Source organism: Nesoenas mayeri, assembly GCF_963082525.1.
Source record: "Nesoenas mayeri genome assembly, chromosome: 11".
NCBI classification, from domain to species: Eukaryota; Metazoa; Chordata; class Aves; order Columbiformes; family Columbidae; genus Nesoenas; species Nesoenas mayeri.
The window spans coordinates 12,256,616-12,326,984 of NC_137563.1; the positions used below are offsets into that span (position 1 = coordinate 12,256,616).

General features: G+C 47.7%; 3 protein-coding genes and 1 long non-coding RNA gene across 4 annotated transcripts; all 4 read left to right on the plus strand.

The window, feature by feature from the left end:
* Positions 1 to 4,946: 4,946 nt before the first annotated feature.
* On the plus strand, positions 4,947 to 11,556 carry GLCE (glucuronic acid epimerase; the record flags this gene model as incomplete). The annotated part of the gene is made up of 3 exons (XM_080351397.1): positions 4,947 to 5,484; positions 8,069 to 8,314; positions 10,532 to 11,556. Exons 1-3 carry the CDS (start codon positions 4,956 to 4,958, stop codon positions 11,554 to 11,556), a joined length of 1,800 nt encoding a protein of 599 aa, XP_080207523.1. The 5' UTR covers positions 4,947 to 4,955.
* Positions 11,557 to 15,712: 4,156 nt separating this feature from the next.
* On the plus strand, positions 15,713 to 30,483 carry KIF23 (kinesin family member 23; the record flags this gene model as incomplete). Its single annotated transcript, XM_080351018.1, has 23 exons — positions 15,713 to 15,777; positions 15,912 to 15,978; positions 16,110 to 16,238; positions 17,618 to 17,723; positions 18,327 to 18,463; positions 19,105 to 19,214; positions 19,740 to 19,910; positions 20,878 to 20,919; positions 21,336 to 21,448; positions 21,586 to 21,707; positions 22,272 to 22,374; positions 22,508 to 22,587; positions 22,671 to 22,790; positions 23,305 to 23,464; positions 24,008 to 24,175; positions 24,410 to 24,567; positions 24,944 to 25,117; positions 25,860 to 26,039; positions 26,412 to 26,717; positions 28,626 to 28,856; positions 29,860 to 29,942; positions 30,221 to 30,302; positions 30,409 to 30,483. Exons 1-23 carry the CDS (start codon positions 15,734 to 15,736, stop codon positions 30,481 to 30,483), a joined length of 2,961 nt encoding a protein of 986 aa, XP_080207144.1. The 5' UTR covers positions 15,713 to 15,733.
* Positions 30,484 to 42,418: 11,935 nt separating this feature from the next.
* Positions 42,419 to 50,258, plus strand: PAQR5 (progestin and adipoQ receptor family member 5; the record flags this gene model as incomplete). The annotated part of the gene is made up of 7 exons (XM_080351215.1): positions 42,419 to 42,499; positions 42,813 to 42,940; positions 43,026 to 43,231; positions 43,978 to 44,104; positions 48,354 to 48,450; positions 48,949 to 49,090; positions 50,011 to 50,258. The coding sequence occupies exons 1-7, from the start codon at positions 42,449 to 42,451 to the stop codon at positions 50,256 to 50,258; spliced, it is 999 nt and encodes a 332-aa protein (XP_080207341.1). The 5' UTR covers positions 42,419 to 42,448.
* Positions 50,259 to 60,323: 10,065 nt separating this feature from the next.
* Positions 60,324 to 63,175, plus strand: LOC308044684. The gene is made up of 3 exons (XR_013922648.1): positions 60,324 to 60,444; positions 62,712 to 62,922; positions 63,073 to 63,175. It is a non-coding gene; the product is annotated as an uncharacterized lncRNA (long non-coding RNA).
* Positions 63,176 to 70,369: the final 7,194 nt, after the last annotated feature.

Consider the following 70,369-nt stretch of genomic DNA (forward strand, 5'->3'; position numbering starts at 1 on the left):
GATTGGGCTCTTGCTGCACGTGATGCATCCTCTGGGGCTTTTAATTCAAGTTAAATGTGACTCATCTTTGTAGGTTGGAGAATCATTGATCTGGTTTATTAAAAGCTGATTCAGGCAACATGAGAGAAAAAAGATGACAGCACTGAAGCAGCCACCGGCAGCTCGTATCGCATGTGGCTTTGAAAGCGCAGTTTGTATCCGTGTCACCCTGGTGAAACGGGAATAATGGTTAAAAATCAGTAAAAGCACATGGCCAGCAGCAGTGTCCCTGTTCACATCCCTCCTGCTGTCACTGTCACCGCGGTGTCACCGGGAACCCACACACATTGGACCTCGGGGAGCTGGGAGATGCTTTAGATAATTCTCGTGTCCGGCCTGGATAAAATGCATCAACCTTTTTGCAAAGTGCCTTGTCCATATGGGTACGTGGCATTGCTTTAATGGCCTTTCTTTTTTAACTCTGAATGCCAGCAAGACTGGACAAACACCTGGAGATGTGGTTTTTCAGAAGGGCAAGTGCTGGAGGTAAAATGCTTTTGTGGGCAGCAGCAGCACCGAAATCGCTCTGCAAAAGCTAAATCTCACTTTCCAAAACAAGGCAGGGATAGTAAGGCCAAGGATTGCAGTGGGACACGTCTTTCCACACCCCGTGGTTTAAAATGAGTTTTCCACATCACCCCCACCCGTCACCCTCTGCACTCCCACCCAGGAAAAGAAATTGCATTTTGCTTTTGTGAAGGGCCACGAACAGGCAAACTACATAACAAGGATTGCAGGTTAATTATTGTAGCTCTCTTTTGCAAAATGCAATATGAAAATTAATTTGTCTTCAACCCGTCCAGCCCTGCTGCGCTTGCGAAGGAGCTTGGGGACCAAACTTGTCCTGCTCACACCAAAGCAGGATCCAAATGATGAGGAGCTGACAGCAGTGCTGCTTTTGGGGCTGGATGGACAAACATGCAGGCAGAGATCTAGTAAAACAGCTGAAATCAGGAGTGGCTGATCTTTCAGGACAAAAGCCTTTCAAGAAAACCCTCCCCAGTGACCCAGAAGCAGCAGGAATCTTGCTTTTCCGAGGAACCGCGGCTGCTTTGCTTCACCTTTTTGCAGCATTTACTAGAGAAGCTGCTGTTCTTCTGTTTCTAGGTTTTATTCTTCTCTTTGCTTTTCCTTTTTCCTTCCAGAGTTGTTCAGACCAACGCGAGGGCTGTCCTGTTCCCTGGGTATTGGGTATTTTATGGAGAGCACAGAGATGGTGCAGGAGAAGCATCTTTGTTCATGTCCTTGAAGTTTTACTCCGTCTCAGGATTTTCAGAAAGAATCCTCTTACTGGTTTGTGACAGCAAATACAATCATCATCACGTTATATAAAACGCGGTATTTTATAATGCCAAAGGCTAATTTAATGTTGATAGCATAAACTTTTAACAAAATAAAGCTGAAGGACAGAAGTTAATGAAATGTCAGTGGTCAGATGAGTTCAAGAAAAGGCTCTGACGTTCAGTTAAAATGAGGTTTGGCTTAAGATCTTTGATAGGTGCAGGTAGTGTGGGTATAAAGAGCACGACGGAAAAGTCTGAAGGATTCAGCGGGCAAAAGTGTCACATCGATCTCATCATCGCTGCCATGGAAAATCTGTCTCTGACAGGGGAGGGTGTGATCCAGCCTCTGCTGGAATGGGACATTTTCAGACTAACGCTCCCGTGTAACGCCCACTGAGGTATCTGAAAGAAGCTGGAATGCTTTATTGAAATAGTTGTATTTAGAGATGCTGATTTTCATGGTAGCTCTGCAGTTAACTCCTGCACCTGGAGGGAGTGAAGTGATGAACCAGGGAATGACAGTTTGGGCTGATGCTGGTGTCAATCAAAAGGAAATACTCACTGAAAAACAATGTGTGCGTGTGTATATATGCATACACATATATATATATATACATACATATAATCTTCTCAAGTACATAGAAACCTGGTAATAGCCTGGACTTCAGGTAAGTTCTTACTTCTAATATATTCAACGCGGCTTTGCAGATCAAGAAAACCTGTCTTTCCTAAGAGAGAGAGAGACACGGGTATTTTCAGAATGTGAATAACTGGGGTTTATGTAGGAACTGAGGGCCAGGTCTGGATCTGTCGTTCTGAGCGGCACAGCTGGGACTGTAGGTCCACAGTTCCCGGTGTGCTGTGCTGAGATTTGTCCTTTTCCGGGCATCATTAATGCAACAGAAGCAGCAAGGTTTTATTTTTGTTTAACCCAGTCATTCTTTATATGAAAAACAGTGTTTGGGAAGCCTTGATGCCTCACTGGAGTTGGCCAAATGAGTTTCTCTGACTGCAGTGCCTATTCTGGGAGACACTTGAGACTGGGCGTTCACTCTGTAAGAAATGCTATTTCATTGCATCTTTATTCAAATTTATATAATGATTTGTACCACAACTACATAAGTGTAACTGGTGTAAAACTAAACTATTATTAATTTATAGATGATTTGCGTTGTTGTCCAGCGCAGTGTAAGTAACAGCAGTTCGTGGCTCTGCTGCAGCTGCTTCTGCCTCCCTGCAATTGAACATGGGAATTAAAGGAATTTTGACTTCACAGAAGTATTTGCCCTTTAAAACCTGTAGTTTCAATATTACTTAAGGGGTAAGGTTTGACTTTTATGATAAAGAGCCCATACCATCAGATGCAGGTGGGAGATGTTTGCATGTGCAGCCCTGGAGAGGTGAGTACGTTACCCTGCAAAGTGAGGAGGAAACAAGCGTGGGGCTCGTGAATCTGTTATTTCATCCCTTAAAACTACTTTCTCATGTTTTACTCTTTAAATCTTTAACGTATGGTATGATGAAAACCTTTTTATAAGAGCAGCAAGGGAATAAACCAGTTTAATACAGGCATTTCGTGGCTTTAAATTACCTCTTTCTACTGTTGAAATCCTGAATTTTTTATTTTTTCTGCAGTTGAATGAAAATCCATCTGTCCATTTAACATGTAATAAGCGTCTCTCCTGCACTGATATGTCTAGATATTTTTTCCGTGGCTGGTGAGACTTAATGCGGCGGTTCTCTGAAAAGACTCCACTTTTCTTTCCGAGCCCTTTTCAGTTCATTTATAGTTCATAAAAACTAAATATTTCAGCAGTGTTGCCAGGAAGCCGTGGATGCGGCTGGACCTGACCTGCAGCATCTTCTGCAAAGCAAGCGTACGAAACGCTTTGTGCTGCTCCCAATTCGCCATAAATAAAATCAAATCTGTGTAGAATGGCGTAGCCAGGACCTTTTTGCAGCTATGGAGTCTGTTTAAAATCATGGGGTAGGAAGGATGTGAAGAGTTTGGTGATGGAGTTTCCCCTTCCCTCGCTCCACATCCCCTGCTAATCCAGATGGCTTAATTAATTTTGAGTTTTATAGGCAGGGGTGAAGTGTGTCAGAAATGCTGTTCCCTATTTAAAAGTGAATTATCCCTCTGTGTAAAAAGAGCAGAGCATATTTGTTGAGGTCATCTTGGAAGCATCATCACTAAAAATTATCTGCTGATGCAGAAAATTGGATTTATTCTTCTGTTAGCATTTCCATAAAAATACAATTATATATAAATCTATGTTCTCTAAAAGCTTGTAGTAAACTGGGCTTTCAGAAAATAAGACACTTATCTTTTAAAGTCCAGTTTTAAATGACCAGATGGTCATTTTATCCAGCAAACATAAAACTGGTGAGAGAGAATTGATTGTTGCCATTTTAAAGCTGGAGGAAGCGACTCGAGGTGAAACTCCTTTTAATTGCTGTGTGGTTAACTCGTGCCCATCAACAGAACATCTGCAACATCTGCGGGACCATCCTGGCACATCTGGGGCTGCATGACCCCCCCCAGCTGCAATTAAGCTGAAATTAAGTTAAAACTTAATTCAGCACCTCTGATATTGCAGCTTTACTGGGGAGGTGAAATTAAACTTGTGTTTAATAAGGATTTTATGAAGCGTATCTTCAATATTCCTGCGCATCTGAAAAATGCACATTGTTTGTTTGAAGGACTTTGTTCCTCAGCAAAAATTGGGTCTTTCGAGCAGTTAAATCCAGGGCCACTTTGTTGGAAATCCCCCTGTCCTGATGCTGGGTGGGTGCTGGTTATATTCTGCTGAGGATTTCTCCTGTGTGCGGAGGAGAGAGTTTGTTCACTGATTGCTGGTGGTTGCCGAGCATCTCATTAACATCGAGCTGTTGATTTAGAAGCAGTTGCCTTGTGATTGCTGCTGTTCCTTTGCATTTGGTGAAACCATCTGGTGTTGCAGCCGGGAGGCGAGTCATAGAGTCACAGGATGGTTTGGGTTGAAGGGACCTTCCCAGCTCCCCCAGTGCCACCCCTGCCATGAGCAGGGACATCTTCACCAGCTCAGGTTGCTCAGAGCCCCGTCCAGCCTGGCCTGGGATGTGTCCAGGGATGGTTCATCCACCACCTCTCTGGGCAACCTGGGCCAGGCTCTCACCACCCTCAGGGGCAAGAATTTCTTCCTCATGTCCAGCCTGAATCTCCTTCCTTTAGTTTAAAACCATCACCCCTGTCCTGTCGCAACAGGCTCTGCTGGAAAGTCTGTCCCCATCTTTCTTATTGGCCCCTTTAAGATACGGAAATGCTGATTTTATCATGAGCGCTTCTGCTCCCGTAAGGATTGTTCAAAAGAAGACCGAAATGAAAAATGCAGTGTATCTAGCTTGAATCTTCCCTCTTTTTGTTTAAATCTATTCAGTTGGTACGTTTGATCTTGTTGCTTGTGGAGAGCTGGAAAAACCAAAATTCTTTTCTAGGTACCCACTTCCACCACCTTCCTCCTGATGTATGTGGTGATGCTTCCAACAGATGGACTCCACCAGGGCTCTGAATCAGCAGAACTGGCAGCTCTGTCTATAAACACCATGTTTTAAACCCCTCTCCCCTCCTTGTTTTGCAGGTATGGTGTGAATATGCGTTGCTTGGCAGCTCGGGTCAACTACAAGACTCTGATCGTCATCTGCGCCCTCTTCACGCTGGTGACGGTGCTGCTTTGGAACCGATGCTCCTCAGACCGGGCCGGCCCGTTCCCCCATGGCCTGGCCCAACGCCGAGCGGCCGCCGAGAGCGACCCAGGGCGGGCACAGAGCGAGGAGGCGTCGCCCCAGGAGCAGCAACGCGCTCCCCCTGTCGCCGGGGCCTTCAACAAAGCCCCGGGACCCAAGTATGAGGAGATTGACTGTCTGATCAACGAGGAGCACACGGTTAAAGGGAGGAGGGAAGGCAACGAGGTCTTCCTGCCGTTCAGCTGGGTAGAGAAATACTTTGAGGTTTATGGGAAAATTGCGCAGTACGATGGTTATGACAGGTTTGAATTCTCTCATAGCTACTCCAAAGTATACACACAGCGAGCACCTTACCACCCCGACGGGGTCTTCATGTCCTTTGAGGGCTACAACGTGGAGGTTCGGGACAGAGTCAAGTGCATAAGTGGTGTTGAAGGTTTGTGCCAAGTATTAAATGATTTTTTTTAGTAGTTGAAATGCTTTTTAAAATCTGCTGCCATCACCTGAGATGCAAAGTGATCTTAGTCTGGTCATGACAGTCTCGATAAAAATACTTCGAGAAATCGTGCGCAGTCTCCGCTTCGTGCCAAGTCTTCCCAGCTCCCATCCTGCATCCCTGGGGTTGGGCTAAATGATATTTAAAGGTCCATTCCAACCCAAACTGTTCTGTGATCTCTGGTTTTACTGGTTGCGGCAAACTTCAGAGGGGCCAGGGCAGTGGTGCTGTCAGGTTTTGGCATTGCCTTTGGCACATCTGTTAGGGAGCCACACTTAATATAAAATTACAAGAGAAAAAGCCTTCTGGAGGAGGCTCCTCCATCCTTGCGGGCACGGATACAGCCCCATGCTCTGAGCAGATGCCACTGCCAGCACCCATGGGACAGCCAGGCTGCTCACGGGCAGCTTAGTATTCAGGATTTTATTTGGAGTTTAACAATATCCTGTCTCTCCACGGTGCTGGAGGTGCAGCAGCCGAACCTCCCTCCCAGGATTAGCTCTTGCCAAAGCTCATCCTGCACACGATCTGGGTAAATCGGGTCCTGCGAAAGGTCCCACCGCCCACAGCAAGGTGAGGAGGTTTCAGAGAACAGTCAAAAAGCTCTCCAGCCACCCAAGTGTCCCTGGATAAACTTAACATACGGTAAAACCTTTCCAATTTGCGTTTTTGCTAAACTGTGCAACCAGTAATTAGTGCACAGGGTCTTCCAGTGGCTTGGCAAAGATTTGATCACAGAAAATTCTTGTCAGGTTTCATATTAAAAAATTAATGACTTTATAAAATTATTATAGAATGTGACACTGCGACCCTTCAGAAATTAAAGACCAACTTTCACTTAAGGAATAAAATACATTAATTTTCATACATCTCAGTGATCGGGGATGCTCTGTGTCAATACGAGCTCTTCCCTTGACAGGGTCACTGCAGAAGGCTGTTGTGTCGCACAGTTAATTTGTAAAGGATTCACATAAACAAATGCATAGGATATGTCAGTTGCGGGAGTTTATCTAAGGTTACTCTCACATTTTTATTATTAACTTTTATCGTCATTATATCTGCCAAAGGAGGGAAACAGGGCACTTTTTGTGATGGTTTTCTGCAAAAAGCTGAAATTCAGAAAGAACTAAATGACAATTGGGACTGATCCTGCAGCCTCTTGCCCTGCAGACACTGAGAGGTGCTGCTGAAACTGTGGGAAAGCAGTGAGTTTAACGCTCAACGATGTGGTTATTTGTCTACAAACCTTCCCTTTTGGCAGCCTGTCATATAAGAGCTGTAATTGTGGAACTTGGGGCCAGAGCCTGGGTTTTGCAAAGGCAATAGAGTTATTGGCATCCAGCAAACAGGTCGGAGAAGAGAAATAGTTGTAGTTTGTAAGGCGAGTTTTAATATTAAAAAATGTTCTCAGACATCTTTTGCATCATTCCAGCCCTAGAAATTCTCATGTTGCTGCATGATGGGGAAAAAAAAAATCGTGTTATATTTTCACCTTCTCCCTTTCTGCAAGGTTAACGTGTTGTTATGTCCTATGACCTGGAGAATTTAATCTTGTCATCTTATATAAATTTCAAGTGAAGCTTTTACAGCACATTTCTTTTTTTGCATCTTTCAGTCTCGATGAATGCACCCGTAACTGAAAATGCTTAGCATTAATAAGTGAGTTGGCTTCCAGGAGTTGAAATAATACATGGTATTTAAATATTCCCTGTGATGGTTTTCTCTTTAGGCAGCACTAAGCCATCACATCTCCATCAGTCACATTTATTAATAACGCAAAGCACCGAAATATGTATGAAAATGTGTCTTTTTATATTTAGTTTAAGTAATCTTTTCATTGTACCACATTTCTGAAGAAATTGGTTTCTAAGCTTGACATTGCCAAGGGGGAAAATGGTGCAAATGTCAACTTGTTTATTTTCATCTGCCTTTTTCTTTTCTTGCATGCATGCAAAGGTTTACAGAGCTAAATATCCTTGGTTTCCTGCTAGAGGGTCATGCTGATATATTCCCACTTTGGATTCTTATTTAGAGATTGGGAATTCTTTCCAAATAAAACTCAGGGCTTCAGGAGAATCCTGGGTTTATCTGTATTTTAAGTATCGTGTGTTTACTTGCTCATGGAGGTCTGTGTGTAAATCAGGGGTGTGTTCTGCAGGTGTTGCCTGGAGAGCCTGGCTGGTTTCTGCAGGTTTGTGGACGCTGGGGAAGTTGCTGTGTTAGCATGAAATAACTCTTACCAAAATGTAATAATAACACATACACTTAATTTGCAAAGATTTATGTGACATTAAAGGGATTGTGTTAGATGTAACATCGGTTAGAGATTTAGTGGTCTCTGGGGCAGGGGGAAAAATCTGTTAGGGTATTTTAAATGTATTTTGTTAATAAAGTAAGTATGATGCTTCAGTAAACAATTAAATGAGAATGTATGGAAGACCATAAGGACTTACTTACAACTCAAATCAGCCTTTTTATTTGAAAACGTGCTGATAAACCACTCATTTTCCCTCCTCTCTCGCAGGTGTGCCGTTGTCCACGCAATGGGGCCCTCAAGGCTATTTCTACCCCATCCAGATTGCGCAGTATGGACTGAGTCACTACAGTAAGAACCTGACAGAGAAGCCACCTCACATTGAGGTATATGAAACGGCCGAGGACAAGGACAAGACTGGCCAGGCCGCCGAGTGGACGGTGCCCAAAGGCTGCTCCCTGTCCACAGTACCTGATAAAACCAAGTTCACCAATGTCAAACAGTTTGTCGCCCCAGGTGTGTTACCCCAGATGCGTAGCATTTTTTGCACACATGGTACGAGGGGAGCTTTAGCTTGCAGGGATTTATGTATTTTCATTTATCCCGTGTGATTTCCCATCCTTAAGATCTCACCTGTGAATGTCATCTTCTTGCTGTTCTTCTGGAGTTTTTTCTTCTGTTTTCCCTCCATCGCTGCTTTTTCAATGCTGTTTTAATGATAAAATGAGTGGATGTACACGTGGAGAGCAGTGAGAAGCCACAGTCACACCTCCTGAGCCTTTCAGCCTCTATCTCAAAATAGAAGTAAAAAAAACCCCGACACTACAGAACTAGTTGTAAAGCCTGGAAACTGGCAGTGACATGTGATAAGCAAATGTTGACAGATGATAGATAAGGGCTATTTTCAGCCCATAGCAAGTGCAGCATGTGCAGTTACCCACCCAGACCTCCCATCTCTCTTCTTGGGGATCCAGCTGTTTTTGCAGAATTTGGAATCTCAGTTCTGGTTAGCCCAAGTGAGTATTTGCAGAGGACGGTGAAGTTCTGGGGCTGGGTACGGGTGCTCTGCTTCACCTGCAGACGTGCAATGTGCATTTTGTTGCCGTCTCTTGAATTTACTGTTTTCTGTTTAGTACTTAGCAGGGAAATTCATTATTTCATGCAAGAGTTTCCTTTCTGCTAGGACAGGCTCATTAATAAGGATGTAATGTATTTTTCCTCAATCAATACCCATTAGAATTAATGAGTCCATTACTTAAAGAGACAATGAAGTAATTTTGAGTTGGCACCTTAGGCCTGGGTCTCTAGGGAAAAAATTGTCGAACACTCTTATGTCTTTGTAGTAGATAAATACGGGGAGAGGAAAGGCTAAAAGATCTGTTATGTATTCTCTCCTCATCCTTTATTGATGGCAGAGTAATGTGGGGGCTCAGAGGCCGTGGTTTGCATCCACTCGTCTTCGATAGCCTTAAGTAATGGATTTATAGGCGCTTATGGCAGTGCAAACAACAGGCAGCCTTTAGTTCTCCTTTGCTTCTTAAAACTCTTTTTTCCCCCTCTATTGCAATTCCCTTCATTATCACACAAGCATTTATTTGCATGGAACCATAAAACTTACTGACAGACTTTGCGAGTGAGGTTTTTTAATTAGATTTTTCATAGGAGCAAAATGTTGTGTAACAAAGAGCTCAGTTTCTTCTCCTGAAGCAGATGCTGTTCTCCAAAACTCAGAGGAGTGAAGCTTTTGCTTTAAAAGGCTGGAAAACATGACATTTAGTCAAAACAGTAGGTCCTGTACAATAGCACCATACAGTATGGGGTGTGGAAATGGTTTTGATGCAAAATACCTTAGATTAGTTTGGGAGATGGGGAAAAGCCTCTGCTATGCAAGAAATAGCTGACCGTAACTTGAGGTTTGCATGTAAAAACATTTCTAGGGGATAAAGGAAACAATTGCTGCACATGGGAGACTTTCAGTATATAGAAAGCTGTTCATTGAAGATGTTTTAAAGTGTTTATCATCCCTCTGTGCCTTCAAAGCTATAGGATTTGCACACAGCCTGACAAACTAATTAGCCCTTTGATCTTCTGGTATAATTTTTTGAGCAGGAGTTGATTTTACATTTTTAAATCCAGCCTGCGAGAGAACACTGGATTTCATTATGTGGTCTTGCCTAGGAGCTTTATTTAATACCTTTTTTTTTTTTTTAATTAAACAGAGTTTTGCCAGTGAAGAGGCTAATAAATACTTCAACACATTAGTCTTCCTGTATTATTTTCTTCTTTTCCCCCCATTAAACTGCTTAGCACATTGGTTTTTGATGCTGTCAGTTTGGCCCCATTGGTGGCTCTTTCCCTTACCGCCAGCCCTGTGGGTCTCTGTTGCATTTCTCCATCAGTCAGGTACCAGAAGATCTGATCAAGCCATCGATCGAGCCCCGGGCACTTCTGCTCTGTAGCAAAGTGCTGCTCTGCGTTAATGTGGGATGCAAACGAGTTCTCCCTGGTGCTGCAGGAGTCGGCCTTCACTCACGGATTTACTTTTACCCTTAATTAAATAATATATAATAGTGCGCAGAAAGAATGATTGAATTATTGATGGGCTGCCCTAAAAGCTTTTGGATCCTGCCTGGTGAGAGGGTTTACCTCTGGAAGCTGCACTTCATAGCTTAAATGTTCTGGAGAAACAAGTGCTTTACCGCTGAACGAGGCTTTTGTTTGTTTGTTTTGCAGAAAATACTGATGGGGTATCTCTGCAGCTTGGGAACACCCGAGATTTTATTATTTCTTTTGATCTCAAATTCATAACAAACGGGAGCATTTCCGTGGTTCTCGAGACGACGGAGAAGAACCAGCTCTTCACCGTGCACTACGTGTCCAACACGCAGCTCATCGCTTTCAAGGACCGAGACATCTACTATGGCATTGGGGCCAGGACGGGCTGGAGCACCCTCACCAGAGACCTGCTGACCGACCTGCGCAAAGGCGTCGGGCTCTCCAACACGAAAGCTGTCAAGCAGACCAAAATCATGCCCAAGAGAGTGGTGAGGCTGGTGGCCAAGGGCAGAGGCTTCCTCGATAATGTCACCATCTCGGCCACCGCTCACATGGCGGCTTTTTTTGCCGCCAGCAACTGGCTGGTGAGGAACCAGGATGAGAGGGGCGGCTGGCCCATCATGGTGACAAGGAAACTGGGGGAAGGCTTCAAGTCCTTGGACCCGGGCTGGTACTCGGCCATGGCACAAGGACAGGCCATCTCCACACTGGTGCGGGCCTACCTCCTGACCAAGGACCAGGTGTTCCTCAGCTCGGCCCTGCGGGCCACGGCGCCCTACAAGCTGCCATCAGAGCAGCGCGGGGTGAAAGCCGTCTTCATGAACCGGCACGACTGGTATGAGGAGTACCCGACCTCCCCCAGCTCCTTCGTGCTCAACGGCTTCATGTACTCCTTGATCGGGCTGTACGACTTGAAGGAAACGGCCGGGGAGAAGCTGGGGAAGGAGGCGCGGGTGCTGTACGAGCGGGGCATGGAGTCCCTCAAGGCCATGCTCCCTCTCTACGACACTGGCTCGGGGACCATCTACGACCTCCGGCACTTCATGCTGGGCACGGCGCCCAACCTGGCGCGCTGGGATTACCACACTACCCACATCAACCAGCTGCAGCTGCTCAGCACCATTGACGAGTCCCCCATCTTCAAAGAGTTTGTCAAGAGGTGGAAGAGTTACCTGCGTGGTGGGCGGGCAAAGCACAACTAGAGCTGGCAACCAAACTGCGGCCCTGCTGCCTCCCTGAGGACAGCTGCAAAGGCTGATTCCTAAATTTTCTAGGGACTGTTTCAAAGAAGTGATCCTTAAAACTGATCTCCTGAAACCATTGCATTCCAGTGGGAAAAGGTTTGGGTTTGATGGGTTGGATTCGAGAACATCACCTGTCCTTAGTGCTCCACTATCTGCACAAAGCAAACTTCCTTTGTGCTTCTGAGTCTGGGGACAGTTTTTGTTTGGTTTTCGTTTGGTTTGGTTTGGTTTGTTTTTTTTTTTTACCTTTTTGTAGGAAAATATTTGCAGAAGCCATACAGGTCTCTCAAGTCCAGCACTTGCCTGAAAAATCAGTCTGTGGCCTCTTTTAAAATGGAGTTATATGTGTATATGTTGGAACAGCATAACAGATCATGTGACGTAATGCCATAAGTGTGTATTTACTCGTAGCCTGGGTAGTGGACGGTGTATCTTTCTGAAGGTTTGCTGTTTTTTTAATATGGATTCTTTTCTTGGGGTGAAATATACACTTTATTTTTTTTTTCGGTTCTCTGTCTGGAGATAATTCAGCTGTGTGGTTTCTGTACAGACATGTGGATGGAAAACACACGGACCACGCGCAGGCTTCGCGGCCGTGTCACGTAAGCACAACTCGGTGGGACTTGGGGACGCATGGAGCCCGTGACTGTGTCACCCCCTTCTGCAGAGCCAAATTTGCTGTCGCCCCTCGGGTTTGCTGGTGCCACCTCCTCCCCGGTAGCTGGAATCTCTTGTCCTGGATCCCAGTGTTTTGTACTGTATTTTTTTTAATTCCATCAGAGAAGTTTCTCTAAGCTGTGACAACTTGATTCTTGTCTGGAATTCCTGAGTGTGACCTGGAGCTCATTCTGAGCAGCAAGCAGGAAATACAATTGGAATTCATCAAGGTTTTCCTATGGTGATTTTCTTCTTTAATCTGCTTGACTATATCAAGCATTCTAAAAATTAAAGTCACCCAGAGGGCTTTCCAGCTCCACCTGTGCTTTAATATCAAGTTTCACCTCCACCGACTGTCTTATTCGTGGTGTGAGGGCCCGTTACGTCTCCAGCACCACTTTCCCGGCTGGGCTTTGTGTTGATGGCTCCGGGAGGCCACCGAGGGCACCCAGCGATTACCCATGTCCCAACCCAAACGCTTCCACTGTACTTGTTGGCATACAGAAGAAACCAGACGGTTTCTTTTTCCTATTTATCCATGCTTACACCCACAGTTAGTCTGTTGTCTTGGTGTGTAGCATCCTGGTTGAGCCAGAATAAAACCAACCAATTGCATCATTAGATCAGGGTGTTTCGTTTGGTAGTGCAGCAAATGTGGGTCTTATTGGCTTTTCTTGGTGTTTGCTGTAAGTCCCAGACTGGAAAGCTCTTGGCGTGAGAAGGACGTAGATGAGCTTTGGGGTTTTTTCCATTCATCCTATTAGTTGTAGATGTAGGTGGGGGTTAAGCTTAAGATGTTCCTACTGAGGACAAAGTTCATTCGAATCACAGAAAGGCTAGGCACAAGGACAATATGCATCTTGATTATTTCTTTTTTCTTTATTTTTTGATGCTTTTTCTATTTCTCGCGGATATTTGAAACAACTTGTAATTACTTGATCTTTGCAAATGCGTGCTACGATCATGTCAATTAATATGAGAAGTGGATGTCACAGGAAGAATTTCAATACCAAAGGTAGCAGAGGTTAATTATTTTTTTTTTTTTTACATACACGTGTATACACAGAGACACACAAAACCCAGAAAATGTGCTTCCTTTACAAACGACTGATCCTTACTACAACACAGAAACATCTTTCTCCTGCATGTTTCTTCCATCTTTTGCCCATTTTGGGTTTGGAGAATCAAGCAAGACTCTTTGGGTGCTGCTCTAGAGCCGGCATCGGTGCCTTACAGAGGCCACAATTTCCTCTTTTTTAAAAAAAAATTTAATTAGTGCCAGTTGAAAAATGGCCACATTGCTGATGCTTCAGTGCTTCGTGAGAGCCAGCCCGGTGGCTTTGGCCACGCCAGTGCCATCGGTCCTGTCACATCACCTCATCCCCGGCATCTCCATCACGTTTTTGTTGGCCTTAGCACACGTGGAAGTTAAACCCAACCGAAGAGAGTCAGTTTGGGGAATTCTCCTGTTATTTTTTTGGCTTGTGCAGTGGAAAGAGGATCTTAGGACGTCAGTGCCCATGACTTCATTGAGTTCACTTCAGTTGGGTTTTGTTTGTTTGTTTTCGGTCTTCAAACTGACAAAGGTCTTAGGGACTAAGACCCGTTTAATCTCGCCATGGGGCTTTACTGTACATAGACTTCATCGGAAACATGGGTATATGCAAACCAGTGACACAAGCACAACTGTACCATGTGGCAGTGCTGTTTTCCTTGGCCATCCTGCAAGACATTCACTGAAGGCTGCTATTTTCATTCACTTATAATTGTACTTTATTTTTCCTACTTTATTTTTTTTTTCTGTTACATGTGGGGTATACACCATGTGTTAAATATGCAATAAATTGTTTACAGGATGCCCTTGTGAAGGGTAGTCCTTTGTAAAGCTGTACAGACTTTGCAGGTTAAGCACAATGTGCACACGTTAGTTTTATATACGGCGAGACATGACTTTTTGCAGAGGGAAAGGTTCTACTATGTTTATATACAAAGTAAATGGATCAACGTTTGTGCTTAATGTAAAGCTGCTTTATAAGACTGTAAAATAAATTTTTTTTATCTTAAGACAATGGTGAGGCACTGTCATTATTTCATTTGGTACCTTCTGCCCTATGTGTGGTTGCAGATGAGCCCTGAGGAGCAGTTGTCTTAATGGTTCTAGAAGGTTTTTAGGAAAGATAGAAAATGTTCTTTTTTCAACAGTTAAGAGTTTGCTGATTTAAGGTAAGGAACACAGATCTACATTCTCTGCTCAGTTAAAGTTCACACAGTATGTTGCTGGTATGAGTTATTTCTGCTAAGTGCGTCTCATTTTGGGTTCATATGATTTTTTTGGTTAAAGAACAATTTTAACTAACTGTTCGCTAAAAAATGCTCTAATGAAGACAAAAGGTGGGTCTGCTGAGGTTGCTGTAATGTGCAAGAAATGCACCACTCTCTTAATTCCTGTTTTCAACTAAAAAGATGCAAGTCCTATCAAAATTCCCCCCAAAAATCTGATCTGAGGCCACCTCTGTCTCGGCCGCTCCACACCTGAAGTGATATTTCCCACCTCAACACAGAAACGCTGTTAAATCAGGGCTGGTCGGGGGAAAGTTGGTGCCTCCTCGGCTCTAAGTGTGACCTGCACCAGTATGTCCTGTTGGATGTGGCTGTGGATAGTTTTGCGTGACTGAAACACACGGAGCAAATCTGCAGCTGGGCAGAGCTGGGGGTGGGATCCAACCGCCTGCGTGAAAACATTGATTTTCATTACTTAGCAGTTTGTTAAAAATATATGAGTTGAAAATAGAAGTCGGATTTAAACATGTTGTCTTGGTGATGAATTTGAATGTTTGCTGCTCTGTTTGTGGTGAAAGGAGATACATTTACCATCTGCGCGGAGTGATTGATAACTCCTGCGGATGCGCCGCACTCCCTGAATGTTAAATAGCTCCTTCAGGACTTCACTAATCTCTTCCCCAAACCGCAGGAGTTGTTTAAATGCCAAGCGCTCAGCGATTCTGCCGGTTAAGCGAGTTGGAGTTGTGTGACGGTGAAGTTCCAATGTTGAAAGACATCTGGGCACTCCCCAGCTTCGGTCTTGGGGACGGTAAATATTTTAACAGCTCATCTTGTTGAATTTGTCTCTCTAAGCAGCTTGCCTCGGGGCTCCCGGCCCCTCCCTCCGGGCCAGGGTCCCACTGTGCTCCGCGGGTCCCGGGCCCCCGCCGCTGTCTCCTTGTCCCGAGCGGCCTCACCAGGCCCAGCAGGGGGCGTCCGCGCTCCGGGCCGCGCCCGTTGGCGTCGCCATGGCAACGCTTGCGGCCTCGCGTCTCGGGGAGGGGCGGGTGGACGGCGTCGTCGTGACGTAACCACGCGCTGCGCGGTGACGCACGGGGGCGCGGCCGTGCGCGCTGATTGGTTAGATTTGAATCACAGCAGCGCGCGAGCCGCCGGTGGCAGGCGGTGCGGGACCCGGACGGGAGTGGCCGCCTCCATGGCGACACCGCGACCCCGCGGGCACGGCGACATGAGGGCGGCGTAAGTCCCACCCAGCCCCTGCTCGGCCTCGGGGCCCCGGTCCCGTCTCGTTCGTTGCGGTTCGGTCCAGTCTGGCCCGGCCCGTCCTGTCTCGTGTGGGGCCGCCCCTCACGCCTCCCCCCTTCTCCCGGTAGGGCCAGGACGCCTCGCAGGCCGGTGCCCAAGAAGCCGTCCAACCCCAGCCTGAAGGATCCCGTGGGGGTGAGTGCGGGGACGGCTGGCGCGGGGAAGGGCCGCGGTCCCCCGAGGAGGGGCCCCTGGAGCTGGGCCGGCCCTCTCCCGCCGGGTCCGCTCTGAGGGGCCCCGGGGCCCGTGTCCCCCCCGTCCCCCAGGTGTACTGTAGGGTGCGACCGCTCAGCCGCCCGGACCAGGAGTGCTGCATCGAGGTGATCAACGAGACCACGGTGCAGATCCACCCGCCCGATGGATACAGGATATTCCGCAACGGGGAGTACCGGGAGGTAACGGCCTGGGGGCGGCGGGGAAAGCCATGAGTGTGCCCTGCCCTGGAGCTCTGCCGGGGGACGGGGCTGAACTGGGCACAGAGGTGCTTTTCCCCGCTGTCGAGGTTTCTTACTAGCTCGGGGGGGTCTCTTGCAGTGTGTAAATCAGCAGTTTGTGGTTCTGCAACAGCAAGTTTTCCAGACCAGAAAACTACCTAAAGCACAAATGCACCTTTAGCTATCAAATATTTCCTTCTCTGTATATGAAAACATCACTTCTGTAGGGTGGAGGGAAGGGCAAAAGGAGCAAAAGCAAAGCTGGCAAATGTTTAGACTGTTTAAAGGACTTTTTCATGTAGGACTACCAGCTTTAAGCTAAACCAGACACAAATGAGTTAAGAGTTGATTTACCCCCAACTTCAGTTGGGTAATAAAAGCAATATTCTCCTGTGTATATCATATATATGGGTGAAAGCTGTAGGTTATGTTTAATATACAAAGTGTAGAAAAGTAGGTAGCAGGTCACAAAACTGTTCATATTGTTCCTTGATCAATACAAATGTTTCTTAAAAGAGGACAGTTTAGGCCATGAGTGCAGCAGAATGAGGAGCCAGAGTAAGGCAGCACTGAACAGGATTCCGTAGTGAAACAGTTAATGCAGGTTCCAACAGGCTGCTGGAACTCCAAGGGAGACAAGATCCTAGTGTTTAAAAAAAACCAAAAAAGTTAGTTGGAATGCAGAATACTTTGTTTGCAATTTCAGTCTGGGATATTCTTGCAGACAGTACATAAAGTGATCTTCAAAGGCTTAAATAAAATAGGCAAAGGTTAATTAGAAGCTTAGTAAACAGACTTTTGCTCACAAATTTTAAGTGTTTACAAAAGCAGGTGTTTCAACTGAAAAGTAGCCAGATTTGTATGAAGAGGAAAGTATATTGGAGGCTAGGCTGGAAAAAGACACAAGCTTAAAACAAAATTATTAAATGTTGAAACATCTCGATTTTGGCCATTGTGGATGTTCCTTTGCTAGTGCTCGCGTAGATGATGGTGGAAGCTCAAACAGAAATTTGAGGTTGAAGCTGTAAATTGTGAATATATATAAATTCTCTGGTTGCTGGGGGCTCAGGCTCTGTGATGGTTCTGGTTATTTCTGAACTTAAGCTCTGTGAGAATGAGAGAGTTGCTGCTCTTCATTATGCACGTCTTATTCTCACAGTAGTTCCTTTGAAGCAACTGCCTGTGCTCAAACACTGGTAAATTCCTAAAGTAGAATCTTTATCATTCTGATAAGCTGATGGAAAGTGGTTCTAAGGTATGAAATAATGAAGCATTTTTAAGCAACAGACTTCTGGACAGGGATACGTAAGGCTTAGGGTGGTGTATCTTCTTTCCTTCAGACACAGTACTCGTTTAAAGAAGTGTTTGGCACCCTTGTTGTTCAGAAGAAGCTTTTTGATGTGGTGGCTAAACCTCTAGTGGAAGATCTCATTCGTGGGAAAAATGGTAAGCAAGAACTTTTTTCTGTTTGTTACTGTGCAGTTTCTTCTATTGCTGTGATTTCATGTGTCTCAAGCTTTCTTGGCTTGTGTAGAGAAGAACATGGATATCTTGTTTGCATTGGAGCAGTTGTGCTTCAGCTCCCCTAGACAAGTTCTTCTTGCCTTTTGTTACTTCTAAACCCATTTACCTTTGCTATGATGTGCATGTTCCTTGTGTCAAGGTCTAATATTTGTGTACGCTGTTAATTGGATAAGCTTTTTTCTGTAGAAAAGGATGAGTTGTCCACCTAAACAATGACTACAGAAATAAATCAGTTTTTAGGCTTGATTTCCTGGGCGTGGTTTGATATCATAGTGCTGGTCCTTGAACTGTTTGGGTCAGGTCAGGCTCCTCATTAACAGTCAAACCAAATCAGATCTCCACATCTGGGATTTAGTGATTTCCTTCCATTTTGGCTTCCAAACGTGCCCTTGACAGAGCGGATGATCAGTACTGCCAGGAGTCATTTTTTTTTCCAAATATATTTGACCCAAGAAAGACAGGACTTGTGATCGTAATGACTTGTTTGAAGGCAGCAGGCATGATTACATGAGTTCCCTTTCCTAGGTCTCCTTTTTACATATGGTGTGACGGGCAGCGGGAAGACTCACACCATGACGGGATCTCCTGGGGACGGAGGGCTTCTCCCGCGCTGCCTTGACATGATCTTCAACAGCATTGGACCCTTCCAGGCCAAGCGATTTGTGAGTGGCTTTGCACTGAATTCTCTGCGCTGTTGCTTGTAATGGCCTAAATACGCTAGAAAAATGTCCTGTTCAATGTATTTCTCTCCTGTCTAGTCAGGTGGCTGGAACACTTTAAGAAAACCAACCCCCATGAAATTTGAAGAGGGGGGCCAAGGAGGCAGGAGTAGTAGTTAGGACAGACATTTCATGAGGATATATGACTTTCTTTATAATTGTTGTTCATTCTTTAATTAACTTTTTAAAAAACAATTAAAAAAGGAAAGAGGAAGTTTCCTGAGTTATGGAATTAAATCCATCTACAAAATTAAAAAGCCCCAGGAAACTATATCTAATCTAGGTGATGTGAAGCTTTTCTTATGGCCAAATATCTCTGGGATTTTGATACATAAACATATTTGAAATCCTACTGGAATGCTTTTCCTCAGTAGTGTACTCACTTGGAAGCTTTTATGAAATATTATTATCTTGGAAATATCTGTTTTCTGTCAGATCTACTTCACATTAGCCAGAAGATTGAGTGTTAGTGAGGGGCATGGTATTTCCTGCTTGCTCGACAGCTCGATAAAATAATTTGTTTTGCTGGCCAAGAGCTTATGTTCTCTAGTGTTTGTTGTTATACTGTCTAAACATGCTCACAGGTTTTTAAGCTTGATGACAAGAATGGTGTGGATGTTCAGTGTGAAGTAGATGCTCTATTAGAGCGCCAGAAAAGAGATGCCATGCCTGTTCCAAAAACTCCATCTGGCAAGTAAGTAACTAATGTAACGCACAGAATGAATTTAGTTAATGTAAATGGTATTCTGAAATTGTGGTTTTAACTTACTTTGGTTTCTTTATCCTTCCTTTGAAGAAAGGAATAAAATCTATTAATGGAAAGCTAATGTGTTTTGTGTGGTTTGAGCAATTGCATAACTAAGTATTTATACTAGAAGACTTAAACCAAAGTCTATTTTTGTACCTGTTAACCCATGAGTTAAATGCTGTGACTTCGCCAAGGGGGAATACTGGGAAGTTACATTTGGGGATATTTTGCAAGACACTTCTTACTCCACTGACTACAGCAGTATCAGAGGAGAGTTGATCTACTGACACTTTCTGAGTGCTTTTTTATATCTAGTGTGACTGGATGCGTTGTCACTAATTGCAGGTGTTACACTTCCACATTCCAATCGTACTATTCGTTAGCAGACTTGCTCTCTAACTGCATCACTGGCTGACACACTAGCTGGCTGCGCATGCTCCGTTACAATAACTTATTTTGTGTGTTCAACAGGCGACAAATAGATCCGGAATTTGCTGACATGATCAATGTGCAAGATCACTGCAAAGTGGAAGATGTTGATGAAGATAATGTCTACAGTGTCTTTGTCTCTTATATTGAGATCTACAACAACTACATATACGACCTCTTGGAGGAAGCTCCATTTGAGCCTATAAAACCCAAGTTAGTTCTATGAATACCTTTAATTCTACTTCAGTTACATTTTTGCAGGAGCTACAATGTGTCTTTGTGGCTGCATTCTTGGCCAGTCTGGCTCAATTTGTGGAAGTCACTTCAAAAATCACATGGAAAAGGAGATGGCCAAGGAGTCCAGACTGCACTATTTATGTGTTCCAAGCACTGATGGTTGTTCTGTTGCTGCTAAGGCTTAGTGCTCCCTTCCTCCTTATAATGGGAGGTTAATAGGCAAATATTTATTAGGTAGTGTGCTGTATCACACTGAGATTCTAAGTCTATTCATGGTATTTTGTGAGTACTGTTCCTAGCAGGTGACAGGAACTTGAAGGGTAAGCCATTCCATAGCTGACTTTTTTCTTCTGGAAAGAGTCTATTGTGCAAAAGATGTTATTTTGTTACTTCACAGTCAATGCAAGTTTGCATATTATTTCACTTGATGCAAATCATTTCCATAGAAACAGAAATTAATAGTCTTATAAATGAAATTCTGGGTGGTTTTGGGAAAGGCATGTGCTTGGCTGATGTCTAAAATCGGTAAATCTTGAGACCTTCAGAAAAACAGTCTGCAAATTGAACTTGGAATATATATATATATTTATTTTTTTTTAATTCTAAACCCATTAAAGAAAACCCTAGGCCTATCCATCAGTACATGTGTTAATTAAAGATTTGGCTAGTTTACAAAGACTAACTAGAGCAAAACATACTATTGGGCTGAAACATCAAGAGCTGTCTCCAGGGTACTGATTTGAAATGAGTGTGAATTTCTGCGAATGCTTTTTGGAAAAGAATAGAATTATTTGCTTTAGTCCTATGCTTATGCCCAAAAATCAGCCTATGAAGAATTTTGGACTGTTTCTATTTATAGAAACTACAGTGTGTTATATATGAAAATATTTCAGACACAAGCTGAATGACTTAATATTTTTTTTTAACCCTGTTTTTTTGGTAGGTGGAACAATTGCAACACTCCTGTGCGAAATGGTGACTTTATGTATGTGCCTAAGCATATTATTCCAAATATTGAAAAGTCAAATTTTCTTTTAGTAGAGCAGAAAATAAACCCAGATTGGCTCCCTATTTCTTCTTGCTTTACTAGTGAATATAGAGCGCTGTCGAAGCTGTCTTGCTTCTGTGTGCATGTAGAAAACCGATAGCTGCCATCCAGACTCGTGATTTCCAGTAACAATTGCAATTAAACATAGTTTCTAAATTAAAGCAGTAGCTGAAGTGTAACTAATCTTGGCTGAATGTGTGTCCGTGTACTTGCACTTCCCTTCCATCTGCTGTGTGGATAATTGACAGTCTGAATTTTGTACTTAAACAAAAGAAAATGTGCATGACACGGTGTATTGCTGTACAGAAAACTCCAATCAGTGGTTTTTGTTTTGTTTCCTCCCTGTCCTTCAGACCTCCACAATCAAAAATTCTACGTGAAGACCAGAATCACAACATGTACGTCATGGGATGCACAGAAGTAGAGGTGAAATCTACAGAAGAAGCTTTTGAAGTATTTTGGAGAGGTAAATCTTAGAATATAACTTGTTAAATTCCCTACAGATGTGTAATCCTTTATCATGCTGAAACCAGAATTGGCTCTGCCAGGTGGCAAATCTGTTAAATGAGAGATTTTTGGAGGGATTGTTTTTGTTCTGAACAGGTCAGAAGAAGAGGCGGATTGCAGACACTCAGCTGAATCGAGAATCCAGTCGCTCTCACAGTGTTTTTATAATAAAGTTGGCTCAGGCACCTCTGGATGCAGATGGAGACAATGTGCTACAGGTGAATTCTGGGGCAGGTGGCTAAACGAGAATTGCGCACACGTATGTATGTATGTATGTGTAGGTTAGAAAAGGTGCTCAACCTTGCAGCGTGGCCTACCAAAACAGGTACTGTGTCTTGAGCGTATGAATCTTGCTCATTAGCAATTTCATTTTGAAGGAAATCATAATTATTAAGTTTTGAGTCTTTGCCAGAATTAATTTCCTTTTTGTAATGGAAGTAGAGCATTAAAATGGAGCGTGAAGCTGCCTATTCCTTTGGTTTTTACCTCTGCTTCTTTTGAGCAAAAACTGTTCAGAATCTAAAACTTGAATTTTAATACCTATCTTGTGGCCCAGGGCAGAATGGATCTGCTAAATTAATGTTAAAAAAAAAAAAAAAGCCAGTGGTGCACAGGTGCAGGCATTAAGGGCTATAAAAACACCCTCAGACTTCGATTAAAGGTGCAACACGTTATTTTTAAATGTGCATGCTGACTCGGGTTTGTGGGGATTGTTTCCCCCACTTTGTTAGAAGGAATACAGAGCTAATCTTCAGCCTAACGTGATTTGTTTTCTGTAACAGGAGAAAGAGCAGATTACTTTAAGCCAACTGTCTTTAGTCGATCTGGCTGGAAGTGAACGAACTAATCGAACAAAAGCTGAAGGGAACAGGTTACGAGAAGCAGGTATATATCACCTTTAGACAGAAATCTCAGCAATTTATTCTTAACCAAAACTGTTAAATAATTTGGGAACATGATCCAAGTGGTTGATTACAGTTTTTTTGTCCTTGTGGCTTGTGTTGGGTTTGTTTTTTAGGCAACATTAATCAGTCACTAATGACATTAAGGACATGTATTGAAGTTCTGCGGGAAAACCAGATGTATGGAATGAATAAGGTATGCAACCCGTTATCTAATTATCTTTGATTTGATGAAGATCTGGTGTAATGAAAGCTTAGAGGTCTTTTGTGTACTTTAAGATGGTCCCGTACAGAGATTCCAAATTGACTCACCTCTTCAAGAACTATTTTGACGGTGAAGGAAAAGTGCGGATGATTGTGTGCGTGAATCCGAAAGCTGAGGACTACGAGGAGAGCCTGGTAACTTCCTTGCAGATCTTGCCTCATTCCTTCCTGTTCTTTTTCCATGTTTATCACTGAATTACTGTACTTGTTTAGTAGGTGATAGGGATGGTTATTTGTGCACTAGTAATCAAATATAATATTATAAGGCAAATGTGCCCTCCAAGTCTTATTTTTCTTCTTAAAAATGACAACTGCTACTGGCTTCTAAGAGGGAAAGTTTTTCTTATTTACAGAAGTCCAAATACTCACCTGTATTTAGGTACTTAATTGTACTATGACAGTTCTTACAAAAACTTGAGCATCTTCACTGTTTCGTGGTTCCTTGGGGGCTGAGGTTGGGGAGGTGTTACTGGAAAGGTTTTGGGATGCTCCGCTTCAGAGTCATTAGCTATCGAGGTGGGAGCTATTTGAGATTGTAGCTTGATAACGTGTCCTCCAATGCTTTTATTGACCTGAGGTGCCACTGTCAAACTTACATGGGGCCACTCCTGGTTGGTTCTGTGGTTAAGCTGCTCTGGTTCTTTTGCAGCAAGTCATGCGCTTTGCAGAGATGACGCAGGAAGTGGAGGTTGCGAGGCCCGTTGACAGGGCCCTGTGTGGGCTGACGCCAGGACGGCGCCTCAGGAACCAGGCGTTCCAGGAGGAGCTCTCGCGCAAGCTAGAGATGCGGGGTGGCCCCATAAATGAAGGTAAGTGCCAGGTGATTATACGTTTTTCTGTTGTTAGGTTTGAAGGCTGTTTTCAAACAGGTTTGGCTTTTTTTGAGCCTTGAAAGTGCAAAAGGAACTTCACAGAACTGTTGTTGTGAGCCTTCCCTGCCGTAGGTACTGCTCTTTTTATGTTGTGAGTAGTATTGCAGTATGAACCTGGTTCTTGTGTTAAGTCTCGATGTAATTCTTTGTTATTGGTGATGAGGTGAATTCACGGTCCCATTATTGCAGCTCCTGAAAGGAAATTGTGCTGAGGCTGATACTTTGATGTTTTTTGTGTGCTTAGGGCCTACTTTAGAAATCAGGAGTTGCCTGGGGTTATTATAAAGCAATGAATCAAGGATGTACTATTTAATCTTAATACTGTCATCTCTTCTGAAAACTTCTAGTTCTCGTTAATTATTCTACGTTCTGGCTGCTTCGTGATACTGTGAAACGAATGATCTGTGGCTGGGTGTTGTCAAATGGAATTTTCCTGTTCTGTAGCTTGCTGACAGACTTTCTTGGCTTCCAATCTTGCAGAAACAGAAGAGCAATCTGTTGCAGAAATGTTTTTGCAGAGCCTACCCCCATTGCCTTCGTGTGAGCTATTGGACGTTAATGACGATCAAACGCTTCCAAAGCTTATTGAAGTCCTGGAAAAACGCCATAAACTACGACAAATGTTATCAGAAGAGTTTGCCAAAAATGGTAAGAGTTTGAATATCAGCATGCAGCTAGATTTTTTTTGATGCCCTTATTACTATTCAAAGGATCTCTTCTGTACCAGCAGGAAATAAGTATATTGTCTAGACTGATCATTTAAAAAACCTTTTTTGAGGTAATGAAGTAGGTGTTAGCATTAAATTGATAGGAGAAAAACAGAACTGCTTTTGATATCATGGAGATAGGGTGAGAAGATAAAATATATTGATTCTTTTGCAGTGCTCACATTTAAAACAATGCTTCAAGAACTTGACTCCAGTGTTGTAGCCAAGGAAAACTATCTTCAAGGAAAACTGTCTGAAAAAGACAAAACAATAGCAAGACAGAAAACAGATGTAGAACGCCTGGAGAAGAAAATTAAAACTCTGGAATACAAGGTCAGTTTTTTCATTGTCTAAAGCAAAGCACAAAATGTGTTTTCTGTGTACTGTTTGTCAGGCTTCTAACATCAGAAGCTGCTTGAAAGATGGATATTAGAAACAAGATTAAAAGTATTTTGTGGGGAGCTTTACTGAACACTTGTAGATTTTTGGTTTTCCAATGAGGCAATTCTTAATACTTGAAAACAGGACAACTTTCTTATAAAGTTGTAAAATCTCTGAATTTTTTTGGAATGTGGACTGTTTATCTGGGCACACTTGTACAACAGCTGATATATTCTAGTGTACTGTAACAGAAATATAACCGGATATTCTGTGCTTGGATGGTTGTGCTTCTAAGCAGCATAGCCAAGTCCTTCCTCTCTTCCCTCAGATTGAGATTTTAGAGAAAACTACAACAATTTATGAAGAAGATAAGCGTAATCTTCAGCAAGAGCTAGAAAGCAAGAGCCAGAAACTGCAACGTCAGGCTTCTGACAAGCGCAGGCTGGAGGCACGGCTGCAAGGCATGGTGGCAGAAACAACCATGAAGTGGGAGAAGGAGTGTGTGAGTACACTGCCGATCTGCTAGAAATGTGTGAGGGAGCAACGCTGAGGGGAGCGTTCTCATCCAAAATCCAAAACTCAGCATTATACTAACTACTGGGAAGAAAGTTAACTCAGCTGAAAATGGGTCTTTTTTTATATAGTAGTAGCATGAAGAACGGAGATGTTTGGCTTTAATTACCAACTTGAACAGACATTTTGAACTTTCACAAATATGGTATGGTAAGATAAATTTCTCAGCTGTCTGGTGCAGCTAGAGCTCTTCAGTGCTTGGCCACTTCATTTCTGTATCTGGAATTTGCTCTTTTGGGTTTGTGTCTCTCTGAGGAGTGATGCTCTTGTCCTGTCAGTAGAAGCCTAATGTCAGGCTCTCCCCTTTATCCTCATGCGAACACTTGCTTAGTTATGCACTTGACAAGCAATAAGGAAAAGAAATCGGAGAGATTAATTTTTACTATTGCAGGGCTGTTTACTACTTCAGGATCACTGGCAGAACTATAGTTAGACCTGCTCCCATTTGTCATAATTTAGGAAGCAAACTGATTACGACACCAAACATGGTAGTGTTTTATAATCCAGAAAGTGGTCTTTTAGCTTTGATATGTCACTCTTTCCTATAGCTTGTATCTCTCTGGGGCAGAGTTTCATTCCATGTGGAATATGCAGTTCTCTTCAGGCTTTCAGCACAATTACTCATGCTTTTGTGGAAGGTACTTCATGCTTTTCTTCCCTTCCCTGGGTAGGAGCGTCGTGTAGCAGCGAAGCAGCTGGAGATGCAGAACAAGCTTTGGGTCAAAGATGAAAAACTGAAGCAACTGAAGGCCATCGTTACTGAACCAAGAAATGAAAAGCCAGAGCGGCCTTCACGGGAGAGAGACCGAGAGAAGCCCGTCCAGAGATCAGTGTCTCCATCACCAGTGCCTGTAAGTTGCCCTTAAATCACTTCTTGATATAGGGGCAAGTGCATTTAGAAGAATTAACTAAAATGCAGGGCACTTCTACTTTAGTGGTGAGAAAATAGTTCCCAAGCACAGAATTTGGATAACTGAACTTGCTTTGAACTCTTTCTCTCCTGTTGTATTTATCAGTGCTCTTTATTTGTGCTCTGCCTTCTAATGCCACCAGTACTGGAAGGAGACCTGATCCTCCTGCTGTCACTGCAACCCTTGACCTCTCCAAACACATTAGCTTGACTAGCTGAATTGGCATGCTGCACATTGTCACTGTTCATTGTTTTATTGCCTTATTAATTGTCAGACCTGTATGTTCACTAATTTCTTTCCTGTTCTCTCTAGATTTCTAGTAATTTTATTACTCAGGTTCCTAACAGCCAGCGGCCTGTGAGCAACCCGCAGCTGCACAGACGTTCTAATTCTTGTAGCAGCATTTCTGTGGCCTCCTGTGTCATGGAGTGGGAGCAGAAAACCCCTTCGCACAAGCACACCAGTGGCACTTCTAATGCGAGGAGTAGACAGCAAGAACCAGAACAAAGTAGAGACTCTAACACCTCAGACAGAAGGCGAGGGATGTGCTGGACTGGAGTCATTGAGGTTCCCAGGCGTAGACATGAGCTAGAAATAGAAGAGGATCAATGCTGCAGGGTTAGTGCTGCTCCTGTCAAAAGCTAAACGTAGTGCTGCTTAGTCTGGCTCAAAAACTCGTTACAACTGCTCTCTTACATCCAGCACACCTAACATAGATTGGAGTTTTCCCCTAAATGTATTTCTCTTAGAACAATGTGTTTCCGAGTTGAGCCTCACTACTCATTCTATGTGTTGTCTTGACATTTTAAAAACTCCTTAAAAGCAATGTGTGTGTTTCTTGCTAGTGCATAGGTAGCACTTGTGCGGAACTCTGAACTCGCTAGACCTTTTCTCTAGCTGTGAATGTCCTTGTGTTTTAACTTGTGTCCGTCTCCTCCAACCTGTCTCACAGCCTGCAATGTACCATAGTCTGTTTGAGCAGCTTAAAAGGTGGTTTATGAGCCGTATCTGCAAATATCTCCTGGAAATGGTGCTTGGACCAACATCTTGCTTGTGTAACTGTTAACTTTAACTCTCTTAGAATAGTCTTCCCTAATTTTCACCTCTGCCTTAAAACTGGGGGCTTTGCTTACAGGCGGGAGACTTTTTTATTTTCCTTATTAAACTGATGCGTGCAAATGTTTGTATTGGTGGTGTCTCTATCATGTAGCACCGTTGCAGTGGCTCAGGCAAATCCAAGAGAATTTACCACCTCAGCCTCTCGAGAGAGCTCGAGAGGAGGAAAGTTTATCATGGCATAATTAATTTTTGATCGTTTTCTCAAAATGTCTGTCACTTGCTGGCCTTTTGAAGTCAGGGACCTGCTTTTAAGCAAATACTCTTCCAATTAACTAATACACGAATCGCTGCCAGCAAAGTGAGGAGTGTGGGCTCTGCTGCAGTAAAATGTGAGCAGCAGTATCATGCCCTCTCCTTGGAACGTAATTTCTAAGGCATCTTGGCAGAATTGCTTCAAAACTGTCAATGGAAATAAGTACTTGCCCACTAAAAGAGGGGAAAAAAGTATTGACTTTTTTTTTTTTTCAATTTTAATGGAAGATTTTTGCTGAAAGCCACACTTCCCTATATATGTTTAATTTTACGAGCTGCTTGAGACTTGTAAGAGGTTTATCTGTGAAGGGTAGAGCCAATCTCATGTCTTCTGGTCAAGAAAATCTTAACTGGTGCTCATCACCTGAAAATACAGCAGATATGATTTGAATTCGTAGGTTTGTGTTATGTAACCTTGCTTTGAGTCAGAGGCGTCTCAAATTAGTGTATCGATGGAACAAAGCTTGTAAATATTATTTCAAAAGTCCATTCAAAGGTCTTGAAGGCTCCCAGGTTTTTAAACAGGCTTCCAGATTTTTTTCTGATTTCCCTGAGCAACTGACAATAATGTTCATAAATTAAAAATATATGAACATCAATCATTTCTCATGGGTTTTCAACAGTGGAGCTCAAGTGATAGCAGCAGGGCGGGGGATGCTTTCTCTGCTCTGCTTACTCACAAGTGTCGTGAGGCCTTGTTGGAAATCCATACTCAGCCTGCTTGCTTTGCTGCCTCAGAAATTCATTTTGATCCACGAATGCAACCAGGGAATCATAAATTTCTGTTTTCTGGTTGGTTAATATGTTTGTAACAGTCTGTTTTGAGTTGGAAACTTGGGAGGAGCATTGCCAAACAAACATGTCCTCTTTGAGGAAACTTTGCTATGTGTGGAATGCAACAGATTGGATAACACTCAGCTAAAATTTACAAAAAAAAAAAATAGCAATTGGCACAGAAATAATCCATTAATACTTTCATGCAAGGCTCTCTGTAGTGGTGCCTTACAGGGCACACTCTGAAAGCACCTTAGGAACGAAGCTTTGATCTCTGTACAAACACATCTTAACCAAACCTGCACCGTTCCCCTCCACTAATGATGTCCTCCGAGATTTACTGTGTGCTGATTTCTTCTGATTCTCTCCTGCTCTGATCAGAACGCGCCTCCGGTTCGCCTCAGACACAGACGCTCACGCTCAGCTGGGGAGCGCTGGGTGGATCACAAACCACCTTCTAACCTGCCCACTGAGACGGTCATGCAGCCGCATGTCCCCCACGCCATCACGGTGGCAGCCGCCAGCGAAAAGGCGCTGGCCAAGTGCGACAAGTACATGCTGACGCACCAGGAGCTGGCCTCTGATGGGGAGATTGAGACCAAACTGATTAAGGTAAAGCGAAACTCACGATAACCTTGTCAATACCTATTTCTGGCAGTGCGTTTGTGGTCCGGGCTTACTGGCTTGCAAAAGGACATGTTTGACTCAAGCTGCTGAGAGATTTGATTTGAAAGTTTTGTGCTGTTGGATTTAAGGAATTTTTAGAGTCTGAAAATACTTTTCTTGAACTTTGTCATTACTTCCTATAAACTTGTTTATCCCAGTCGTCGTTTTCCTTGGAAGTAATTAAATTTGTTTTCCCTCTAGTAAAATGCAATAAACCATTTGTAGTGAAAGTTTCTCAGGCTTGTAGCTGCAGCTAATCTGGTGGAGTTGATCTTGTTGGAGTGATGTTATTTGATTTCCACTAGCGGTATGAGTCAGCTTGCTGCAGTGATGGAAGCTCGAATGCTCCAGGACATAATTTCTAGTAGTCAACTGACAAACAAATTGGTGAGACAGCCTTGGCTTTGAACACTTGCAATGTTTGTGTCCCAAAACACTGACTGTACCTACCCCAGGCAAACCGAGAGCTCTTTCTAATTTGTAGGAAGAAGCTTTTGGTTCATTTTTCCTATAGCCACAGACCTTCAAATGTTGTCTTTTCTATTTTAGTTTTAAAAAAGCTCTCACTCCTGGGAGGTAACATCGTAGTTTCTAGAGATATTTTCAAAAGCAAAGCCTTGCACAGCTGACAATGTACCTGTTCATGCTGTGGAATGGAACTATTGAAATGAATCTTGTGACATGATTTCTGTGGTATTACTTGGTCATTGTGATCATACAAAAGTCTTTGTCACTGTAGTGCATGATCATCAGGGTAGATGGTGTTCACTGTTTATTGTCCTGTGTGTAATAAGAGAAGATATATCATGGGGGGGAGGATACTTGTGCACATGTGCTTGCTGGCTACAAACCTGCAAGGGAATGACAGTTTTAATGTGAAGACCAGCTCTGTAGCCATCGTGCTGACCCAGTGACTGACTGTACCTTGTGAACTGCTTTTGGTTTCCAGGGTGATGTTTTCAAAACCAGGGGTGGTGGACAGGCTGTGCAGTTCACAGAAATAGAGACTCTGAAGCAAGAATCTCCAACTGGGTAAGCTGTGGTCCTAATTTTAGGTTCTGACACTGCTGGAGATGGGGAACTCTAACAGTGCATCTGTAAGTGCTTCTGGTCCACATTATGGAAGAGAAAATTGTTGCATCTAACTTGAAACCACGTAAAAGTAACTCAGAGAGGCCTATAGATACTGTAGCTGCTTTTAAGGTTGGTTTACTGCTAAGAGCAAGGTATTTAGAAAGCATAAAATGTATTTTTGTTTGTGAAAGTCTGCCAAAATATATGACGGTTGTGAGTATTTTTTCCTCTTTCAGTCGAAAGCGAAGATCTTCCCCTTCCAATCCTGACCCAGCTGAGGATGCTACAGACTCTGCATGGACTGATGTAGAAACCAGAGTACGTTATAAAGAAAGGGGACATATCATAATTGATCTGGATGAGAATTTGGGGTGATGCTGGGGGGAGGGTTAGCAATGGACTCTGATTTTCTGTGTCCCCTCAGTGTTCTGTGGCAGTGGAGATGAGAGCAGGATCAGCTCTTGGACCTGGATATCAGCATCATGCTCAGCCCAAGTAAGTGCATCTCTCCTGTGCAGCTGGGCTATCGCATTCTCTTTCCTGGTAACATCTCAAGTGTAAGAACTTTATGTTTCCCCCCACCTTGACCTTGCCCTTCCCACTTTATCTTTAGGGTGCATGTCTCTTTTAATACTGTAAGGTAAGCGGGCTTACTCAGTGCTGGAAGCTGGTGACAGGATAGATCTGCAGGAGACTCTAAGTGGAATTATTGTCTTTTGGGTAAAACAGTGAGCAGAGTGTCAAGTCTGATTTTGTGCTACCTTGACTGTAAGAAGCTGGAGCTGTAGGATGCCCAGCGGGTCTGGAGTGGAACAGGACGACGGGTGGCAGTGACCAAGCACTGAGCTGGATCCCTCTCCTGTCCCCCCAGCCTTTATCAGATGCTGTTATAGTAAAGAATTCTCACTTTTGTATGTTTAGATAAATTTAAATTAAACGAGGTTATTTCAGTATGGTGTAGGGAGGAGGGAACTGAGGCAACCGTAGAATACACCTAATAGTATAGTTGACAGTAGTTAATATTTCAGCTGCCACCTGCTGTGTAGTTAATGTGCATGCTCAGGAACCATGGGCTTGTGCTAGAAGAAACGTTCCTGTTTTTCAAATGTGAAGATCAGTCTGAATTCTTCAGGGCTGTCTTATTCTTTAATGTGTTGGGATCAATAACAGTGACACACCTGAACACCAATTACCAAACCTGAACTTCCAATTTCTAGCAAAAAAAGTCCGAATGATCCTGCAGTTTGTGAGGCTGGTGCCCAAAACTTGAGCCCTACATCTAACAAAACACTTCACCGACTAAAGAAATGCTTCAGATAAGAGTTTCGTTGAAGTCAGATCTGGGCACTTGCAGACAGGTGCTGGCAGTGCTGTCAAGTCACCCGGGGTAGCTCAGGGGAAGAAAATTTGCAGTTTTGCAATAAATGTTTGCAGGCAGGAGAGAGGCCTGGAGAGGTTTCTCTGAAGCCAAAGTCAACGGAACTTATTGCTATTGTAGAACTATGGTGGAAGGGTATTTTGGAGAGTATCTGAAGTCAGTAATCCCTCTTTCAGATGAAGTGACAAACATGCACCTGTTAGACACTTTATTATATCTCTTACTAGAAACTGGGACGTGCTCAATGTGGCTACTGCTACTTGCAGCCTTCCTACAACCTTGTAATATTGTAGTAAATCCTTTTGTTTGCCTACGTATTGAGTTTGAGCTTCTATTTATCTAAACTTATTAAACAATTGAAATAAAACTTTGGTTTAGGCTCACAGCTGTTTAAAAAAAGGCAAAATCCAACTGTTTCTTGATTAATAAGCTCCTAAATTTTCTGATGTTAATTGTAGTATTTCTTAGCATGGGACATGTGAAACTTTTGCACGCAGCAGAGCAGGTTGGGAGGCTGGGAACTGCTGTAAAGGAAAACAGCTGCTGTGCAAAATCTGAAAGTTGTTTGTGGCTTTTGTTCTTTTCTCTTTTAGGCGAAGAAAGCCATGAAGTCATTGTACTGCCTTGGAATCTTCTTGATTTTTATCACTCGCGCTTGATAAACTGTTTTGTTTTCAATAAATGCTGATATTTCTTTGATGGCCTGTGCTAGGCAAGGATCAAATGGGAGATACATTTTTCCGATCCCAAAGAAGCCCCTGTGTGGGAGTGTGTATTTTCAGTAGGTGTAGGAGGTTCTGCCATTGTGTCCTCTGGATTTGTGAAGAACTCCTGTCTCGTATGTATGAAGCCCTTGTTATTAAGCTGTATCTTTATAGATTAATGACACAAGGCTTTTGCCTTGCATATTTTTTCAGCTTTTTCTTTTTATAGTGCAAAATACTTCTATTCTGGTCACTATCTCTTCCTGGTCAGGTCCTCTGTTTTGCAGAGGCATAAATGCTGCTATTTATTTAGATGCAGTTAATGCACTTTAACAGTGTTTCTATGCCATTTCCTATTTTATTATAACTAGCAACAGCTTGGTAATATGGATTTCTTCTTGGAAGATATACCTTTGATTGTTTAATATGCAAATCAGCTTGTGAAAACAATTTCAATCTTCAAACCTTCCCAGTAATGAAGCAAGAATACTGAGATGATGAGTAATGGTGACTTGACATCAGACCTGCTCTGTTTTGTAGTGCAAGTAAATAATTTAAAAAGTTTTAAATCTGTAGATATGTGGTGAAAGGGTAATTTGCTCACAGATACGGTGAGAACTTTGTATGTGTGGCTCTGCAAACATGTTAAAATAAATACTTTTTTTCAATGGCTCTTACAAACCATGTTTGTGTTACGGATGAGTGTGCTAAGCTGCAGAAACTAAGATAAAACACCACAGCGTCTTGACTGTATCTTGTGCAAAGGGCTGTGAATAAACACACCTTTTGGGAAATTTCTGAAGTTTAATCTGCTTGGATCCCAGGACAGGTTTCGGAGAAGCTTACCTTTGTGTTTGCAAATTGCTTTCCAGTGCAGTTGGTTCCATTTAGAGCAACTGCCTCATTAAGACAGTGAAGCTTTAGGCTTTTTCCAACATAATAAAAACTTTTGTAACCAAGTAGTTTAAAAACCATTCTTTTATAAAGCCATGGGAATTTGGATTTTAAGGAAGAAAGTGACTAATGTGAGTGCCTGTTTGTAGCTGATATAAACAAATCTATTTTTTAGGTGATCTAGGAGAAGCTTTATATTCTAAACAAGCCCCATCTTTTCCATGACTCTTGTAAGGCCACAGCTGGAGCAGAAACCTGTAGAGCAGCAGTGTCAGCCGGTGCTTACACCATCTGCTGTGGTGGTCTGGATGCTCACCTGGCTTAATTGTAATCCCTCCACAAAAGCAGGAGGCAGAGCATCGCTCTCCTGCCATCTTGAGCAGGCAGCAACGCTATGGTTTTAGAGACTATGCCATGGTCTGCATGGCGTGTGTGTGTGTGTTCAAGATGCTGGTTGAAGTAGTTTTGCTTTTATTTGCTGCCTAATTAGTTAAATGCGATGTCTTAGAATATAGCTAATATAGCATACAGAAAAAAAAGAGGGGAAGAACCAGCCTGAAGAAACAGCATGGGGTTTGTTGAAGAGGCTTCTGTGAACCAGAGCACAAGGGACAAATGTGCTGGAGCTGCATGGTGAGCTAATGCCGCTAGATGGTGTGAAATAACCATCAGGGCTGGATCCCTGTTCTGTGCTGGGGTGGGATTTCCCCCTCTCCACCCTGGGACATCCCTGACCCTGATGGGTCCCCTGCACCACCCATCGCTGCTGCCTGGGGGAGGACAGCGACAGTAAGGGCAGCTGACAGAAAGAATGACAAAAGAAACTGAAATAAGGCCTGTGCGCCTATCTTTGGCATCGAAATTAATTCCTTCACATACACTAAAATAATTTATCTACTATTAATGATGAGCAAGCTGTCAAAAGACATTATCTCTTTGATTTGAATTCAGTCAACCTGTCATCAGTGTAAGTTCTATTGAAAGTGTTACTGGGTAAACCTGGGAGGGGGAGACATGAGAAACTGATATTCAGAACTTTGTGAAGAAAAATATTTAGCTACAGAATATGGCTTTGTTTGGGCTGTTTCAAAAACAATGGGAATGAGGCATTCTCAATTAGCTCTCAAAATGCTGATTTTTATATTGCTGGTGGCAAAGGATGAGTGGCCAAAGTGCTTATTTCTCAGTCCTTGCCAATTCCTGTATTTTAACACATTAAGTTTTGTAAGAGCTTTGTTCAGAAATTTTGTGTTTTGAAGGCAAAAGCTGTTGAGCACAAATAAAACAGTTACTGCAGCCACCTCGTCCTGTCACAAAGATTAACCAAAAGCACAAATAGACCTTGCTGAGGAAGAGATCTGTCCTTGCCAGCACTGCGAGGAGGGTGGCAGCCTGGGAACAGCTTCTCTCGAGCTGTGACTTGTTTCTCATGTGCCTCAACCGCCTTTGAGGTCGATTGCTGAGCTAACTGTGCAGCCCTGTGCTGCTGAGCTGAATTGAAGTGTCTGCTCAAGGCTGGTCATCACCCCTGTGCAGCCAACGCAGCCTACTCTACCTCTATCCTATCTTAATTAGTTGCATGTTTAATTACTGCCTGGTGGAAAAGGCCCTGGGGGTGTGGGTGACGGCGGCTGAACATGAGCCAGTGTGTGCTCAGGTAGCCAAGAGGCCACCAGCATCCTGGCTGGTACCAGCACTGGTGGGGTCAGCACGCCCAGGGCAGTGACCGTCCCTGCAGCAGGCACTGGGGAGGCCAAACCTCAAATCCTGGGGGTCAGTTTTGGGCCTCTCACATCAAGACACACCTGGAGGTGCTGGAGTGAGTTGAGAGAAGGGAATGGAGCTGGGGAAGGATCTGGAGCACAAGTGTGATGGGAGCGGCTGAGGGACCTGGGAGTTCAGCTGGAGAACAGGAGCTGAGGGGAGACCTTCTGATCTCTGAACTGCCGGAAAGGAGGTTGGAGCCATGGGGGGTCGGGCTCTGCTCCCTGGGAACAAGCGCCAGGACCAGAGGAAATGGCCTCAAGCTGCTCCAGGGGAGGTTGAGTTTGAATCTGGGGAACAATTTCTTCCCCAAAGGGCTGTCAGGCATTGGATGTTGGGTTTTTGTTTGTTTGTTTGTTTTTCTTTTTCTCTCCAAACAAGACTGGATTAGCAGCATTTTCTAGCCGGACGATGTCCCCCATACAGCCTCATTCTGCACCCTCCACGGTGGCTCCAGCCCTCGCCTCGTGTGCCTCCTTACCCCCCAGCTGCACAATTGCTGCTCTCAGGAGTTTTCCCTGTTTACATGCCTGGTCTGATCGCTGTCCTGAGCCGCAGTGATGCCCTCACCTCCACGCACTCCCTTCTCCGTGGATTCATCACGGTTTAGCAGCTTTCTGTCACCCTGACGAGGAAATGCAAGAGATGGTGCTGATGGATGGAGCAGCTTCAGCAGGGGAGGCGGCAGCTGCTTCCCCGTGCTGGGAGAAATAAATGGTGCCCGGACACATTTCCCAGGCTCAGGTGCCCGTTTGCGAGGGAAATCTCAGCCAGACCTTTCTGGGTGTGAGCAGAGGCTTTGAGGATGCTTGGGAAGAGGCTCCTTGTGCAGGTGAGGGCTGGGGGCTGCTGGGACGGGGATGTGTGTGCATAGGGCTGGATGTGTCCTGCGTTGGGGACATGGGGGACCTGGCTCTGTGCCCCCTCTCAGCACCCAGCTCTGCTCCTCACAGCTGGGGAATCAAACTGCATTTTGCACGTTTTGATTTGGTACCTTTGAAGGTACCAAATCAGCCAGGACCGCACCAAGCACCCCCTGGCACCCCCATGCTAGAAGCATCTTCACAGCCGTAGTTCTGCAAAGCCCATTACTGGGACTGGAAAAAAAAAAAAAATCAAAGTGGCATGGCTTGGGTGGGGAATACTAACCCATTAATTTGATCATAAAGAAGCCTTTTTACTGAAATCCCCGGCGCTCGCAGGGCTTGGCTGGATCTTATTAAACGCTCCGATATTCCACTGTAGCTTTTTGTTTTCCCTGGGCCATGTTTGAACAATCAAATGTCAGCAGAAGCAGCTGGTGGTAAATGCCATTTCCCTCTGCCCAGGGACCGTGGGACTGGCTGCCGGGCGCTTCACCCCGAGTTGAGCTGCTTAGAGAGAATTAAATATTAATGTGGGTATTGCTCTCCGTAATGCACTGGTGCGGAGCGGGGCTGCGTCCAGCCGTGCCTGGGCAGACAGTGCTGCACTGGCAACTCTGGGGAGGTGATGAGGATGATGATGATGATGATGATGACGATTGATGATGATGATGATGATGGGGGGGTGGTGTCAGGAAGCACTTTCCAAAGGCAGGTTTACATCTGGGAGGGGGTTCCTGTGCTGGAGAGGAATGGCCAGGGGTGATTTTCCCCATGAAGTCCCAGCCCTCCAGCCAGGGTTTGGCTCCTGTCCTGCAATGTGGCTCCTCCTCGGCCCCTGCTGCCCTCCACACTGGTTTTCTGCAACCAGTGTGCCCCCTCTCCCCTCTGGTCCCTGCAGCATCCTGGCAGCATCTCTGCTCCTCATTAGGGCTGCTGCACCCCGATGTCCTCCATAAATTTAATAGTCACGTCAGCACCAGCACATTCCTCCATCTCACACGCCCTATAAGCAGAACACGTCAGCACACTCATTTTGTAATTAGAAATATCAATTAAGGCAGGCCAGAGCCAGGAATGTGTGGGATGAGCTGGGCTGTGCCAGTAGCAGGGGGCCAAGGGGGAAGGGGGTCCATGTTTTTTTTGGGTTAATTTAAAAATTTTCAAAAGTTTGGGGGTTTGGTTCATTTGAGTGCAGGTGCAGCGCTGTTCCTGGTGCGACCCCGTCCCGCAGCAAAGCCCCCGATCGCTCTTGTTGGTGTGGTGTTCTTGGAGGCTCATGGTGCATTGGGGGAGCCCGTGGTGTTCTCGGGGTGGGGGTCACAGTGTGTTTGGGGACCCTGAGGTGTTCTCAGGGAGCTGCTCACAGGTGCAGGTCCCACTGGCAGCAGGTGGCATTAGCATCCACCGAAGCTGGTGGCCATGGGACACGCTGCAAACTCGGCACCAGCCCTGGGTCACCCATGGACATTTTGCAATTCTACATGTCAGGGAGATCGTGAGCTCGGTGCCGCTTTGCTGTAAATGAGCACAAGCTCTGGAATGACGGATTGTCTTCACGTAGAATAGCTCCGGCTCACAGCACCGATCTTCACAGACAGCTTAACCCCCTTTTATGGGGACAAACCAACTCGGAGCAGCGGAATAAACCGTTGCACTCGCATTCCGCAGTTGCCACCTTGTGAGTTGTTCCCTGTTGGTATTTGCACTGAGGAGGCAGCGCTTGCGGTAGACCATGAATAACATGGTGAAGAATTAAATGTGTGTAATTAAACGTGTGGGCTTAGGGCTAAATTAAATATTAAGCAGTTCTCCCGTCAGCGGCTCTGCCGTGGTGCTGCCAGGGGTGTCCCAGGGCTGCAGTCATGGGGAGGTGGCTCCTCTGTGTCACCTGCCCAGGGGAAGAGATGCTGGTTTGTGCTTGCTGCTGGTTTCCCACCCCCCGGGACATCCCGCTCACACCGTCATTTAGAAGTATTTCATGGTTTTATTACAGCGCAGCAGCAGAACTCATCCTTTCCAGATAATCTGACCATCTGCAGCTCTTAAACCCAGACTGGCGAGGGGGTGAATAGAGAAAATCTGTATCTGCGTCTCTGCAGGCAATGGTTTGGAGGGAAAAAGAGCCCAGGAGATGGTATAAAACACCTGCTCATGCCCAAAGTATGGGGTGTGCAGAGAGGCAGCGTTTTCCCCTTGCTTGCTGCTCTCCTCGCCTGTAACCCAGCAGGGATGGGGCTGTGGGGGTGACATCAGTGACAATCTCCCCCAGGAGCCAAACTGTCGCCTGCCCTCTATCTGGGTGCAGATGTGTGTGTGTCCAGCCTGGCTGTGGCCTCATCCACCCTGTGCCTGCAAAGCAAACCCTCATTTTGTGCCAATTTGCCATCAAAGCGGTGAAAAAACACTGCAAGAGCTGCTGGTGACCTGGGGACACCCAGTTATTCTGGACACAGCTCATCCTCCGAGCCACGTCCAGTTGGAGCATCTTCCTTGCACAGCTTGGGGATGCCTTTACATCCAAACCAAGGGCAGGTTTATAAAGCCAGCCAGGGTGAGATTGTCCCCAAGCTCCTGTTTGCTGCCAGGGACAAGCTTTGTGGCAGCAGAGGTTCTGGTCATGGGGTTTGGGCTTGGCTGCAGGATCTGGCCCTCGGCACGGAGTTCACTTCATTAGGGAACCCGTTACTGGACCCACTGGTGCAAATCCCTGAGCCCACCCTGTAGCTGCCCCTTGTTGCTGCAAGACTCTGAAATTGGGAAAGAGGGACGATCTCAGTGCTGGGACATCCCTCCCAGGGGGGCAGCACCCGAAAGGAGGTGGCAGAGCCCCGGGGAAGCTGTGCCAGCAGGGGAGGGTTAACCCCCTTACACCTAGAAATGGGTGTCAAGAGACTTGCCCTTGTGATTAAAATGCACGTTAGTGCTGCACGCTCACCAGCCCTGATCTCAAGTGACCCTTCTTGCTGCTCCCAGTGTGTTACTCTGGCTTCTGGTTCTTCCAGCCACTCACTAGCAGGAGCAACGCCTGCGCACCCCTCCCAGCAAGCCGCCGTTCTGCCTGCCGCTCTGTTCAAACATTGTGAAACACGGCACCAACGGCTGCCATCAAAGCAGAGGCTCTATCGGGGGGGGGCAAAAGGGAAATGTTTGGGGTTTGGGGGTTTTGTAGCTGGTGCAGAGGTGGGGAGAGCTGGTGGCCAAGGGGACCCCATGTCCCGGTCAGCTGTGACCCCCCTATCCAGCTGGGGATGATGCAAGAACTCTCTCCAGTTTGGGAGCCCCTGCTTCTTCATCTGTGGGGGGATTAACTTTACAGGCTCCATGGAGACAGTTAAGCAAGGTTTGGGTGTTTTCCAGTGCTGCAGTGGAGGGACCTGGGAGCTGAAGATACACAGGGAGATCTGGGAGTTAATATTTTTTCCTGCCCTTATTCTGCTTCCTTGCAGCCCGGCTGAAGCTTAATCCCCAGCGCGATCTGAGAGTGTTTGGCCACAGTTATTTCCGGTCTTACTTTCTTGACTTTTTTTCCTGTTCCACTAAAAGACGAGCCAGAATTAATTTGCTCCTCAGCTGGGAAAGCAACCGTCAGGGTCTGACCTCGGCCGGCTCCTTCCCCCTGCCCAGCTGGGGTGCAGGGACCGTGGTGCCAGCGGCTAAGCCAGGCTTTGGCAGAGCCTCCTGCCCTTCCTGCCGGGCCGCCAGCTTTGGCAAACCTGCCTGGGCCATGTGGGCCGTGTTTGTACACAGATGAGTAACGCGCTCACCCGGAGCCAGCGCCGGCAATAACGCAGCATCCGACCCAGCCCTGCGCCTGGGAGCTGCGCCGTAAGTACCGGCCACTCGGCTTCTTCCCCCGGGATAATTTCACCTTGTTTCTTTTCACTCTGTCCTGGGGATGCTGAGGGTTTGCATGGTGTGAGCTCGCCTGTGGGGAGGTTTACAGATGTGTTGTGAAAAGATGAAGGTGGGACAGAGCTGTGTGTGATGAGGCCGGTAGTAAGTTGCTTTTCCCTGCCCCCCCAGCACTGACAGCTCGTGGCTGTGCTGCTCGTTTGCAGAAGCTCTGCAAGTTTTGCTCGGCAGTGGTTTAGGAGCGGGACAGGGGGCTGGGACGTCCCCCCAGGAGGACGGGTGAAAGTGCTGGGTCTGGCAAAGAGCTCGAGCACGTGCCTGGAACGCCCTGGTTTTGGAAAGCTCTGGGCTCGTGTGTGCGCTCAGAGCTGGCTGCTCGTCCCGGCACATCCCAGCAGCAACAACAACCTCCAACGCCTCCGCTGTTCTGCTGGAAAAGGTCTCGGCGTGTCGCAGGCTGCCGAGTGCTCTGAGGAGCCCAGCTGCTGCTTTCACTGTTCAACTTGTCTCTGTCCTTGCGCTGCTGTAAGAAAGTCACAGAAGTTAATAATTAACAGCTAAAATATTTGTCCCTCCACTGAAGGCTGGCAGGGAGAGCTGTGCTGTGGGGAGCCCAGACACGGCAGAGGGACAGTGACAGGGTGACAGGGGACATGTCAGGGCTCCTCTTGCCAGAGACAAATGGCACTTTTTACGGGTGAGAGCTGGTGCCAGGCAGGAACCTTCCCCGGGTGAACGTGGCACAAACCAGGGGCTCCCAGGCTGGACCTGCACCCTGGGGTGCCTGACATCTCTCCATGGGGGGCTGAGGAGGAGGAGGAGGAGGAAGACCTGTGTTTTGCGGCCAACCAGGTAAGCCTGCAGCATGAATAACCTGCTGTTTGTTTGCAGAGGTCAGGGCTGCCGTGTGCACCCATCCCTCGTCCCACGCCGCTCCCTGGCTGGGAAAAACAAGAGGAAAAGCCGGGACCGCGGGGTGTGCCGGGCTGCTGCACCCTGCGGCTCCATGACTCATTTTGCTCTTCAAAACACAAGTTTTTGGTGAAGCCTGGGGCTGGTTCTTCCCACGCGGGTGCATGACAGGGACCAGCTCCTGCTCTGGGGATGCTTTGCCCGGTTGCACCAGAGCGCACCCAGCCTGGGGCTCCTGTCCAAGGACTCTTGCAAATCAGGACTCCCGCACCCCCCGCCTGCCTTTGTGAAGAACCTGTGCTGTGTCCTGACCTTCACCACAATAAGAGACATTATTTTTGTTCTGGCCCATCATCACCTTCATTTGTGTTCGTATCAGACGTGCGGCGGGGTTAGAAAAAGGCAGAGCTCTGTACCAGGCTGCCCTTTATTTCTGGAAGATGCAAATAATCAACGGCAGCTCTCGTTCCCTGCCCTGGTTCCTCACTCCTCGTTCCTCATTCCTCAGTCCCTGCCCTCAGAGGGTTCAGGTCCCTTTTCCAGTGCAGGAATTCCCAGGGGATTCCGGGTGGCTGCAGGCTGCGTATCCCTTCGAGGCAGCACACCTGTAGCACAGAGGCTGAGAAAAAGCTCCGGATCTAAGTATAATCTTTAACTAAAGGCATTTCTAATTTTATTTTTTACGTCGGGTTTATTGCTCTCCTGCCTCGTTAATTTTTTCCCTCCTGTGAACACCTCCCAGCCCCCCCCCTCTCCCAGGCACTCCCTGCCCAGGCGTTTGGCCCAGGCTGGTTTGCTCCATTTGCACTGGAGTTTCTCGTCTGCACGGAGAGGTAGAGTACGGGGCGGGGGGAGGAAGAGCAGGAGAAGATGAAGGGTCACACCAGGAGCTGGGCAAGAGCAGCAAAGGGGTTTAATTTGGACCGGGGTGTCCCTGCAGCACTGGCAAATCGTGCTGACGGCTGGAGCTCGGTGCATCCTGCTGTGAAGCTATGGGAGGGCTGAGGCAGCCGAAATGCCGTCCCAGGAGCAGCTCTGGGGATGCTGAATTCACAACCTGGCCCTTGGGCTCCCTTCTCGCCCGGCTTCCGCCGGTCCAGGCAGTTCCTTTCAGGAGGGCACAGGAGATGATAATTTTTTTTCACCTTTATTTGACAGAGCGAGGTGGAGGTGGAGGGGGCAGGAGTGGCGCTGCCGGAGCCGTCAGTGGGTAAGAGATGGAGACATGGGGGCTGCACCATGGGGCTGGGGTGTTTGAAGAGGAGCAGGTGGGGAGAAGCAGCCTGGATGCTGCCTGGGACCCTGTGTCCTCCCCGAGTCCCCAAGGGGACCTGCCTGCATCCCCAGCCTGTGCCTAGGGCTTTCTGTGCAACCTCGAGGTGTTCTAGGGACGTGGGTGCTGTTCCGGCATCTCCTCTGTCTCTGTTGGGATGATAACAAGGGGCTCAGTCCCTCTGGGTGGTGGGCACAGGGACATGCTGTCCTTCTTTTAGGATGAGAGGAAATGGCCTCAAGTTGTGCCAGGGGAGGTTGAGGTTGGATCTTGGGAACAATTTCTTCCCCAAAGGGCTGTCGGGCACTGGAACAGGCTGCCCAGGGCAGTGGTGGGGTCACCATCCCTGGAGGGGTTGAACAGATGGAGATGAGGTTCTCAGGGACATGGGGCAGTGCCAGGGGTGGGTTATGGTTGGACTCAATTATCTTGAGGGGCTTTTCCAACCAAAATGATTCTATGATTCTCCCCCTGCCCCTTTCACGTACAGGTGGTACAAGGGGACCCCAACATCCCTGCAGGGATGGGTGATATCCCCCATGCCATGGGAACCCCCCAGGAAGTGTTCGCTATGTGTGGGTTTGGGATCTCCCATGGGGACACTGTGCCACGTCCCCATAAATGCTCATCTCCCCTCAGGCCACCTGTCCTGACTGCGGGGAGCATTGCTTCAGCCGTCACGGAGCAGCCGCAGCCCTGTCCTGTCGCTTCCCCGGTAGGGGGTGAGATGTGGCCAGGAGGAGTTGGGAGGCACTGCATAGCTCGTCTCCAGGGCAGCTGAGCTGAAAACGTCCCTTGGAGCCGGAGCCCCGACCTGCGTGATGCTGAGCCTCAAGTTACCCCGGCTGCTCAGCATCCACCAAGTGCCCAAGGTCAGAAAGGAGCTTCTCTGCCCTACACCTGGGGCTCGATGGGGTGTGGGGAGGTGACAAGTGGGAGCAGTGTGCTGGGGTGGCCTTGTCCTACCCAGGGCAGTGATCAGCCCCTCCATGGGACCACCCCCATGGGGGGAACACTGCTCTGTTCTCGCAGCAGGGTCCTGGGTCCTGAGTTATGGGCACCTTCCTTTCAGCAAACTTCCTCCTCCGATTTGTCCTTCCTTCTCCTCCTGTTTGTCATCCCTTCTCCTCCAATTTGTTGTCACTTCTCCTCCGATTACCACCAGCACCTGTCCTTGCCTTGCAGGGGTACCGGGAGCAGGGGATCCTCTTTGGGTATCGCCCCCCCCAAAGCTCAGCAGCAGATTGCCTCCTCAGCGCCTTCCAAATGACAAATGAAACTCTAAATATTTGGACACATTTTGTGCCCGCCTGGTAGGTACTGTGCTCCAGGTCTTCAGCATCCATGGTGGGATGGGGACACCCAAGGGTGCAATGTTGACCGCCTCCCCACCCACAGGTACTTTGTGTGGACGCTGGTGGGACGGCTGCGGGGGCCGGGGGGCTGGGAGGACCCCCAGGCCCGGCCCCTCCTAGCCTACCTGCTGACCTGCTGCATCTACCCACTGGCCTCCAGCTGCGCCCACACTTTCAGCACCATGTCCACCCACGCCCGTCACCTCTGCTACTTCTTCGATTACGCGGCTCTCAGCATGTACAGCCTGGGTAAGGACGGGCAAGGGCTGAATATTTCATAGAATCACAGGATGGTTTGGGTTGAAGGGACCTTCCCAGCTCCCCCAGTGCCACCCCTGCCATGAGCAGGGACATCTTCACCAGCTCAGGTTGCTCAGAGCCCCGTCCAGCCTGGCCTGGGATGTCTCCAGGGATGTGGCATCCACCACCTCTCTGGCCAACCTGCACCAGTGTGTTACCACCCTCACTGTAAAAGATTTCTTCTTCATGTCCAGACTGAATGTTTTTTCCCCAGTTTCATTGGGTGCTGGTCCCCAGCTCTTCCTTGGCTCTGCAGGAACTGCGGCACAGGGAAGTGTCAGGGACGGGGCTGAACCCCAGGTGCTCTGATGGCTCAAACCCATGGGACAAGCAGAAACAGCAGCTGCTTGTGTGTTGTTCCTGCTCCTCTTCCTCCCTCCCTGCAGCCCCGCGCTTGGGAGGGACCGTGACCCATCTTTGACACTGCCACAAATAATGTGGGGCTGGGTTTTGTAGCCGGCAGCACTGGAACAGAGACCTGGTTGTGTGACATTCCTTGGTGTTTGTATAAATAGAAAAACACACTAAAGACCACTGGTGTCAGTGAAGTCGGTGGCACCTCTACCTTCATCCACACCCCCCTTTCCTCAGAGTCCTCAACGTCAGCGCCAGTTTGGGGGGTCACAGCTGTGCCCAGGAGGGTGCTGAGGGTCCCACAGGACCTGGCACTGACCGAGCACCTCCTGCGTCCCCAGGGTCCGCACTGGCGTACTCGGCGTACATCTTCCCCACGGAATGGGTCAACAGCACCTTCCACCGCTGCTACGTCCCCATAGCTGTGTTCAACACCGTCATCAGCACCAGCCTGTCCTGCTATTCCAGGTAAGCTGACGCATTTTCTGCCAGCATTGAGTAATCATTAGTATTATTAATAAAGCTTTTCAACTACAGGCTGTTTTGTAACAACATGAGCCTTAAGCTCAGGAAGGGGAAAAAGAGGATGTTTGTTTTGGGAAATGAGTTGCATGCTGGCACTAGGAGGGTTTGATGATCAAAACCACAAAACAAATGAAGTAGCTTTAATTTTTGGAAGTTCAGAAGGTAACACCTCCAGCACCTCGTTTGGGCTGCTGTTTTTCTAATTTAACCTGTGAAAAGGGATGGGCTCCAGTGCACCCAAGATTTCAGTGTGTTTGGGTTTAAACATGAGCCCGGTCCTGACAAAGACATGGGTCAGCCCAAGTGCTGCATGGCTGTTTATGTGTGCGTGTGTGTTTATGTGTGTGTGCAATGGATTTGCAGAGGGGGAACCTCTACCTTCTCACAGCCAACTGAATAACTTTTAAAGCACAAGCAGTGTTGTGTGCACAGTATTTTGTTCCTGAATGGCATTAGAAACTTGTTTGGAATAACTCAGATGTCTGAAAGACTCAGCTGATTCCCAGTGATACACACCGTGCTAGATCTCTATCTGGATGGGTTTTTTTAATTCCCGGTAGATACCCCCCTGAAGGCTGTGTTTGTAAAGCACTCGTGCCTGTCGTTGAGACAACATGCATTTTGCTTTGCAAAAAGTACAATTCCTGTTTTCCCAAGCAATGCAAACCATTTGGCACTATTCCTTCCTTCTCTTTCGGGGTGTCTCTGTATTTTGGCCTGTCTTTGGCAGGTGGCTGCTCTTTGGCATGTGTTGATTTGGACCTATCCCTGGTATTACTGAGCAGTACAGCAAAATCAAGGATCTGTCTTGGATCACTTTGTGGATGATGCCGGTTTGGGCTTAGTATTTTTTCCTGATATTCCTCATTTCTTCCTCTTTCTTTTTGTCTCTTTCCCCCCCCTCTTATTTTTGTCTTGTGCGTCTCTTTATTGTCTCATTAGACAGGTTTAGCAAACGAAGTTCACTGACCATGTGCTAACCCTAGTACTTGCCACTTGAAGATAACCCTTAGGAAATATCAGCAACTTGAGATCAGTTCCAGATTAATTTGGATTGTTTTAAAAAAAAATAAATGGACCTGTAAATTTAATTTGTCAGCATCTCTCCACTACAAAACTGTAAGTACAGTTATGTCATAGAATCACAGAATCACAGATGGTTTGTGTTGAATAGACCTTCCCAGCTCCCCCAGTGCCACCCCTGCCATGAGCAGGGACATCTTCACCAGCTCAGGTTGCTCAGAGCCCCGTCCAGCCTGGCCTGGGATGTCTCCAGGGATGGTTCATCCACCACCTCTCTGGGCAACCTGGGCCAGGCTCTCACCACCCTCAGGAGCAACAATTTCTTCCTGCTTCCTCATGAATGAATGAGCCCTCGTAATTCCTCACCGCACCCTGTGCACACCGGGTCACATCTGGGAGCCGTGCCAGCCATGGAGCTGCCACATCCCCATGTCCCTCTGCACATCCCACATGTGTCAGCATCACAGTTGCATCTGCATCCTCTGTCTGTCCCCTGTCTATGTGTCTGTCTGTCTCCTTTCTCTTCTTTTGCAGCTTGAGGCTGCAGAGGGTGCTTGGTTTTGCTCCCCCCTCTGCTTTGGTGCTTCCCTGGGTTGCATAAGTGGCTTGTGCTGGGCTTAAGCCCAGGGTACCCACGTCATGGCCAGCAGGTTGGAGACATGGATGCGGTGGGTCTGGCTGTCCCCGAGACCCCCACAAGGCCACCAGCACCTGGGCCACCCCGGTTCCTCCCACAGGGCACTGTTCACTTCAGTGTCACCCTGGGCTGAGTCACACCAGCCAAAAGATCTCTCCCTGGCATGGGGGCGGCTGGATGGGAATTGTGCAGTGGGTGGTGATGCAGCAAGTTGGGTGCACTTGGGGGGCCCTGCCCGGGCACCCCCATTCCTCCTGGCTTGCAGAGGGCTTGGCGGCCGCACAGGAATGCTGTTGGGCTGCTCCAGCAACCGCACCCCGGGCAGGGCTGCTCCAGCACCAGGAGGGTGTGCGGCTGCCTTGGTGGCCTCCATGGCACTGCCAGGGACTGGGGTCACTGGGGCAGAGAGAAGGAGGATGCCGGGCTGTTTCTGAGAGGTTCAGATGAGGGAAAGGCTCCAGACCACGGCTGAGCTCCTGCACCGCAGCCAAACGCAGCTCACCCTCTTGCAGGCACCTTGTGAAGGTGGCCGGTAGCACAGGTTAAGGTGGAGGAGGGTGAGCAGGAATGATGAAGGCAGGGACTTATCCTGGGGCACCTGGAGAAAGGCATTTATTGAGCTGCTGCATCGAATTGCATCAACTTCTCAGGAAAATGTTCCAATCCTTGACGGCTGTTTGATGAGTCAACAGTGACAATTTTTGATTGGTTGGTTTTTGCATCCTGTGCCTTGGGAACATCAAATTGCCAAACTGGAAAGTGTGCAGATGCACTGAAATAAGTGGTTCTATCCTTTACATGACATCAAATACCCCTGTCACTCTGAAATAACATCTGACTGCATCCCCCTGTCCTGATGCAGGAGGAGCAGCAGCACAAAATGTTCTTTCATGCTTGAGAATTCAACATCTCCCTGCAGACACACCCATTAAAGCAGAAAAAAACCTGGACAGGATTTTCATGGGGAGAAAAGAGTATGCCCGAGCTCCACTACATCTCTTACCGTCCTCTGTGAATGGGGTAGTGTCCCCGGGGTCACCGTGTGCCCAGGCTGCGACCTGGGGCTCTGTTTTGGCAGCAGAGGGGCGCAGGTCAGTTGGGTACGAGGCCGAAGGAGTGGGAAGGTGCATGGGAAGGGTGAGCACAGCAGGACGGGAGTACAGCACCAGCAGGCGAAACCCCAGTAGGAAAATACAGCAGAAATCCTGCAGAGAAATACAGGAGAAAATAGAGCAGGAGGCATCTCAGCATCATCATGATCTCTTCTGAGCAAACCACAAGTGTCAAACCAAGGAGGAGCGAGACAAAAGCCCTTCTGCAGTTAGTGGGTCTTGAGCATGAGTTGAATTGTTGGGGTTTCAGCCCATTTTTGGGGTCATATCGATAGAGCCCTTCTGCTTTGCAGGCAAGTGTGTTGGACATCTGCTCAAGTTACTCTCTCTGTTTACACATCGGGCTAAAAACCTATAAAAGCTGGTGTTTCCCTGGTCCAGTGTGCTGGAGGCTGCACCAGCAAGTGCTGCTGGGCTTCCCCAAGCTGCTCTGGGCTTCCCCTCCCCAGTTTCCTTTGAGTTGCGGCCCCTGTGTGGCAGGAGCAGGCTTGTCTTTATAATGTTTTATAGTATTTTATTGGGATCCAGGTGGTCAACTCTTTCATGATTTCAGATATGAAATACATCCTGTATTTCAGCAGTGCGATTTCCTGGGGAACAAAATTCACAATATTACTCCCCACCCAGAAATGGGCTTTCCTCCTCATATATAGTGTGATTTTAACCAATAGGCTGCTTCTTCCATTATAAAGGTGATGTCATTCAAAAGTAACTTGTTAAATTAATTTACTCTGTGTTTCGGTAACTCTCTCCCTGCATTCTCTGAAATGACAATTGTGAAGTCTTGGCAGGATGTGAAAAAGAAGGATGCTGCGACATTTCATGCATTTCTGACATAAGTTGCAATACAGCTTAATTAACAATCAGTGCCAATGCTAGCCTGAGTGCTGCATTACCCCCAAAGTCTCCCAGCCCAAGGCAGATGTGTTCTCCTTGATTGCTGTGCCCAGAAAGCTTGATTCAAAACAAAAGAGTAAAAACTCAGTTAAAAAACAACTGCAGGGGCAGCAGCTGTTTAAAGACCAGCCCTGTTCCTGCCTGCTGATGGGTAACGGTTAACAAGCAAGGGTGAACGAAGCAAAGTCAGCCAGGACCATGTGAAAAATGTTGTTTTCAGAGCTGCAGAGATGCAACCACAAGAGCCGGAGTGTGTAAAGGGGAGGGTAGCCCCGAAATCCCTCCTCCCCCAGCTCAGGGTTCAGCCACGTGAGCTGAGGGTGGTCGCAGTTTTAATATAATCAGCAGACAAAACCATGCTGAATTCACAATAATCCACGGGAGGATGTATGTACAGTCTGTATATCGCAGTCCATATACTGCAATCCCCAGTCCCCAGCAAACAAACAACAGGCTCCAGCATTAACCTAATCTGAAATTCAGCTCATCTGCCACATGAAATACTTTCTCTGTTTAACTCGAGGTTTCTGGAGGTGGAGCGTCCTGGGCTCAGCAAGGCATCCCGCACCTTGGCCTTTGCCTACCCGTACCTCTTCGACAGCATCCCTCTCTTCTACAGGGTATGTACAGCACCAAGACATCCGCTTGCTGCAGGGCTGGAAACATCAGCTGCTTCAGCTTAGTCTGAAAATATTTGGGAAAATATGCCAGGCTTTTTTTTTTTTTTTTTTCCAAAGGAAAGCAAACTCCAGCAGGAAAAGAGATTTGGTTATTTTTTCCTGCACCTATTGATTGGCAGATTCCTTCCACTTCAAAGCACCACGCTCAACCTTTGCTCGTGCTGGAAAGTCATTGCCTTTGAAAGCTGCGAGTTTTCCAGTTCCTAAACTGGAGTGGGGTGGGAGTTTTGCTGCAGTGAGCTCTAAGGATGGGAGATGCAGGACTGGGATTTGCACACAACGGAGGCGACGGCTCTTGTATCGGGCCCTGGGTCCTGCACCGTGTGTTTGGGTTATGGGCAGAGATGATGTGGGCTGGAGGAATGGTGCTGCCGCCTTTAAAATTGTGGGTTTTCTCTGTTTCCCTTACTGGTACCCTGTGTGGACACGGCTCTGCAGCTGTACATGTGCGCGGCACAGAGATGCACAGATGCTGCCATCCTGCTGCACTACAAACACACCGCCCTGGCCTTCCTCACCTGCTTCATCTTCGCCAGCCACCTGCCCGAGCGACTCGCACCAGGACACTTCGACTACATCGGTAAGGGCCAAAAGGCACAGCTGGCATTGTTATCTTAGTATTTTCAGGAAGAAAAGGCATAAATGCATGAGCAAATCCCAGAGGTTAGAATATATTCCCTGCTGGAAATTCCAAATGTTGTTTTACATACAGGAGACAGCAATCCTGCCAGGTAAAGCAGAACAGCTCCAGAATTCTGCTTGTTCTAAAACGTTCCATGATTGTAAAGCACAAGTGTGATGGGAGCGGCTGAGGGGCCTGGGGGGTTCAGCTGGAGAACAGGAGCTGAGGGGAGACCTTCTGATCTCTGAACTGCCTGAAAGGAGCTTGGAGCCGGGGGGTCGGGCTCTGCTCCCCAGGAATAAACGCCAGGATGAGAGGAAACAGCCTCAAGTTGCACCAGGGGAGGCTGAGGTTGGATATGGGAACAATTTCTTCCCCAAAGGGCTGTTGGGCATTGGAACAGGCTGCCCAGGGCAGTGGTGGAGTCACCATCCCTGGAGGGGTTGGACAGACGGAGATGAGGTTCTCAGGGACATGGGGTAGTGCCAGGGGTGGGGAATGGTTGGACTTGATGAGCTAGAGGGGCTTTTCCAACCAAAATGACTCTGTGATTCTAAAGAACTCATTTTTCATGCAAAACCCCTCCCCTGGCACAGCGGTGTGTCACAGTGCCAAGTCAGGGCTCTGCAGGACACAGGATGGCAGCCCCAGCCACATGGGGGTTCTGTCTGTTCTCCTGGCACATCCCGTGTGCCAGGACCGCAGCACAGAGCTGCACATCCCATTGCACTTTGGAAAGGAAGATCTCTGCGCTCTGGCGGCACAGTGATAAAAGCCACGGAAATTAGTGGAATAAATATTTAAAGGCAACGGATGCGAGGCGGGAGGTCTGCTGAGCCCAAGGGGTTTCTCGGTGAGCGCTTCTGCCTTTCTCGCAGGGCACAGCCACCAAGTTTTCCACGTCTGCGGGATCGTCGGCACGCACTTCCAGCTGGAGGCCATCCTGACGGACATGGCGGAGCGGCAGGGCCGGCTCCTGCCCCCCTCGCCGCTGCCCTCGGCCCTGCAGACGCTGGGCTCCATGGGCGTCTGCGCAGCCGCCAGCCTGGCCGTCATCGGGCGCTGCTCCCTGGCCCTGCGCTTCCTGACCGAGCCCCTGCCCAGAGAAAAACCACACGGCCGTTAGGCTTCGGCTCCCGAGAATATTTGTGCTGCTCCACAAGAGATACCCGAAACATTGAGGGTATGGTATGAATGAGGAGGAGTTTATTTGCCTACGCTCTCTGAGAAAATGTTTATTTGGGATTTTTCTCAAGAGCGAGACACATTGCACTGGGTTTTGTACATATCGCTTTAAAGCTGGGAGCGGATCATGAAATGCTTTTAATCAAGTTGCTGTTTCACCACAAGAAATATTTAAAATAATCAACTTTTTTCCGTAAAAGGGAGATAAGTGCCGATACTTTCCAAAGCGCTTGGTGTTTATCGGGTCTGCCTTACGGAGCAATCGAGGGGGCAAGTGAACATGGATGGCGCTGGTGACACAGATGTCCTTCTCATCAGTTTGGACCCATGGCCAAGACTCCCTGGTGAAGGTGGGAGCACGGGCTCTCCCAGGGGCTCCCTAACTAAGGCTTCTGCCTTGACAGTGCCATTATTTAGGGGATTAAAACCTCAAATAATTGTGCGATGCAGCCTTACGCTAAACCCAAGTGCCTGACCGAGGTGCGACTGAGAGAGACCAGTTTGTCTGCATTTTACATTCAGCTGTTTTTAATCGTTACCCGGAAAGAGTTATTCCAGAAGAACCCTCCATGGGACATTCTTCCAAAACAGCTTCTTTTTGGGTCCAACTCCAGCGTGTAGGTAAGTCCTGGGAAACAAATTCCCAGAGGAGAGCTGAGCTCCCGCCTGCACAGGCGATGCGGTTGCCGGCGGGACGGGAGGCACCGACCTCCCTCCTGCACCGTCACCTCCATCCCCTGCTCCCACCTCGGCTTCTTCTCAGACCTCGTCAAACACCAACAGAGGACGAAACACCGGCACCCACGAGGATTTCCTCACAAGCGCGCTTAGTGCCGAGTGCTTAACGCGGGTGTGAAGCTGCCTACGGGCAGCCGGGCTGTTTGGAAAAGGGGTTTGACACCTTATCGAGGGTGACAGCTGAGAAATTCACGGTTGCCACATCCAGGTGTCCTCTCCTGGGGGTTTCTAGAGGCAGGACACGGGGTGGGACTGATGGCGGAGCCACCACCTCCGAACCTCTCACCCGCAGAGAAGAATGTTTTTCTTTTCAGGAGTGAGCAGGATGGGGGTGTCTGGGGGGAATAAAACGTCAGCTGAGCAAGAAGCAGGGGTCTGTAGAGAGGTGGGCGCTGCCGGGTGAAAGGCGGGATTTAGAGCAGCTGAGCTGGTAACGCGTGTGGGGCCAAAGCTGTGTGATTTTAAAGCATTTCCAGAGCTGGACCTGGCTCACCCGGCAACAGCCCTGAGCTCCGGCTCCTGCCCTGTTTCCTCTGCTGCTGCATCTGGATTTCACAAGGAGCCGCAGGGGGAGCTCGGCCGGGGGCTCCAGCGATGGAACCGGCACCTCGGATTTACCCAATACCTGCGGGAGGTACAGCAAAGATTCAATGTGATCGCGCTTCTTGTTAACCATACGGGTGTGTAATTTGTTTTGTGTCTAATTACCTCTAAAAAGATATAATTTAGGCACTTTTGAGTGACAATCAACAGCTCGTTAAATATCTTCTGGGACAAATAAGTCTTTTGAAAAATAGCTTTCTTTTGAAAGCTGACCATGATTTATATTAATATTTATAAGCCGTGGAACATAATTGTTTATTCAACAGGTTTGTTTCATTAAAAGAGAAAACTAATATAACTATCACACTGATATATGCTAACCTGATTTGTATAGTTTCTGTGAAAATTAATCACTTCAGGGATAAGTGCTGATAATTGCAAAGCTTATTTACCTTGTGTACTCATGCGGCTGGAAAGGAATCTGTGTAAGACATGATTTAAGAGTTTGTAAAATTACATGAATCATTACAACTTTTTCCTTGGTTGTTTAACTTTTGAATTTGAGAATTTCTCTCGTCCTCTTCAGGTGACATTATTTGTAGGAAAACTACATTAAAAATGTAATGCCGTATTACACATTTTTACCATAATCCCTCTGGATACCGCAGCACTTTCTACAACCCTTTGTTTGACACATGCTTTACGTACTGAACGAATCAACCTTTGAAGCAGCATAGGTCAGCCAGATTTCTTCTTCTGTTGGAGACAGGACTTCAAAAAGCTACTCAATGTACTAAATTTTATTTACGTACAGAAATAAAACTCTGTGTTGAATCGTTACAAGAAAATAATGTAGGATATTAACTTGCTGGAACATGTTTCATTGTGTGTCTGTGCCCTGTCTAAGAACTGACTGAAGTCAGTGGTTTAAGTGACAATGAGCTCACTGTCCGGAGGCCTTTGGAGCTGCTCCGCAGCGTTAAACACAAGTTACTTCACTCTTTATCCCAGTTTCCCCCTTCGAATTAGATTCTTCCTTCCCAGGAAGAACGTCTTCAATGGACTTGTTCGGCCAGGCTTTTTATGCCTGTGTTCACATTTCAGGCTTTGTTTTCCACCATTAAGCATTTTTGACAGGTCAGGAATTAAGGAATTTACCTCCGGGCAGGTGGTGGCTCAGCCCCAGGGAAGCCCTGGGAGGGTGAACTTTGCTGGATGACACCTCTGCTCCTGAGCCCCCGCCTTTATTTACACTGAAGAGATAAACCAGACAAACACAAGCCCAGACACGGCCCGGGAGCGGCTCCCACAGCCCGGGCCGTGAACTCCAGCGACATCTTGTCTCTGTCCCTGCTCCAGTGCATGGTGGGGCCGGCGGAGCCGCTCCCCGCGGGGCACCCGGAGGCCTCGGCACAGCGGAGCCTGGCTCCGGCCTGCAGGCCCAGCTCTGGGCCCACCTCTGGGCCCAGCCCCGGCCCCGGGGATCGCCACAGGCCTCAGCGAAGCCTCGGAGCTCCCGCCCCTCCCTCCGGGCCCGGGTCCCACTGGGCTCCGCGGGTCCCGGGCCCCCGCCGCTGTCTCCTTGTCCCGGGCGGCCCTACTGGGCCCAGCAGGGGGCGCCCGCGCTCTGGGCCGCGCCCGTTGGCGTCGCCATGGCAACGACCGCGGCACGGCGTCTCGGGGAGGGGCGGGTGGACGGTGTCGTCGTGACGTAACCACGCGCTGCGTGGTGACGCAAGGGGGCGCGGCCGTGCGCGCCGATTGGTTACATTTGGACCACAGCAGCGCGCGAGCAGCCAGCCGCCTCCATGTGGCCAGCGCGACCCCGCGGGCGCGGCGGCAACGGGGCGGCGAGAGTCCCGCCCGGCCCCTGGCGGCCGGGGGTCCCGGTTCCGTCTCGGTCGTTGCGGCGGGGCCGCCCCTCACGCCTTCCTCCTTCTCCGGTTAGGGCCGGGACGCCGCGCAGACCGGTGCCCAAGAAGCCGTCCAACCCCAGCCTGAAGGATCCCGTCGGGGTGAGTGCGGGGCGACTCAAAAGTGCCCCAATTGTAACTTTTAAGAGGTAATTAGACACAAAACAAATTACACACCCGTATGGTTAACAAGAAGCGCGATCACATTGAATCTTTGCTGTACCTCCCGCGGGTATTGGGTAAATCCGAGGTGCCGGTTCCATCGCTGGAGCCCCCGGCCGAGCTCCCCCTGCGGCTCCTCGTGAAATCCAGATGCAGCAGCAGAGGAAACAGGGCAGGAGCCGGAGCTCAGGGCTGTTGCCGGGTGAGCCAGGTCCAGCTCTGGAAATGCTTTAAAATCACACAGCTTTGGCCCCACACGCGTTACCAGCTCAGCTGCTCTAAATCCCGCCTTTCACCCGGCAGCGCCCACCTCTCTACAGACCCCTGCTTCTTGCTCAGCTGACGTTTTATTCCCCCCAGACACCCCCATCCTGCTCACTCCTGAAAAGAAAAACATTCTTCTCTGCGGGTGAGAGGTTCGGAGGTGGTGGCTCCGCCATCAGTCCCACCCCGTGTCCTGCCTCTAGAAACCCCCAGGAGAGGACACCTGGATGTGGCAACCGTGAATTTCTCAGCTGTCACCCTCGATAAGGTGTCAAACCCCTTTTCCAAACAGCCCGGCTGCCCGTAGGCAGCTTCACACCCGCGTTAAGCACTCGGCACTAAGCGCACTTGTGAGGAAATCCTCGTGGGTGCTGATGTTTCATCCCCTGTTGGTGTTTGACGAGGTCTGAGAAGGAGCTGAGGTGGGAGCAGGGGATGGAGGTGACGGTGCAGGAGGGAGGTCGGTGCCTCCCGTCCCGCCGGCAACCGCATCGCCTGTGCAGGCGGGAGCTCAGCTCTCCTCTGGGAATTTGTTTCCCAGGACTTACCTACACGCTGGAGTTGGACCCAAAAAGAAGCTGTTTTGGAAGGATATCCCATGGAGGGTTCTTCTGGAATAACTCTTTCCGGGTAATGATTAAAAATAGCTGAATGTAAAATGCAGGCAAACTGGTCTCTCTCAGTCGCACCTCGATCAGGCACTTGGGTTTAGCGTAAGGCTGCATCGCACAATTATTTGAGGTTTTAATCCCCTAAATAATGGCACTGTCAAGGCAGAAGCCTTAGTTAGGGAGCCCCTGGGAGAGCCCGTGCTCCCACCTTCACCAGGGAGTCTTGGCCATGGGTCCAAACTGATGAGAAGGACATCTGTGTCACCAGCGTCATCCACGTTCACTTGCGCCCTCGATTGCTCCGTAAGGCAGACCCGATAAACACCAAGCGCTTTATTTTCGTGGCTTTTATCACTGTGCCGCCAGAGCGCAGAGATCTTCCTTTCCAAAATGCAATGGGACGTGCAGCTCTGTGCTGCGGTCCTGGCACACGGGATATGCCGGGAGAACAGACAGAACCCCCATGTGGCTGGGGCTGCCATCCTGTGTCCTGCAGAGCCCTGACTTGGCACTGTGACACACCGCTGTGACACAGGGGAGGGGTTTTGCATGAGAAATGAGTTCTTTAGAATCACAGAGTCATTTTGGTTGGAAAAGCCCCTCCAACTCATCAAGTCCAACTGTTCCCCACCCCTGGCACTACCCCATGTCCCTGAGAACCTCATCTCCGTCTGTTCAACCCCTCCAGGGATGGTGACTCCACCACTGCCCTGCGCAGCCTGTTCCAATGCCCGACAGCCCTTTGGGGAAGAAATTGTTCCCCATATCCACCCTCAACCTCCCCTGGCGCAACTTGAGGCCATTTCCTCTTGTCCTGGTGCTTGTTTCTGGGGAGCAGAGCCTGACCTCCCCCGGCTCCAAGCTCCTTTCAGGCAGTTCAGAGATCAGAAGGTCTCCCCTCAGCTCCTGTTCTCCAGGCTGAACCCCCAGATCCCTTAACTGCTCCCATCACACTTGTGCTCCAGCCACTTCCCCAGCTCTGTTCCCTTCTCTCAACTCGCTCCAGCACCTCCAGGTCTTTCTTGGTGTGACTTGGCCATGCTGGGTTTACAACTGGACTCAATGTTTTTAAAGGTGTTTTCCAAGCAAAATGATTCTATTATTACCTCCTGTGATTGGCAGCATGGATAACTTTAAAGATTGAAACCGAACAAGTGAGAATAAGCTTTATGAGCTGCCCTGGGTTGATGTTTGAGAAGAAGCGACCTTGCATGAGGACCTGGCCAAATTTCATGGAGCCCATTCCCTTGAGGGAGGAGAAGACGGGAGGAGCTCAGCATGCCTGTCCGGTTCAGTCTCCTAGGCCAGGTATAGCAAAGCTGCTCCATCAGCAGAGCTGCCTTCAGAGCCGCTCCATTGCATTCCTCTGTAGTCGTTCTTCATGTGTTTGCATCTTCTTCACATATTTACTCTCGCACATAGCACTGACAGTGTTTACTCTGCAAAGATTCCTCTAAGACTCAGCTAAGCACACAATTTACTCAGCTAACAAGGCCTGGCATTTATTGTGGGGCTCTTTGTGTGCTTGTCATTCTTTAGTCTCCGTTGACATTCAGTGGGAAGCATTAAAACAAACAGCAGCACGCAGTAGGAGGGTTGCCCGTACCAACGCTCCACTGTGAAATAGCTGAACAAGGATGTTGACCAGAGCTGGCTCCCACCAGTCTGCTGTCAGGAGGTGGGAAAAGCCTTTTTGAAACAAGTGGGCTTTGGGGGAAAAAAATTAACATTTGGAAATTCAGTCTTTTTTTTTTTCCTTTCAGATTGTGTATACCTTTATTTTTCCTTTGAGCTTTGCAGTGATTGCAGCTAACGCTTCCCAAGAGCGGTTAAGGAGATAGCCCTATGGAGCAGCCCAGATTTCAAGTTTCTAGCAAGCAAGCTTGGAGGGGTTTAGCCCTCAATTTGTTATCGCCCAATAACAGAGTAATTTCTAGAGGAAGGGCTCTGAAACAAGGGCGGCTTGCAGTCAGCAGCAGGAATGTTTGCTCGGGCTGTTTGCTCTGTGCTTGGCCCACTCACCTCCCCGTTGGGATGCTTCAACCCGTTGCTGAGGAGAGCTTGGCAGCACATGGAAACAGCAACCAAAGGCATGATAATTTATGTGATTAGTGCTTTTCTTCATTGCAGGTCCTTGCTTCTGCCAGTCCTGTTGGCCAACAACATCACACCATACCCCAGTGTGGTACATCACACTGTTTTGCAAAGGCTTGTAGCCCACTGGTGACAGCAGCTCTGCGATGCTGTTGTTCTGAGGCTTGTTTCGGTGATTTCTGGTCCAGCTAGCTGTAAGCCTGCGGAATTTCAGCACTTCCAGTCAGCTGCTGCTTCTGGAAGGGAGCTGACGAACAGCGGATGCCCTGCTTTGTCAGAGAAGAATCCCCATCAGTTTACTTGTCCTTTAGTTCCTTGGCAAGCCAGCCAGTTTGTCAGGAAGGCAGAACAGAATTCATGTTTACCTTTTGAGGTAAGAAATTCCTACCACAACAGGCTGAAGTCTGCAGCTAACGCTGCCCGATCCCCCTGCCAGTTCTGAATCGTCAGAGTTTCCTACTGGCAAAAGGTGAAGGCTCTGGACTCTGTTGCTTGGATGTTCTTGGCATTAATTGGCTGCAGCCTCTGCTGAGTAATGAAAAGCAGAAGAATAACATGCAGGCTCAACCCTGAAATTGTACACTCAGGGAGCTGGAGTGAGACTGTTCTCAAATTGGGGCTGCGCCAAAGTCTGCTGTAAAAAACGGGTTGTGATAGGGTAAGAAAGTTCAGGACACCAATCTTCTTCCAGGTTGTGCTCTGCCCCTCTGTGGCAGTGAATCACCATAAGGATGGAAGTACCAGAGCCTGTGGGATTAGCTGAGCTCTTCCCAGGGAAGTTAACAGGGTTTTACAGGCTGCCCTGCCGGCCTGCCTGCTCTTCCTGCCAAGTGCTTTGCAAAAAAATGTAAAAGGTGGCTGCACTCTGCTGCTGTGCAAAGCGTTGTGGCGGAGCCCGGGCTGTGTGTCAGGCAGGCTGCCAGGGAGGAAAGCGCTGATACGGAGGAGCTGGGTTGCTTTTGGACCTGGCAGCTCCTGTGTGTGCTTCACACTTGCGTGCTGACATGCTCCAGCCCTGACCTGAGTGCGGCAGCTGTTCTCAGCTCCACTGGGACTGTCAGTCTGCAGAGCCGCCCGACTGGGCTAGTGGAAGCTGTTTGCAGAGAGGGGTCAAAGGCATGGCCAAAAAAACTGATTGTCTGGGGGTAACAGAGGATGTCTGAGGTGGAAGTCAACTCTTGCTTCAAAGTTGTTGCAGAAGTGTGCCCAGGTGGCCAAGAGGCCACCAGCATCCTGGCTGTTACCAGCACTGGTGTGGCCAGCACGCCCAGGGCAATGACCGTCCCTGTGCTGGGACCTGGAGAGGCCAAACCTCAATCCTGGGGTCAGTTTTTGGCCCCTCACGCCAAGACACACCTTGAGGTGCTTCAAAAAGTTAAGAAAAGGGAATGGAGCTGGGGAAGGGGCTGGAGCACAAGTGTGATGGAGCGGCTGAGGGACCTGGGGGTTCAGCCTGGAGAACAGGAGCTGAGGGGAGACCTTCTGATCTCTGAACTGCCTGAAAGGAGCTTGGAGTTGGGGGGGTCGGGCTCTGATCCCCAGGAACAAGCGCCAAGATGAAAGAAACAGTCCCAAGTTGCACCAGGGGAGGTTGAGGGTGGATCTTGGGAACAATTTCTTCCCCAAAGGGCTGTCGGGCATTGGAACAGGCTGCGCAGGGCAGTGGTGGAGTCACCATCCCTGGAGGGGTTGAACAGACGGAGATGAGGTTCTAAGGGACATGGGGTAGTGCCAGGGCTGGGGAACGGGTGGACTTGATCTTGAGGCTCTTTCCCAACCAAAATGATTTTGTGATTCTAACATCTGTGCTTTGGCCCATTCTCTCTGGCATGTGACACAGCCTATGTTGGCAGAGCCAGGTGGTGTCATGTGAGGACAATGCTGGGAGCAGCATCCAAGGGCTTGTGGGTGATGAAAATCACCTTGATCCTCACTGCTCCAGGCAAAAGCGCTTCTCTTACTGGGGAGGAAAAACGACTGGTGTCTGGGAGAGCTCTGCAGTGTCTGTGGCCACAGGACAGGGCTTTATCCTTGTAAACAGGGCAGGTGTTTGTGGTGCTGGTGGCAATCCTCCTGCAGGCAGGACCTGCTCTGGCAGCCTGAACGCCGTATAAATAACAGTCTTTTCCAACGAGCTGCTCTGTGCTTCCCAGAAATAGTGTTTGTCTCCGATGTCTGCCTTGATTTATGTCAAGTTCAGATGCTGTTAAAAATAATCCACCCACATACTAAAATCATGTTGTCTCTGATTATAGTCAGCTTTGTGGATGAAGCACCTATAAAAAGATGAATGGAAGGGTGCTGGTGGGGAGCAATAGTTGTTTTTTCTAGGAAAGATGTTTGTCCTTTGGCCAGAGCTGGTGTCCAGGTACAGGGCTGGTGCTGGCACAGCAGGATTACCCCACACCAGCTCCCAGGGAACAGCAGGGGCTGATTCCCATTCTGCCCCTGCAAAGAGTTCACATTGGCTCCCTGAAACTGGACATGCAAGGGTTAAATGCATCATTTAACCTGTGGTTCAGATGAAAATTCTTTAATTAGGAGTTCTAATCTTTTGAGGACCCTTCCAGTCCCTAACATTCTGTGATTCTGTGATTCCAGCTGGTAGTGCAGAAGCCTTCTGCCCCACAGCTTGGTTGCTCTGGAGTTTTGGGTACTTGGATTTGTTTTTAAAATACCATGAGCTGCTCTTGTTGTTTTATTAGGAAAAAAACCTAGAGCCTGTAAAATACAATTCCCTAGGATAGAAGGCTAATCCTCTTATTTCTACACATTTCTGGATGATTAAATGGCTGGATTATTTAAGTAGTGATTTGTTACTAGATTGCATCATCAAGGAGATCTAAGGCATAAATATTAGCTTTGGGATTTTGGCTCTTTACTGTTGAAAGGGGTAGAAGGTGTTCTGCAGACAAAAGCCAGAGAAATTAAATTAAACGAGCATGTGAAGCAGCGGGTCACGGCGAAGTCCCTAAACCTGCATTGGCTTGCAGAGCTCTAACCTTTCCAGGGAACGCGTACAGTAAGTAACATCAGCTTTGCCTAGTAAATCCTGTATCCTGCTGTGTTTTGAAGTGAACCAACCCTTCTACTTGACTTCAAATTGTTTCTGAGACCATTTGTGAACTGCTGGGGCTTGTAGGAGCCTTTTCCTTGCACTGCTCCAAGTCTGGTTGTGCAGCCTGTGCTGAGCTTGAGGTCTGAAGGGGTTTGCACCAGCAGCTGTGGGGTTTGTCCCAGCCCCTGTGGGGCTCCCTCCCTGTCCCACTGGTGCTGTGGGTCCCACAGGGCCACTGGTCCATGCACAAGCAGGACGGGGTGGCAGATGGTGCTCAGTTGTGTTGTCACCAGCTCTACTGCTGCCACCCCTAACTCTGCCTACCCCAAAATGCCTCTGGGACCCCCACACCGGCGGATGCAGCCTTGGAAGGATGGTGAGGAAAATACTGGGAGTGGTTAACGAGGATGCTGGAGATGCTGTGGAGAAGGGCGGATGTGTAGAGCACCCACCTTCTGACCAAACAAGAGCCCAGGGGATGGGTGGCTTGGTTGGGTCCTGCCATGATGCCGGTGAGTTTTGAAGAGATATCTGCTATTTAATGATAATTTTGGTGCTTTGCTGCTCTGTTTTTGTTTTAGTATCCTCCAGCTGGAAATCCCCCAAGTTATTCCCAGGCAGCCTGTAAGGAGAGATGGGCGTTAAGGAGCGTTTTGTCAGACGCACTGTGGACTTTGGGAATGGTATTGGAGCAATACGGAGGGTTTAGGAAGAACATTTGTTCACTAGGAAATGTGGAGGAAGGTGAGTGTGTGTGGTTTGGCTCTTTATGAGTGGCAGCAGATCTGGGGTTTTATTTCTTCATGTGATATAAGATCACCTGTTTTGAATGTTCTCAGGGCTGTTGGCTGGAGGGATGATAAGTGACTGAAAATCGAGGAGTGCAGTTGGCAGGGCAGGATTTCTGTTTTGGGTTTGGGTTCCTGAGGCTTAGAAGAAACGCCATTGGAATGGACCAATGAAAAAAAAGAAGTTACAATAATAGAAGTATTGTAGAATAATACCAATACTACAATTAGTATGAGCAGCAAAAGTCTTTTGCTGTTGAGTTGAAACCAGAGCAAAGTTCCAAAGCACAATTCCTCAGCTGCTCCAAGAAATTCAATTGAAAAATAAGACAAAGTAAATATTTACTTGAGCTTGGACTATGCAAATGCATTATTGCATGGGGCGTTCTGAGCTCTGGTACGTTGATACTTTGATCTGTGATAATGAACCCTGTGACCGTGGGGCTGGAGCCCCCGCCGTACCCAGCACGTGTTGGGGCTCCCGTCGTCAGGCACCCCCAGCTGCTCCAGCACCTCGTTTAAACACAAATTCTGCTTTTTTAAATCAATCCAACCTTCAGTGCAAATGAGATTCCAAATAATAAGTAATTAACTTTATCAAATTGACATTACCGTTTCAAACAGAATGTCAACACTGCCTTTATAAACAAGGCAGAGCTGCTGTTTGCGGAGCCGACTTGGTAGGAAAATGCAGCAAAACCCAGAAAAAAAGTAAATGGTCCTTTCTTCTTGGGCTGTGGTTCCTTTGCTGCTGTTCATAGGGGCTGGGGATGTCATGTTGATTCCTCCCATCCCCCAGACAGGGCAGGGATCACAAAAGCCATCGTGTTATTCTGAATGAAGCTTATGAATATTTAGATTTTTCTTGGTGTTTAAGTGGAAAAGCAGCATTTAGCTGATGGTGTTTCCAGAGCTGTAAAATCCAGAATGAGGATTCAAACCTGGATTTCCACCTTCCTCTCAAGGGCTGAGTTTGGCACCTCGGGTTTTATAAAGATAAAAAATAAGTTATGGATTAGAAAATGTGTCTCTGGAGTGGAGGTCAAACCTCTGATTGATGCATGGCCTCATAAAAATGTGAAAATTTGCAAACTGGGGAAGTTCCTTTAAAAAAAAAAAGCCAGTGTAGCTAAAGAAAAAAGTGTTTACTCTGACATATGGAAAGAAAATCACTTTTTTGTGTGCGTTGGTGACAGTATTGTATATTTTCTTGTTAATGAAGAAATGAAGTTACTGATTTACCTCCGGTGTCCTCATGGGCGGAGGTTAATGGCAGCAATAAGGATAAAGTTAATCCTCCCCCCGAAAGCACAAACCTGAGATTGTGGCATCGGGGCAGAATTTAAACACGTAAAACTGGAAAGTCTCTGCCCCAGCAGTTCCTGCGAAGGAAGAAGGAAATATGGGCTGTGCTATGACTTTATAAGGAATTATTTTCATAAGGGAAACAACCCCTTTTATTGGCATGAGTGTTTCTGTGAATGTCCATTTATTTATTTAAACTGCAATCCAGTGTTTTTGGCAAAGGCCACCAAAAATTTGACAACAAAAAGCAAGTGCTAAAATTCTGTGGACCAGCAGCCCAGGGCTGTGTGCCCCAGGGAGTGGGTAATATGGGCAATTGGAAGCTTTAATGCTTCGATGACCCATGTGCAAAAAGAGTATTTTTATTTTTCTATTTAGAGTCCAACTACTCAAGAAAATACCAATGGGGTTTGTGGCCTTTCTTTTCAATTCATAGAATCATTTAGGTTGGAAAAGACCTTTAAGATTATTAAATCAAAAATTCACCTCCGGGCAACAATAAACAGGATAAAGCTCAGTTTAAAGGATAATTTATTGGGATTGGGAAGAAAGGGGAGGGGGAGGGAGAGCAGATCCCACCTGCAGCGGAGCTGCCGCTTTGGGGATGTGAAACCATTTGAAAACACACTTTTGTTCCAATCCAAAAATCCATCTTCTCGTTAAGATTAAAAAAAAAAAAGCCCCAAACCCACACATTAATCTCATCAGTGGAAATAATCATGTTGGGTCTATGATCTTAATCTTTTATGTCATCCACATCTGGAAAAGTAATTCGGGGGAAATAATATAAACTTCAGCTAAGCTGTATAAACCCAAGGAGCGATTTCATCAAGCAGCGGCTTGGTGGCCCTTTGTCTCCCGCCTCCCTGTGACAATATTGACTTTCTAACACCGACACTTTGTTCTCTTCCTTCCCAGGACAGCCGCTAAGTGCTGCTAAACCAAACATCACATGCTCCACGGGGCTCCGACAAGGTTTGCAATCAAGCGCTCTCTAATAACAGCTTAAATACTCTCATCAAGCTTGTCCTTGCTGTTTGCTTTAGGACACAAGTGTTTTTTCTCTCCCCTCTGGATTTATTCCACACCAGCGACAGTCGGAGCTGGAGGTCATGCAAAGTAAATGCAGGTGATGGTTTTTTTTTGCTCTCTGGGTTGACTCTTATTGTTGAACTTGCTTTTCCCCATCAGCTGAGCGGATGTGGCTCGAAAAGCATCGCTTTGTGTTGGTTTGGGTTGGGTAATCTGCCCTGAATGCAAAACCTTTCTGTCCTGGCAGGTTTTCAAAACCAGATGAACAATGACAAGAGAAATAACAGCTTCTTTAGCAGGAAGAGGGGAATCCACACCATCCATGCACAGTTATATCCCCTCTTTGTGCAGCCTCCAAGGTCAGCAGATACTGGACCAGTGGCTTGCGAGAGACTGGAGAGTGAAGCAGAAAAAAACAAGTGGCTGTTTGTCTCCATCCCAGGGCAGCAGCTTTTCCTCCACGGGTCCCTGTCCCTGCCTGGGGACACTGAGGGTTGATGCTGCTGCTGTCTGTTGGCTTCTTGCTTTGCTTAAAGCCACTCTCTGATCTCCGTGCAGCTGCAGCCTGCGCTGTACGTACGGCAGGTATTGTATGGGTATGTACGGCAGGTATCGTATGGGTACGTACGGCAGTTATTTTACAGGTAGGGCTATAGGGTACCAGTGGCTGCTGAGTTATCCCCATGGGAGCAGCTCCATCCTGTACGACCCAGCGAGCCATGTCCTGTGTGCTGCACCCCGCTACTTCCACGTTAGTGTTGGAAACGGGAGCTTTATGACCAGATAACATTTTGTCTGAGGCTTTGCAAAAATCTGTGCCCCATTGTCTTGAGTCGTGCTGGGCACTGGTAGCTCATGTTTTGGTGGGGATGGCAGAAGAAAAAACAGCCTGTCCACCCCGGAGATGTGGTCAGCATGAGTCTGTATGCAGGGCTGTGCCTCTTACAAACCAGAGCCCAGTGGTTATTCTCCCTTGCCGAGCCAGGCTTGCCAGCCCATGTACATAGCTCAAAATCAAAATAACTGGTTATTCAAAATTAAAATAACTGGTTATTTCAATGGGCTGACCTATTGCTGGGAAGGGGATGGGGAGAAAGATGCTCTGCTCAAAAGCACCTTGCCTATGAGAGATGTGCATAAGCTCATGAAAGGTTCAAATATGGCATCCAGAATGACTTCTGCTGTTCACAGGGGACAGCAGAGCCGAACCCCTGTGTCCCCTCTCTCCCCTGGCTGCAGTGATGCTGCTCAGCACCATGTCCTGCCAGGCTGGGGAGCAAGTGCTGGGCAAGGGCTTCCCCTGCAACCCCCTTCTGTGTGGCACAAGCAAAACAAGCTGGTACCAGGACTTCAAACATCCATCATTATTGTGGGGGCAGGAGAATGGTCCCCCATTCTCCCTTCAAAGATATGCTAAAAATTAAAATAACCCTAACAAAGCCATGCAGGTTTATCCTAATGCACCTGGAAGACCAAGCTGAGGCTGCTGCTGTTTCTGTGCTTTCCATGGATGATGGGCTGGTAATGTCGGCTTCACAAACCTGCTTGCTTTGCTTTCTTTGTCCTTTTCCCTGTAAAGGTTCCTGCTCCCGCGCTGAGAGCTCTCTGTGCACACACCAGGCAGCTGCTTCCACACATCGCAGTCCCCTGGGGCTTTCAGTTAATATCAAGGTGACTTTTCTGTTGTTAGTGGGGGGACGTGTCCCCTGGGCTATCCCAGGGTGAAGGGTGCAGGTGGGACATGTCTCTAATGCACCAACAGCGGAAGGAAAGAGCTTGAGAGCAAAACCAAGAGGTGTCAAATGAGCCCAAACACTACATGGATCCATGCAGGGCTTCTGGAGTCCTCCAGCCCCCAGCGTGACAGGAGCAAGCACTGGGGCTGGGGAGCGGGGCTGGGTTTCCTTCAGGTGGCCATTTGGCTGCTTCATTTTTGTTTTTTGTGTATTTTTTTGTTTGTTGGTTGGTTTTGGGGTTTTTTTTGTTTGGTTTGTTGGTTTTGGCTTTTTTTCTTCCAGGAAAACCAGACCTGGTCAAAACACAAAGGAGGGTAAAGGGAGTTCGTCTGGGGCTGGTCTGCCTGCTCCGGGGTTTGCTCAGGGAGGCAGAATGGCAGGAGTGAGTGTGTTTTGGGTTTGGAGACTGTGGGTTTTGCTCTATTCAGTTACTGTGACCAGCCTCCCTCAAAATAATCAGGTTACACTTTTTCCATTTAAAAACAAAGGAAAATACTGGGTATTTTCTTGCTTTCAAAGAGAGGATTTGCTTGAGCTGAAACCCTTGTGTACCATGCCGAGTCCCTGCACGCTGGGTGCTTTCCAGAGGCCAGAGGGACCCTGATAGTGCAGGAGATCCCGGTGTGACACCACCTGAGTCTCCTCGGTGCACCTGAAAGCGATGGGCTGATGATGATGGTGGGATGATGCTGACGATGGGCTGAGCAATGTGTTTGTGTAAAGGGGGATCAGCCTGGCACAGGATCTGGGTGAGACCCTGCTGCAGACTGAGCCCTCCTGTTCTTTGGGTGATACTTAAACATGGCTGGATGTAGAAATCGAGTGCTCCTGGGCTGTGCCTGGATTCCCCGTCATCTCATCCCCTTGGGAGCAGCTTCCAGAAGCTTCTGCCTTATTCCAGGGTGATTTCACACACCTGTGTACCCCGAGCCAGTGGGACCGCCAGCCACTCTGCTCATGCTGGGGTCAGAGGCAGAGGCTGGTTCTTTCCATTGGGTCACAATTTTACATCCAGCCAAATGCTTATTAACTCAATGCTGTTGTTTTTCTCAGCTCCCAGTTTCCTTCGCACAACTGACCACACTGGAGAAGTGTTTTTTGGATAAGGGGAATGGTAAAACACCAACCCTGGCTCCCCAGTACTGTATTAAATCCACCCCCAAACCCATTTTCCCAGCCCAAATGGTGCAGCAGCTGCTTTGGATGTGACGCAGACCCCCTGTCCCAGAGCACATGATGCTCCTGGGGCAGCACCCACCTCTCCTGCACCTCAGCTTGAAGGTCAAAGTCTTGTTATGACATCTCAGGATTAAACCTCCCCTCTGTTTTCAATTTGAGAAAAATATGCTTGCATTTTATAGGGAAGCTGCCACCCAAGAGGGGACAAATCCAGTGGTCCCCATCCCTCCTGCCAGGAACGCTCCATCCCCACAGCCAATCAATGTGGGACGGGGATGAGGCCATGAGATTTAAATCACCGGAGAGAGCATTTAAATGGGAAATCAGTAAGTGATGCACGAGAGATTGATTTTAAATAATTTTTATGACCGGAGACTTCATGCCGTTGTCAATATTTCTGCATAAATAATGAAAAACATTAAAAGCGGGGAGGTGTGCCTAGATAAACCTCGGGGCTGGGGGGATTGGAGGGAGGGGGAGCGCTGCAAATCTCGCTGCTGGCAGCTGGAGCTGCTGACACCCCGTTTATTTTCCTGTGCTGACAGCACCAGCCCCTTCCTCGCTGGCACTACCAGCAGCCAGGCGCTTATTAAAGCAGCGCTGATTTAAAGGGAGGGGAAAGGAAAAAAAAATAAAGAGGTTATGATAGGAAATGATGAGCTGGGCGGATTTTATATCCCATCCCTAAGTGGCATTTGTGGATTTGTAGCAGCAGCAGCACGGCTGCCCTGGCTGCAGAAAGCCAACGGGAGCATCCCAGGGGATGCGGTCCTGGCCACTGGATAATGTATATTATGTATGTTATATGGAGAGGTGCCCACTCTCACATCATCCTCCATCCTGTCACAGCCTCCCCAACAATAACCAGGCGGTAGCTGGCACCCGATTGAAAAACATCCATTACCTTGGTCTCTGCAATCAAAAGCCATTTATAGTAAATGTGTTTGCTTTGTACTGAATTACTCACAATGCTGCCAAGTACAACCACACCAGCTGTTAATTAGAGTTTAGCTTTTATTACCAAAAAGTCTGCTCTGTTGATATGGAAAATGGGAATAAAAAGTCATTTAACCTATTGTGATGTGAAAATAAACAATGACTTGTTGGTTTAATTAAATAGTCTATTTATCTAGCTGTCAAAGTGTTTGAACACACAGATTATGAGCAGCATTACCCTGGCTTGTCTCCTGTTGTCGGAATAATCTGTGTTGTTTGTAGTGACAGTTACCTGCTAAATGGCCCATTGAACTTCACATGAATCTCTCACAGAACAGTCCGATGCATCACTTGGCTTGTCTGAGGTTTGTTGGTTTTCCTTTGCACCCAGGAACTGCCACCTCCTTCCCTGCATCCATGTGTGTGTACACATATTTTCTGCTTCTCAGGAACATTCTGCTGGGCTCATTTGGGATGTATTGCATGGAATAAATCCTGCTGGTGTTTCCAGTATGGGCTCCATCTTCATCTTTTGCATCCTGATATTTAGGAGAAAGCTGATAAAGGAGATTTTCCGTGATCAGATCCGATGACCTTTATGCTTTCTTGCCTTTTCTTTGTCCCTGCAGTGCTGTCTTGGATCACCAAGAAAAAACACAATGAACTGGAGAACTGGAATACAGGTTTGAACCCAGTGCATTGGGATCTGCCCAGGGTGAGGCTGGTATGGCAGCCGTGGGGATGAAGCGGCGCTGGTTTTCCTGGGGGAAACAGGATGAGGAGCAGTTCAGGTGTTGAAGGGAAAAATTGATTTTGATGCCCAAAGGGAAATGTGGTGGTGGGAAGGTACTGAGTATCGCCACGGTGCTCCCAGGAGGGTAAGCAGCTCTGCACGGCAGCTCCGGTGACAAAGTGGCATCTCTCTGCCAGGGCACTGAGCAAGGCAGGAAAGGTGAATCCCGGAGCTGCCAGGGCACAGCTCTCAATTACAACAGGAGATGGACACAGGGAGCTGGTGCTGATGCGATTCAGGTGACTTAGAAGCGGGCTCGGGGTTCATCTGTCTGGTGGAGTGTTGGAAGCTGCCCGAGGACATGGTGTCTCTTCCTGGAGGGAATTCAAGGATCTTTACTCATCCGTGGCAGAAATGCCTTTGTTGTTGCTGCTTTTCTTTCTTCCTCTTATGGAGTATTTCACCGTCTGTCAGCGCTGGAGGGAGGATTTCTTGCTGGCCAGGCCAGGAAAGAGGGTGGTGGGTCCCACCAGGCCTGTGGGGAGATGCACATGATTTTCTGTCTCGAGTGCCTATTTGTTTAACACAAAACAGACAAACCAGTGCTACTGGGAATGTGTTTTGTTCCTGTGGACAAGGGTTTGTGCTCCTGGCATGGCTCAGGGGCTTCTGTCTGTCCCTCCTGCCACATCTCCACCCATCAGTCCTTCCCTGGCTCCTGGGGCTGCTGTTGGGATGTGATGGTGATGAGCAGCCTTGGCAGCTGCTTTGCACAATGTGGTGACACATCTGCATGTTGCAGCTCTGCCATGGTGCTCCCATCAAACAGGGGCTGTGCTGCTGGCCCCTGTGTCACCTCCATCCCTGTGCCCGGCTTGGCTCAGCTCACAGCTGGTGGCAAACATCCCTACTGTGGTGGCAGGAGACACCAGGCGGAGGTGGCTGCCCTGTGTCACCCCGCTCCTGGCTTTGTACCCAGCTGAATTAGCACTGGCAAGATCTGGAGCGGCGTGTTTGCCTGGGTGGATTTGCAAGAAGCAGCTGCCAATTGACAGCAATGACTCTTTAGGCAGAAATTCCACTGATCTTGGTTTTGCAACATTTTCCCATCCTGGGGAGCTGGGAGAGGAACTGCCTGAAGATAAACGCACTGATCATGCCACACACATTGTCCATCGATTGTTCTTCCAGACACAGGATGAGCAGGATGCTCTGACCCTGCGCTGTGCAGCTGGCTGAGGAAAAGCTTAATTGCAAATGGCTCTTTTTGGTGTCAGCTCAATGTTTCCTCTTTAAACCCTGCAGCAGTGGCTGGGAGCACAAGTCCGACACAGAACTCTGTCTCCAGGAGAGCGCTAAACTTGTCACGGCTGTTTACTTATGCTTTCGCACTGTTTGTGTAGTCAGAAGTCTTGATCTCGTATTTATCTCCTATTAAAACAGCTACAGTTTATAGTTTAAACACATTAATCATTTCCAAGCTTTTAAAGGGCTTTTAAGTGGAGACACTGCTTGTTTGCCTTTTAATTTTTGTTTCAAGTCTCCCTTCTGTATCAGAAGGCAAGTGCTTTAAAGGACATTGAAGGAGTGCAGTTGCATATAAACTGCAAGCTGATAAGTATGGCCCCATGCTAAAAAAAATTGAAAAAAAAAGTACTGCAGGAGGTCATGCTTTGGAGGTTTGGCTCTGGTTGGGACCAGTGGCCAGGTCCCCATTACTGGCGCGGGTTTGCTGTGCTGCAGCCTCACCTGGGGACAGGTCCCTTTTGGAGGGTTCAGGGTTCCTTGGGGTGCTCCTGGGTTCCCAGTGCTGCATCTCCAGCCATGGGGAGCGATTTGTGGCCTTGCAGATGGTGTCATGGGTATGTCTGGGTGATGGTGCTGACTGGGGTTTGTGTGGTCTGGGTACCAGGGAGATGCTGATGTATTCGGTGGTTGACTTGACTGAGCTGCTCCAAGGCTTCAATTTAGGTTTTTGCAGTCCCCGGATCTTATAAAAAGACGTTGTGGTGTTTTAGCTGAGGGTTAGAGCTGATCAGAAGTGCTGGCAAAGCACAACCTGTCTAAGGAGATAACTAATTGCTGTTTGGGGTCTGCGTTGCTGTTTGGTTTATAACCCTCCCGCCCCAGCCCTGGCAGAGAGGTACAGGCTCTGTCACCATGAGCAGAGACATCGTCACCAGCTCAGGTTGCTCAGAGCCCCGTCCAGCCTGGCCTGGGATGTCTCCAGGGATGGGGCATCCACCACCTCTCTGGGCAACCTGGGCCAGGCTCTCACCACCCAGGGATCCCTTGGACTTTTTTTGGGAGCTCCATCACTCTCCAGCAGGACATGTAAAGCCCTTCTCCTTTTGCAGCAGCCAGTGTAAAGTGACACAATAAAGGCTAATTGCATTTAAAGGACATCGCAGAAGAAGCAAAGCAAAGTCTGCATGTGTTTCATGCAGGACCTGAGAATTCCCCAGTGATGGTCTGGAATCAGCTCAAACCGCCTGTCTCAGCCCAGGAGGTAGGTTGGTGAGTGGGCAGGGGGATGATGGGGGGCGATGAGCAAGCAGCAATCCCAGCAGGGATCCAGCAGTGAGATCTGGCAGGCAGTGTGGGTTTGACATGCTCACTCGAGGGCTGTGGGTTCCCAAACTGGCACGTAAATCACAGTGAGGCTTCGCGAACCCGGTGCTCGCGGCTGCTGGAGGCAGTGCCGTGCCAGCGCTCTCTGTGCCTCAAACCAAAACCAGACCCTGCTCAGCACGAAGAAATTCCCAGCGAGAACAAGATCCTGCTGAACTGAGGGCGGAACCCGGCAGAAACCCAAAGTGTGGGGTTTGACATGGCTCTTTACACCCCAGATACCGATGAGCAAACTCTTTAAGTTTCTTATTAAAAATATGATTGCCTAATTACGCTTTTGCACCAGCTTTTCTGTGCTCCTTTGGTGTCTGCAGGGAACGTGACCTGAA